At 45.7% G+C, this 71,028-nt stretch overlaps 2 protein-coding genes across 2 annotated transcripts in view; both read left to right on the top strand.

Annotated features, from left to right (window-relative positions):
• The window catches only part of ARL8B (ADP ribosylation factor like GTPase 8B), a 55,499-nt gene extending 52,894 nt beyond the window's left edge, over positions 1 to 2,605 (top strand). Inside the window, exon 7 of the mRNA XM_039240287.1 lies at positions 335 to 2,605. Coding sequence (XP_039096218.1) covers positions 335 to 384 — 50 coding nt within the window. The 3' untranslated portion in view covers positions 385 to 2,605. The remainder of the gene's footprint in view (positions 1 to 334) is intronic.
• Positions 2,606 to 10,439: 7,834 nt separating this feature from the next.
• Positions 10,440 to 38,492, top strand: EDEM1 (ER degradation enhancing alpha-mannosidase like protein 1). The gene is made up of 12 exons (XM_039240285.1): positions 10,440 to 11,061; positions 17,488 to 17,560; positions 20,496 to 20,599; positions 21,798 to 21,969; positions 22,925 to 23,108; positions 25,939 to 26,113; positions 27,687 to 27,807; positions 28,343 to 28,513; positions 30,630 to 30,703; positions 31,567 to 31,663; positions 34,121 to 34,324; positions 36,833 to 38,492. The coding sequence occupies exons 1-12, from the start codon at positions 10,544 to 10,546 to the stop codon at positions 36,920 to 36,922; spliced, it is 1,983 nt and encodes a 660-aa protein (XP_039096216.1). The 5' UTR covers positions 10,440 to 10,543; the 3' UTR covers positions 36,923 to 38,492.
• The last annotated feature ends 32,536 nt before the right edge of the window (positions 38,493 to 71,028 follow it).

The raw sequence follows: 71,028 nt of genomic DNA, 5'->3' as shown, positions 1-71,028 counted from the left end.
AGGGGTTCTCCCATATCTTTGCATTCCTGGCACTTCACATAATAGTACCTCATCTTAAGGCAGTCAGTAAATTTTTGAAGGAATAAAAAGATGACACAAACTGTCCTGAGGACAATTTAACTTTTAAATCAGAGACTCCTGAGTCTCTCATAATTCCTTAGACTGCCCTCTTGAAATTTAGGTAATGGAGAATAGTAGTATAGGTGCAGAAAAGCAGAAGAGGGCAGGGCCAGCATGTATTTTGAATTAGCTGCATTTTAAATATTATCTCATATTTAGTAGTTTCTTAACTTTGGTATCTTAATGCCTTCAATTTTTTTCCCTCCATCTTTAGATATCACACTTCAGTGGCTTATTCAACATTCAAAATCTAGAAGAAGCTGAAGCATCTCCTGAAGTCTTCCAGTCCTTCCTGGCTGTAATCCTAGAATTAATTGTCCGTTCCTCTGAAGTACTCCCCAGAATACGGTCCTTCCTAAACCCAAGAAATTGCCTTTTTCAGAGTTTATTTCTCATGTGCACTGCTGAAGATGTGTATCCCTAATCCTTCATAAAGAATCAGCTAGAGTTGTCATGATAAAGTCAGCACACACAAAAAAAGCTTCTTATACATACTTGTCTTAAACAGGGTGTAGGGCTTTTTTTTTTTTTTTTTTTTTTAATAAAGAAACAAACACATGTGACCATCTTAAATCAAGACAATTGCATATATATATATATGTTCTGGTCTTTCTGGGCCAGATTTTTATATTGGTTTTCAGTAAATGTCTATGATATTTCGTTATAGAGACCATTAGCTAATACTGATACTGACTTGATAACAGCATGAAGTTTCTAGTGCCACACACAGTATTTAGAAAACCTTTAGCCTGACTCAAGTGGGATATAAACATAATGTTTAAATATCTCACAAATGCATGTGAAATGTATAATTACACCTTAGGAATATAAAAAATGGTCTGCAAAGAGTGAGCAGAGGCACCGGATCAGTGTTGTTTATTGGTTCTTTACACTGGTGAGATCGTATATGAGTTTAAAACACATTCTGCTTTCTGAGAATTCTTCATCACCAGATAGCAGTTGGGGATATGGGAGGAACTAAGGCATGCTGTTGTGTATCTGTCAAGATCATTACTTCTCTATTTTTTCTTCTTCTTTTTTTTGGGGTTCAACACGCTTTTTTAAAGGGTTGGGAATTGAGGATTTTCTCAAAAGCTTTCATGAATTTAGAGCATTCCAGCCAGTATAATAAAATGTGTTAAGAAATGTCAGACTTTGTTCAAACATCTGTTTGTTCTTTCTATCTCCAGTCATTAAATCAGTGCTGCTGCATGACACTCTAACTCTCGACTTTTTATATCCAGTCATAGACTTTCAGCACAATAGATACTTACTTAGAAAGAAATAATTCTTATTTTTCTCTCTTATCGATGTAAGGTTTGGCACTTTTTGTCTGGTGCCATTAGACATCTTGATTATCGTGACAACTCTAGACCTGCCTGCTCTATCTAATGTAATCATGCACAACGTCTACAGGTTGTTTAATGATCACCCGGGGAACTGAGGAGCTGATGCTGTGTATTGTTTGCTTCTATGATACGGAGATGTATACAAATTTAAAACGACATGTTTTGTAGTTCAGTGATGTCCATATACATAAAGGGACATATTAATACTGGTTCACTTGTAAATTGTTACTCACATAAACCACTGTAGTAGATAAAACTCTATGGTATACCCGCTTATGTGTTGCCTCACACTGTGTGTGATTTTGTTTCTTTTGTTACGCAGCACTCATGTAGACAGTGCATTTCCAGACATGTTGAGCACTCAGAAGTGCAGTCAACAGTAAGTTCTTACCAGTTTTAATTTATAGACTGCCATGGCCTTAACAATATTCTGTACAAAATACTGCACTGTGTTGCACAGATACTACTTGTTTTCCTCCATTCACATTTTTATGAGTAGAATCTCAAGCTTTTAAAATTCTGTTCATGTTCTTTGAAGCATGTTGCATACTTCCCTGATGGGATGGATGGTTCTGTACATGAAAGGATATTTAAACTTGCTACTATAGCTCAACACCGTTAATGGTCACTGTGAACCATTACAGAGAAGGTGGCAATTTGCTTGTGCCTAAAAGGAGGAATTGGAACTAGAAAGTGTGACTGTGTGGGGATCGCATAGGTTTGTTATTTGACCTATAGCTAAACCTTAATGTGTTTGTGTGTCTGTTCATTGCTTTCAGTATTTCAAGACATCCAAACTCTACTACCAACATTTTCCTGTGCATTAACTTCTGCATGTGAAAACTTAACAGTTACTGAACTTTGTAAATACGTGAATTTTTTTAATTTAGGTGATGCATTTTTTTGTCTGTTTACTGCTCTTTTCAGCTTTATTCAATAAACTTGCATTTTGAGGGTTGTATTGACCATTTTAACTTAAAATGTGCATCCTGATGGAAGGTGCTGACTTTTTTGGAAGGGGATAGAAAGTTACCATGTGCAGGGGCCATAGACAATGTGTTAGAAAGAAATCAGCTCATTTCTCAAAGACCTGGGTCCGTGGGCTAGTTAAAATAGAAATAAACTTTTAAAATACCCACAGAATTGATACTGCGATTTTTTGGGGGGACAGGGTGGAGGAGATGCTATTACCTATAACCTGTCATGATACACCAAATTTAGGACTTCTCAAAGTGGCATGAGCTAGTTAAGCATTTTATAATCTATTCTTTTTAAAAATCATAACAAAACTTTATTAATAAATTGAAGGCATGCCTGCTTACTGACTTCAGTTCCAGAATGAAATGATTTTAAATATCAAACGTTATGGTTTTCCCACAAAGGCCCCCTTTTTAAGTAAAGCCATTTGGTCTCCTTTGCTGTGTGCTCCTCGAAGCCACTGCAAAGATGGGATTTTATGTAGTTTTACTCAAGAAAAGTTCAGCTTGGCTCCATGTCCTATATCCATACTGTTGTTCTGGATAGTCAGACCTTGTTGGCCAATTGGATGTGATTCAGCATTTCTAGGACAGAAATGTCTAGGAAATCCAGACTTAATTCTTGTATGGAATTGGTGGAGGCATGGAGTTAGGCAGTTCACCTGGTCCTCTTCTCACCACCCTCCTCCCAGAACGATTTTTGAAGGAGCATGTATGTCCCTGGGGCCGGTGGGTGGGTGGGGGTGCAGGGAGGATATAATAGTTTAGCTTCCAGTATCCTTGATTTTAAATTTATATCAGCTTTCAACCATCGAGGCTTCTAAAATTAGCCCCTTTGATTGTGTCATGTAAATTGGGTGTATTGGTCTGTAGTTACTTTAGCATTCATTGTTTGAGGAATTAATTGTCTTGTGTAGTTCTATCCATACAAGATCCAGTTACACAAAATCCTGTTTGGTCATTCCAACCTCTCAGGGTCTGGCAGATTGAAAACTGGAGTGGAAGTGTGAGTTTACCATAGCCAGCATTATAATGTCACATCCAATTGGCCATCGTGGGGAATACTTTAAAAATGCCATCGTGGGGAAACCAGCATGTTTAGTGTTTGAAATATATTTTTCTCTTAAAACCTTTGAATGTGCCCTTAATGATGTGCACGCCTGTGAACATACTTGAAAAGGAAGAGTATAGAGCAAACACTAGCCTTTCTGACTTCCCTGAAGCTTGCAGTTCTACAAATGTGGGGCCCGCTGCAGGTGTTTCCTGTTGATTAGTAAATAGCCTCCACACAATTTCTGTTTAAAACTCAGCTATTAATAAAAGTGGGTGCGTTTGTAATTGCTGCTTCTTGTTCTTAGGATAACAGAAGCAAGTCATTGACATGCTAGATAGATAGATGGCAATGGGAAGTTCTTTAATCTAAACAACAGCAGTAGTCATTCATTATTCCATTTCATTAACAAGCCCTGTCTTCAGTAAGGTAATTTCTATTTTAAAACTAAGGCATCTGATAACTTAGGTGATGCAGATTTCCTAGCAGGAGTCAGAGTGGGAAAGATACTGTAACTTAATTTTGTGGGGGCTTGCAGGTCAAGGGATGAGGCAGGGAAATAATTTGTCAGTTTAAAATGCTAATATAGTTTGACTCAAGAGTCCTGGATTGACATTTGAGAATATGGATTCCTTTCTTTGTTATTAATTGATTGTGTGATGAGTTGCTGACTCCCCTCCCACTCTGTAGTTTTCCCATTTATAAAATGAAACAGGATTTCTAATATAACTGCTCCTAACAGACTATGGTTCTAGCAGTCAAAAGAAGTGGATGGTGGTAAAACAGCAGAGAAGAAAGATGAAAAGGCCCATTTGTCCTCTTGAATATGTTAACTTTGCATGTTCTTTAGCTTGCAAACAGTCCAAAAGCACAAACATTTACATTTTATCACTTTAACACAGTTAAGGGCTAGAGACCACAGACATTTTATAGAATGACACATACAGTAACTTCGATTTTGTTTGAAGGAAATGCTATAAAACATATGGGCTTATAGTTTGAAAACCATTTAAAAATTTTAAAGCATTTCTCCAAGACTGGAGAAAAATGTTTATTCTGGCATACGGTGTGGAAAAATTCATACCTACTACCAATTTGGGGGCAAACTAGAGCTAATGTTTAACACTTTATAACTGCTGTGTTACTGGGTTCTGCTAGAGTTTGTTGGGAACTTGGAGAAAACTGGAACAGTTAAGAAAATACTTCTTTTCAAAGTAGCGAGAGGGAAAAAAACCCCAACAAAACCACTGTATTCTCTTTTGAATATAGGAAGTAGAACATTAATAGATTTCCAGTTAGGGTATTTCCTTCAACCAGCTTTTAGAAAATCTGCAGTTTTGGCTTACCCTCAGTTTTATACGATTTATATCACACCATGTGCTATCTTGTTTCTACTAAAAGTCCATCATTTCTATCTACTGTTACCCAATGTATGAATCAGGTAACTCTTTTTTTCTATTTGTATCATTTTTTAAGGAAAAAATAATATTTATCATACCACTAACTGTTTGAAAGCATAAGCTCTCCTTACCCTTCAAAGAGGGTTAAGAATTTTTATGATTTCTACTTTCTTGTTTACAGAGTTACCTAAAGGATGGAGCATGGCACATGGATGGTATCAGTTCTTGATAGATATCACTGCATTGGATTTAGTGGTTTAGTAGTTAGAACAGGTGCAGAAAGGAAGCTTACCACTTCCTAGGTTCCTTTTTTTTTTTTTTTTTGAATGATTTTTAATAGATAATTCAACAACTGAAAATACCTAAAGAACTCTTGGTTCCACCCATGATTGAGTAACCATCTTTCGACCACCACTCTGGATTACCACAGGTAATCCTTCAATCACTTTCTTTTTAAAAACAACTTTTTTAATGTTTGTTTATTTTGAGATAGAGACAGTGCAAGCAGGGAAGGGGAAGAGAGACGGAAACACAGAATCCTAAGCAGGCTCCAGGCTCTGAGCTGTCAGCACAGAGCCCGGAACCCATGAACCTCGAGATCATGACCTGAGTGGAAGTTGGATGCTTAACCTACTGAGCCATCCAGGTGCCCCTTTTATCACTTTCATATTTATTTTTCCAGTGTTTTCTTTATACAAAATACAAAAAACAAGTAGAGATATGTATCTTTTTTATTTTTTTAATCCCTTTCTTACACAGAAGGTGGCATACTGATTTGAACATGCCTTTTTTCCACTTCCTCTGTTCTGGCGAGCTGTATCAATATGTAGAGAGTTCCCAATTCTCCTTCATGGCACCATGGTTCCGATTACGTTTTGTATGTGATTTTCACTGTTAGAGATTCCGGTTTACCTAATGATCCGCTCTTGATAGACATTTGGGCTGTTGATAACATTTTGCTTTTGTAACCAGTAGTACAGTGAATCACAGACGCATGCAGCAGTTCACAGAACCATGTCTGGGTCAAAGGGTAAATGCATTTGTCCTTCTGCTAGTTGTCATTCTGCCCTTCACAGGGGATGTGCCATTTTTTAGTTCTGCCAGGTCCTGTCTCCCGTGTCTTGTCAGCAGAGTTGTGTTGACACACTTCCGGGTTTCTGCTCATCAAATAGGTGGGAGTGATAATTGTATACTATACAATTTTAAACATGAGAAATTTAGTTTTTCTTACACAGCTGAGGAAGCAGTACTACCTTAATTCTGGAGTTGGATCACCAGATTAATAGGATTTTAGGTAATTTCCTCCTCCTTCCCCGTTTATTTTGCTTCCATCTCCCCCTACCCCGCCTTTTACAAAGCAAGTATATATTGCTTCAGAAAGAGACAATGCTGAGTTTTAAAAGTTATCATTACATCACTTGTTTCTTTTTTACATTATCGTTTTGGGTAGTGAATCATTTATAATTTCTTAGTGTAGAAAAATCTTCCTTTTAACAGACTGTTTTAACCCTGATGTTTAACATTAAGAACCTCTGAGAGTATCCTTGTACCCATTGAGGTTATTACGGGGCCAGACCTATTTTCTAGCTTTGCAGTTTTAGGAACCTAGTGCACTGACTGACTCAGAGTCACAAGATTGATTCTGGAAACTGAAATGTCTGCCTATTTATTTACAATGGAGGATATCCTTTAAAGGCACCAAAATACACCTTCTAGGTCACCTCCTTCAACTATCAAAGTTAAGAGGAGATTGAATTTGGATCACCTTGTGGGATATAACTCCACATCACAGAGATTTAGGACCATGACGTATAGAAGCTGGAACAGGTTGAGTTAAACAGAACTGGAGTTAGATGTAAGGATTCAAAGGTCTTTCAGGTGTTCTTGTACTGTGGTGAGTTTTAGTCCTTGTCCTAGCTTACATTAGGTTCCCTTAGACATGTTTCTCCTCAATTAGTGCCTTGAAAATAGGAGGGGCTTATTCATGCAACAGACCTCAGGTTCATAGGTACTAGGTGCTATTACTAGATGCTGGTCAGTTTGCACAGATTCCTGAGTAGTAACAATAGGGCTCACTAAGAGCACTGTTGTAGGTACATTATATACATTCAGTTATTTAGTTCTCAACTGCCATATGCTCTTGAGTACTTTTTTTTTTTTTTTTTTTGTTAAGTAGGCTTCATGCATACTGTGGTATTCAACGTGGGGCTTGAAATCACCACCCTGAGATCAAGCCCTGAGCTGAGATAGAGTCGGACCCTTAACCCACTGAGCCGCCCATACACCCCTGAGTACTGGTCTTATTACCCTCATTTTATAGATGAGAAAACCAGGTCCAGAAAAGTACTTCCCAAAGTCACTCAGAGGCCAGAGCTACGATTTGAACACCTGGCAATTGGACTTGAGTCTGGGTTCTTAGTTGTCATCTCTTGTGTCCCCCAGAGTAAAGCCATTTTTACCATAATACATTTCATTCATTTTTAAAAAATTTTTTTAATGTTTATTTTTGAGAGAGACAGAGTGTGAGCCGGGGAGGAGCAGAAGAGAGAGAGAGGGAGACAAAGAATCCGAAGCAGGCTCCAGGCTCTGAGCTGTCAGCACAGAGCCTGATGTGGGTCTCAAACTCACAAGCCATGAGATCATCGCCTGAGTCGAAGTCAGATGCTCAACCTACTGAGCCACCCAGGAGCCCCTGTTTCATTCATTTTTTAATCAGTCCCCTGACACTTTTGTAAGATTTTGCAGAAAACCTACCAGGAAACAGTTTCTTAAAGATTTAAGATGGAGATTTTCTGATTGGTTGGAGTGTTGTCCCAATATTATCAGATACATTTACCTTGAGGGGAGTCCTAGGCTAATCTAAAAGGCTAGCACAAGATACTCTGTTTTCTTTTGGTTCAGTTTAATTCGAGATGAAACACTTTCCCAGCCTGGCCCCTAAATCTTGGACTGTGCCTTGCAGGAAGCTAATACTAACAATGTTGCCTGTGGGACATCTTGGAAAGAGTAGAAAAACCAGTCTTCATTTGCTTTGAGGGCAAATTAGTTTGGGTTAAATTTCACTAAAGGTGAGGAGAGAGACCTGGGCAGTAGCTTGTTATCTGCCTACAATAAGTAGCTCAGAGAACCTGAGCCTTCTGACCTGATTTCTTCCCTTTTGGCTTGTGGGATGGGCCTTCTTCCCTTTCACTTTCTGTGAAGATTAAAAGAGAATAACATAGGAAAAGATTTTCAAAACCATAAGACATATTTGATTGGCAGCTATTGTCCGTTTTACCATAAAAAGTGGCCCTTTAGGGGGCGCCTGGGTGGCTCAGTCGGTTAAGCGTCTGACTTTGGCTCAGGTCATGATCTCATGGTTCGTGGGTTCAAGGCCCGCACTGGGCTCTTTGCTGACAGCTAGCTCAGAGCCTGGAGCCTGTTTCAGATTCTTCTCTCTGCAACCCTCCCCTGCTCACGCGCTCTCTTTCTCAGAAATAAATAAAAAACATTTAAAAATTTTAACAAAAGCACGTCCGTTTAGAAGTTGGATGGTTTTCTCTGGTTATGAAGAGAAATTTGTTTTTGTTTTTAATTAGAGCTCATCTCCAAATGTGAGGATCGGAGCTGTCATTAATGTAGTCTACACTTTACCATGGTGCAAGATCAAATTTAAAACTTTTAAAATTTGCTTATAATGAAATAGCTTAAGAAGGAAATCTATAACGCATACTTTAATATTCACATTCAGTTTGCAAGTTCTCGGAAGGCAGACCTGAAAGTTCAGGGTCAAGCCCTGACATTGGACTTCTGACAGGGTTCCCAACTGCCTTTCACAGAAGAGTAAAAGTAGAATCTTTTTTTTTTTAATGTATTTTTGAGAGTCAGAGTGAGCAGGAGAGGGTCAGAGAGAGGGAGATACGAAGATAGGCTCCAGACTCTGAGCTAGCTGTCAGCACAGAGCCTGACACATGGCTCCAACCCACGAACTGTGAGATCATGACCTGAGCCGAAGTCGGACACTTAACCAACCGAGCCACCCAGGTTTCCTAAGGGCAGAATCTTCGCAGGCAAAAGACCATGGCTCAAGCTCTCTTTATACTCTTTAATGCTCTTTCTCAGCCAAGAAAAAGGGCCATATTAGGTGCCAGTTCCCTTGTGTGTTGTAATGAAATGTTTCTTTGGGCTCCTTCTCAGTCCCCATTACACCTCCTCTGTGTTGCAATAAGTCCCCTGACTCTGAGAATGTGATGACTGTGCCACTTGACAACTTACTTTATCATTTTCTTAGTCACTCCCTTGGTGGCTCAGCCAGTCTCTGATGTGGGCCATACATCAGACTTTCCTTCCTAAGCTTTTCAGAAACTGGTGTAACAAGCATATGGTCTAAATCTGAGGGAAAACCTTAACAGATACCTACAAATGTAGCAAACAAAAGAAAACAAAACCTCTCAACTGTTGAATCCTTACATGAAAGTCATAGCCCTTCAGAACTGACATTTGCAATCCTCTTAATTATAGGAAGTAGATGCAGAGTGGGTAAAGTGATTTGACCAGGAATCTTACACCCTAAAGGTTAGGTCACTACTGTGATGCACAGGAGAGATGGTGGGAGTAGGAGGGGCGGGAGGGGATATGGTTAAATAGATTTGGCACAAAGAAATTGGTGGCGGCGACAGCCTTGATTTTTCACCTCTTCTCTTTTTTTTAAAGACCCTATTTCCGAGACGAGGGCAATATATCTAAATCAGTATTTCCTGAAATTGCCAGATGCTAAGAACAGCCCACGACCACCTGTTACACACACATTCCCAAGACCCTCTACTGACGTTTGCTAGGTCTAGGACGGGATCTGGGAATATGTGTTTTACAATCACAGTGAGCAATTCTTACAAATTAGGGTGTTCTGATAAAACGAGTAGAATTCGGGACACCGGTTAGTGCAGTCGCTAGCTACAAGGTAGTTATCCCACCTCCGCTGTAAACAGACATTAAAAAAAAAAAACAAACAAACAAACAAAAACAACCCTGCTCTGGGAACGCAAAAGTAGCCCCTTTTATAAGGAAATGCCCGTTTCCTTCCTCAGGTCACCTGACTGGCACCATCCCTAACCTACAGCTGGAGTGGTTTTCTCCCGGCCCAGCTAGGCGTGAGACTCGTTCCACCCTAAGCCGGGCGGGTCGGGGGCCACGTCTCCGAACGGCGTCTGGCTGGTGCCCCCGTGCCGCGCTCCCATTGGCTGGAAGTTTCCTCGCCAGTAGCCGGAGCGGCCCCTACTCGCCACGCCAGCCCTTCTGGGCTCCTACGGCCCCGGGGGCGTGGCCGGAGGCAGGGGCCGGGCCCGGGGGGCGGGGCCGGGGGATGGGGCGGGGCCTCGCGGCGCTGCGGAAGTCCGGGCGGCCTATGGAGCGCGAGGGAGTCCCCGGCCGCACCTCACGAGGCCGGGCCGGGCCGGGCCAATCCCGGGCGACTGGGCGGGCGAACGCGGGGCCGGCCCGGCCGGCCCGGGGGCCTGGGGGTGGGGGACAATGGGCCGGTTCCTGGTGCGTCACGGGGGAGTTCCTTAAAGGGGAAGTGAGCAGGGCTACGGGGCGGGTGCGGGGTGCGGTGGTCCGCGGGGGAGGTCCCCCGCGCTTTAAAATAATGCCCGCGGCGCCCGCGCGACCATGCAATGGCGAGCGCTCGTCCTGGGGCTGGTACTCCTCCGGCTCGGCCTCCATGGGGTGCTGTGGCTCGTCTTCGGGCTGGGGCCCAGCATGGGCTTCTACCAGCGTTTTCCGCTCAGCTTCGGCTTCCAGCGCCTGAGGGCCCCCGACGGCCCCGAGTCTCCTGCCTTGGGGCCCGCGGGCCGGCCCGGGACGCCCGGGAGCCCGTCGGGGCCGTCGTGGCTGCAGCCGCCGGTCTCCGGGGCGGCAGCAGGGCGGCGGCGGGCCCCGCGGCCGCCCGGGCCGGGCATGTGCGGCCCGGACCACTGGGGCTACGTGCTGGGTGGCCGGGGCCGCGGCCCGGACGAGTACGAGAAGCGCTACAGCGGCGCCTTCCCGCCGCAGCTGCGCGCCCAGATGCGCGACCTGGCGCGGGGCATGTTCGTCTTCGGCTACGACAACTACATGGCGCACGCCTTTCCCCAGGACGAGCTCAACCCCATCCACTGCCGCGGCCGAGGGCCTGACCGCGGGGACCCGTGAGTAGCCGGCGCTGGCCGGACGCCCCGGGCCGCGCGCCCCGCGCGCTTCCTTGAGTCCTCCGGGTCAGGGTGCAGCCTTCCGTCCTCCGGGTTCCGCCACGGATGCCATGGCGTTTAGGGGCCAGCGGGCCACACCCGCCCACCTGGGGCCTTGGTCCGACCCCCCAGAGGTCCCCTTGGGCTTGGTGGGGGGCGTGGATGGCCGAGCGGCTGCGTCCTCTTACTCCATTCTCCCGGAATCTCAGAGTTCCAGGACAGCTGTCCAGCGCAGCCTCTTTTACAGATGGGGAAACTGAGGCTCAGAGCCCGGAAGGGACAGTGGCAGTACCAAGAGGTAGCTTCAGGGGCATTTAACTCTCGTCTCCATCCTCTTCTCCAGATGAACATATAATCGAAATGAAATCCCTTGTAAAAACGCAGTTTCAAAACAAGCTCTTATCTCCCTGCGCCTGGCTTTTCTGTATAAAAATTCCAGAGTTGATTGTGGGAAAGGACTTCTCTAAAGCCAGGCAGTGACTGCGAGGCAGAGCGGGGTTACAGCCTTTCTCCTTCATTTACTGGGGCTGCTTCGGAGGCTGAGGATACTTACAGGAAAGGAAGAGAGAGAGAGAGGCAGAGAGAGGCTATCTGGTTGAGATTTGGGGTCCTGATACTCAGGTTCTGATTCCCTGGCCGCTGAATTGACTGTCCCCTTTATCTGTCCCATAAATTCCTCCACTCTGGTGGCACGGTTGTCACGTAAGTCCATCCAGCCCTCCCCTTCCACCAGCCTTGGCTATGGAGGCCAAGCTTCCAGGTCACTGCTGTTGACATCAGAGTCCAAGAGGGCAGCACACCCGGCGAAGGACCTTCCAGCCGGAGGGGATGGGTGTGCTTTGCCACTGACCCTGTTAGACCACATTTGTGACTGCCTTCCTTTGGGTACTGGGGGTGGAAGAGGAGAGCTGCTCAGGGCCGTGGCCCCATATCCTGGGGGTGCCTTTGGACTTTGGGAGGCGGTACTGTCCTTCACCTGGGGAAAAAGAAGAGTCCCATCCATAAGTTCTGAAAAGGAAGCCCATATGCTAAAGGGGCTTGAAGATTTTTAAAAAATGGTTTGGTTATCTCCAAAGTCGTATCTGAAATCTCAGTTTGAGGACCATGAGTTTTCGTGAAGCAAGGGCACATTCCAGGCTAGTTTCAAGGGACTGCGCCTTTCTAAAATTGTAGGAAACCGATGAGTTATTTTTCTTGCTTCACTGTATCAGGCTTGGTGCATATAAATGTCTTCTATCTCAATTTTTTTTTTGAGAAAAATTTTTCTTAAGTTTTGAAAAAAATTGCTGGGCCTTTCCAGATCTTTGGAAATTAATGAGTTATTTGTTGGTATTTAACTGCCTCAGACTTTATACCTCTGTATTTTCTGTTAATCTCATTTTTTAAATTATTGTTGGAGGAAAAAAACATTAAAATTTGAAAAAATTGAAAAGCCAAAAACCCCACCAGACATTTATTTTTCCTGCCAGCTCCTGCTCATATGCCTACACATTTTTTACATAGTTGAAATCAAAGTGTGTCTACATATTTTTATCTTGATTGTATTTTCTCGCTAATGCTCATGGTATTACAAGGAGGGAGAGAGTACTTTCAGCAAGTGCCCTTATTCTCCCAGACTTTTTCCTCAGATTTCCTTTTATGGCTTCGACCTGAGGAAAGCAGTTTAATGAGCACTTGTGGTGACACTTTCATTTGGGAATATGGTGGTCTGGAGAGTGAGTTGATGACATTTGGTTGCTTTTTTTCATGAAGCTTAGTACCCTTTGGGGAATTGGAGCCCCTCTCCGGCAAGGTGACGTGGCGGTTGATTACCTTGCTGGTCCCTGTGGTAGTTTCGGGTGGTGCAGGCCTTTGTTTCAGGATGAAGTCTGCTGTTCAGAGTGTTGGTTTGATGGTACAGTGGCAGTGTGGGTAAACTGAGGTCAGGTTGCTTTGAGACACATGTATTGATGTTGGAAAGATGGAGTTTGAAATTGTTGAGGCGGTGGTATTTGGGAAGGGTCATGCCCAGAGGTTAATAAACCGTTTGGTTAACAAATCTTTCAAGACTTTGAGGAGACGGAAGAACTCTGTGGTTAGGGTGGTCTTGAGTAGATCCTCACATTGGCTACTTCCAAGGAGTGGAAAGGTTAATTTTTTACTCCCCTTTCTTTAACTTATCTCCTTTCAGACTGGTGTTATCTTTTCTTCTTTTTTTAATCATGCCTTTTTAAAAAAAGATTTTTTCTATGCTTTTTAATGCTTATTTATTTATTTCTGAGAGACAGAGCATGAGCAGGGGAGTGGCAGAGAGGGAGGAAAAGAGGGAGGGAGTCCCAAGCAGGTTCCTCGTTGTCAGGGCAGAGCCCCATATGGGGCTCGAACCCACGAACCCTGAGATCATTAACTGAGCTGAAATCAAGAGTTGGACTGAGCCACTGAGGCACTCCGAGATTTTTTTTTTAAGTAACCTCTATACCCATCATAGAGCACAAACTCACAACCCCGAGATCAAAAGTCACGTGCTCTACCTACTGAGCCAGCCAGGCACCCCCAGACTAGTATTTTCTAAGAAAGTTTAGAACCAGAGCTTTGACATTCTGGCTCTGAAACAATATGATAGGTTATATCCCCCAAGTAAATAACCTGCAATAAAATTTTTTCAGATTTTAAAAAATCAAACCTATTCTAATGATACATTTAAAGTATAGAATGACAAAGCATGTACATATTAGGATATTATGTAAAAAGTACAGGAACAAAATATGGGTGCTCAATGTGTGTATCTTTTCTTTCTAGTCGTTTACTTGACACATATCTTGCCATGGTTAACTATAGGTAGGGTGAGGGGTTAACATGAAGTAAATGAAACCCAAACACTTTAAAATAGCAAATCTTTCTGTTGAGCTACAGATTACACAAAGTCAGTCTCATATCCCCAGTATGGTTTGGAGGATCCAAATTAAAAAGTTTCTTCAAGTAAATTTGAATGTTAACATTTTTTATCTTGTGAATAATAACGATAATTCAGGCCTTGGGCACATGACCCTTCTTTGCTTCCTCCCCAGTCCTGTTGCTGTTAAAGTAAAAAAGCCATTCATCTGTGAACAACCCCAACCGATATTGGCCCCCAAACCAACCCATTCCTAGGCACCCTGAGCTTAAGATGGCTTCCTCTGCGTTCGTCTTTCTTTCTAAAAGTCTGTCCCACTGCAGACTCGGACCTAAGACTTTTTCTCTGATGCCACTGAATTTCTGAAGGCGATTTTCCTTGATTTACTTGGTTCTCCTTTCAGTTCCTTTCCTTTGAGCCGCTGTTCCACATTTTAACATCACTCGACAATTGAGCACGATTATATATTCACCTTCCTTTCCCTTTGTCTTATTTTCCCAGAGTATCAGTCCCGTGAGTCAGAGACTGTTTCTTGTATTACCTCTGTGTCTACCTAGCACCAGGTAGCTTTCTGAACAGCTGGTCCAGGTTAAGTGTATGTGGGAATTTTTTTTTAAACATATGTTTGATTTTGTCAGTTACATGTCAAAAGTTTTTTTTTGTCAAAGGTATAGTTTTCTGCATCTATGTTTTGGAGTGATAAGAACCTTAAAAATTCACAGTAGGGTGGGATTGTGTGGGTGGCTCAGTCGGTTAAGCATCCGACTTCGGCTCAGGTCAGGATGTTGCAGTTTGTGGGTTCGAGCCCCACGACGGCCTCTGTGATGACAACAGGCTCTGTGATGACGATGGCTCAGAGCCTGGAGCCTGTTTCAGATTCTGTCTTGGTCTCTCTGTCTCTCTTCTCCTCCCTCACTCACACTCTGTCTCTCTGTCTCTCAAAAATAAATAAACATGTAAAAAATTCACAGGGGGGCAAAGGCCATGAGCAGTCACACATGGTAAATTAAGTGGAGAGTTTAATTCTGGGTCATGATGGTTCAGCCAGCTGGTTATGTGGAAAGATGTGTACTGTGAGCCTAGTCTTCTACTAGATGAGATACTTAGCAGATACGAAGTCAGGCTGGCCATCGGTCAAGAACACCTACAAAGAACAAGACCATAGTCTTACTTACATACTGGGCTGGTGTACGTAGAATCACAATGATACGGTGCTTTTAGGCCAGGAGGGTTTTATGGAATCTACATTTTCCTTCCCACTCCTCTTCCTTTCCTTTTTTCTATTTTGGCACATTTTAAAGACATATAGCAATCACTTGGTAGAAAATAATTAAGAGTGTTTTAATGAACACCTTAGAGTTTTCAATCAAATCCTTTAGGGGGATTTGTGTGAGTGGAGAGAAGGAACCAACTCCGTTATTCCAAATATTTATTTTCTCTTACTGGGGCATTTCTTGTAACTGTTAATTGGTAGTGACTGCTTGGGCACCGTATTGAGAAGTAGGTTAAAAGTGAGTCCATTTTAGTTATTAGTCACAAAAGAAAAGTATTATAAAACATGTGAAGGAATGCAGTGATCAAAGGTAGTACCACCTTCTACTGGCCTGTGCAGGTAGAGAGGGTGGCATTGGCCCCAGATGAGGGGATAGCTCAGGAGAGGGTGGCTGTGTGTGTTTCATACGCCATCTAGTTGGGATGCCACGTGCTGAAGGAACTATTTTCTAATGCGGTGGGTGTTGGAACCCACTCTGTTTCTGAGCAGTAGAGCCATGCAGTTAAATACGTAAACCCAACAGGATGTACTTGAATTGACAGAGTTAAGCACCAGGATCTCCCTGTCTACTTTGACCTTCTCCTCCAACTTTCGACATTTCCTGTATGTTTTCTTGTTGCCACTGGCCTTGAAGTGCTTATTTTTACCCCATAGCTCTCGTCTTTAGAGGACCTTTTGGAAATATATGAATTTATTTAGAAAGAATCTACAAATAGAAGAAGCAGGTGCGGTTTTGCAGCCGTGCAGTGTGCTGGCCTCGTGGCTTGTGAGGGGCAAGATAACCCAGGTTCCTAGATAGCCCGTTCTGTGTGGCTTGTTTTCAAAAGTGTATCTAAAAGCCAGCTCTAACTTCTTTGTCCTAGATTTAGTGGGGGAACACAGCACATAACAAAGCGAGTGGAAGGCTCACACAAGATCAGATGTGAAGTGTCGAAGCCACGTGTACTTCACATAAGGCCGCTCACCCCGACCAGGGCTCATGGGAGGGTACATTTTTAGAGAGCGTAGCAAGCCATCCAGAGCAGGGGAAGTGAGACCAGGCCCCATGCGCATGACTCAGGGAGTAGCTACAGTGTGGCCTGGGAGCATGCAGAAGATGTCTGAGTTTCAGTGAATCTGTTGTTGAAGATAAAACTAAGGCTTTTCAATAAAAGTAACCCCTTTAAAAATTTTTTTAAAAAATTCTTTTTAATGTTCATTTTTTGAGAGAGAGCAGGAGTGAGTGTGTGGGAAGGGGAGAGAGAGCGAGACACAGAATCTGAAGCAGGCTCCAGGCTCTGAGCCATCAGGACAGAGCCCAACACGGGGCTCAAACTCCCGAACCATGAGATCATGAACTGAGCCAAAGTTGGACGCTTAGCTGACTGAGCCACCCAGGCGCCCCAATGAAAGTAGCTTTTAAACAGCTGTCCCATTTCTCTCCTCACTCCAGTCTTTTCAAGCTTCTGCAGTTGCTTTCTGGGCTGGTAGGAATGAGACAGAGGAATGACTGAAGTCCCCGGAGTTTGTCAAGCTGCACTCTTTCTCTCTCCTTGCCCTTCCCAGATGTTTTTCATTGTCTTCGCCATCCTTTTGGTGTTATGAGGAGCTGAGTGACAGGGAGCTTTCCTCTCCCTGCAGGCCTGAAGGCGGTGTCTTCGGATTGCTCCAGAAAGGGAAGTCGGTGTTGTCTGTGGGGCCACCATGGCTCATCTCCTTAGAATGGGTGGAGGTGATGGGGATTCTTTGATTGAATGAATGGTGATGAGAAAATGAGATCAAGAGGTTAATTTATTCCCCCAACCAAAGCACAGTGGTGATAATGAGAGTGTAATGGAAGGAATTTATTTCTCTTTGTGTGTAATCTGCTGGAGCATCTGATTTCTGTATTAAAGGGTCGTGGGCAGGTCACATGACAAGGTCTTCCCATTTTCGTTAACAATGATTTTGAAATCAGAGCTTTTTGAAGCTGGTCAGAGAGATGTTTTGTGGTGATAAAACTGTCTCGGAGAGGACACAGAACTCTGGTTCACGGTCTCCTGACTTCCTGTTATATGTTTCCTCAGTAGTGTGAGGGTGCGCCTGTTAGAAATGGTCACTTGTGACATAGAAAGACGTTGCTATACTGATCCACCTGTCATCGGCCCTGAATCAATGAGAGTCGCCAGCAGCTTTAGTTTCTGATGGGTGTTTAGTTTAACGGTCCTTTTTCTCTCTTAATATAAAGTACCTTTGTTTAATTTTAATTTTGTTTCTTTTTCAGTTCAAATCTGAACATCAATGATGTCCTAGGGAATTATTCATTGACTCTTGTTGATGCATTGGATACACTTGCAGTAAGTGTGAAGCCTTATTTTTTTTCTTAATTAACCAAGGTATTTTGGAATTGAATACCCCCAGTTTCCACCAGGGATGGGAATTCCAGGAAAATCTGATATTCAAAATGTATTCATAGCCTTGATAGCCATTGTTTATTTTAATGACCTTAATGCTGAGAGCAAGAAAAGCAATCAAGGTTAAAGGAATGGAAATGTGATTCCCCTAAAGAAAAATGGAGAAGAAAGTATCATTATTTTGAGGGAACATATTTTTCTCCCCGTTTCCCACTGTTTTATTCCATGAAGGAGCAATGGAGCCTTCCACTACAGTAGATAGTTACTGTAGTTGGGATTTCAGAAGTAAAGGATAAGCTCAGGGTGGGTAGGGCCCCTGAAATAGCATTCAGCTCCTTGCTCCCTAGGAGTGTGACCTGGGCCCTGGTCCCAGCCCCTGCGGAGACCCCTAGAAACCCTCCTCTCCTGTGTGCAGCTCCATAGTTTGTAGACACTCCCTGCTCCACTCCTGGGCTGCCAACTTGGGTGTGGCCTTCAGGCCCTCATCTGCCCTCATCCCAGTTTCCTTCCAGGAGCCCAGGGAACCGAGCCCTTTGAGCAGATCTGCAGAAGCACACTAAAATGCAGGATGGCCCTGTGGCACGCTTCTTAACCGTCGAGCTGTGACGTGTGCTTGGTCTGCTTCTTGGCTCTCTGCTTCCCAGAGACCGTATTCCAGAACAGTATGTTAAAACCTCCTTCATCAAGGTGATTTCACAACCTTTTTACTCCTCTTCACCGTCCGGCACACCTTTACCATTAGAGAATTTTTACTGCAGTCGAGCCCAGTTACTGCATTTAACAATGTACTCATGACTGTTTGGACGCCCCTGAGAAGAGTTCAAAGCTGGCAAGGGTAGAAGTGGGTCATGCCAGCTAAGTTTGTAGCCGCCCAATGTCTCACCGGCAGAAAGAATCACTGGAACTTGGAAAGAGTGTGAGCAATCACCCTGTGTCCTCCCGGGCCCAGGGTCTGTGGAGACTCTGGACTTTCATCCTGCCAGGCTGTGGTTGCGTAGCATTTTTGGTTTCCCAATCTCTCCTGGGGTTCTTGCTGCTGCGCTTCGGTCATCCGTCGTCAGTGATCACAATGTGCCCAGACAAGTATGTTCAGCCTAATTGGCGTTAACTCTCTGAATACACCAGAGGCTGACTCAGACCATAGGCGTTGCTTAAAACCGAGTCCCACAACTCAGATATGTCATGAAAGGCATAACATCTCTTCTCCCTGACCTCTCTTGTGTCTTTTTATCCCCTTGCCATGCTCATTAAATACAGAGACCTCATCTCTATTATTCACCGCACTCTCCACACCTAATGGGGTCTGGGACTTAGTAGGAGTGCAAATATGTGTTCAAAGAATGAATTCCTGCAAATCCAGTGTTTCCCAACATCATTTCCAAGGGTGTATTCCCTAACAGAAGCCTTGCGTTCCCAAATGAACTTGAGAAATTTTGTCTGCCTGTCCTACTGTTGGAGACCCACAACGTATACCAACCTTTTAAAGGCTCTGAGAAGTTCTGCAGTAAAGAAACTGATTTAACTCTTTGTTACCAACCCACGTTTTCTTAAGCCCGAGTGAATGATTTCATAACCTGCTTACTCTGTTCTGTAGCTGCCTAAAAGGGTAAATTAGAGTATGTAATTGAAAGTCACTGGCTTTCTTCGCCATGCTCCACTTGATCTGAGATCGTATCAGCCTCTGCAGCTGCTAACAGATATTGTTGCTGGTGAACATCTGTAAGGAAACAAAGCCACTTCAGTGGTTTTCATTGTAGAATATCCGGTGTTGAGTGTGCTAGCATTTCAGGCGTATTTTTCAGGTGTTACTTCAGTTGAGGGTTTCTTGATCTCTGGCTCACATTTTAAACAGGCTTTAGCAGATGTGCTGTGGAAACATTCAGAAGATAGCAGTCCCCTGACCACTCGCTGCAACTTGTGGCATTGTTGCATAATCTTTTGAAACGAAAGAACTAAAAGTCAGGAAAGAAACGTCTGTACTTGTTCTGCCTGTTTACAGCGAAAGAAAGAACAACGAAGAGGGGGCAAAAAGCTGCGCTAGGCCAATAAATACTGGGAAATAAGACACATGGAAGAAGTAGTATCTGGATGAAATTATTTGTTTTTCCTTTGTGTGTGTCATGATGTCCTTGTAGTACCAGGATTGTCCTACATTTTTGAACAGAATGAAAGCATTTTGGTTTAGTTAATCTGTAACATTTTGTGCCCAATTTGCACTTCCTATAAGAGAGAGCAGCTTGGCATGAGATCATATTCATGCACCCAAAATAGAAATTGTAATTTTAGATCGCTCTTTAAAAAGGACGCAGAGCTGATTATTTGTATGTTTTGTTTGTTTTGAATGCCATGGGTTTTATGCTGTGCATCCAAAAGATAATGCTGCAGTTTCTCAAAGTGTTCAGGCATCTGGGTGACAAGCCACAAGTCCTTTTCCCCAGATGTTTTGATCTCCTGGGAGCCAAGCACCCAAGCTGCCGATTTATTTGAGAAGCACCGGGAAAGTTATATTTTTGTTTCTTCAGTTTTGGGATTTATTTTTACTCACGTTAAAAGAGTTTTAGGAACTCTGGCGCCTTACATGCTAAATCAGATCAGCCCGAAGTTTGAGGGAGAGTGAAGTGGGAAGGTGAGGGGTACTGGTGACTGCTGAGGGACTACTTCCCAGTTTTTCCATTTGGAGATAGGATTCTTGACTTGCCGTCCATCATGGAGTATGTTCTAAGAGATAGCTTTGCTTTTTCTGCCTTTTGTGTTTCCGTTGCTCCCATGGGCGGCGAAGCCACATGCATACATTTAGGCCGAGTGGCCCAGCTCCTGCCATGTTGGAGCCTTGTTTCATTTCAAGCTGTGGTAATGGTTTGTCTTCCTCTTTTTAAAGATAATGGGAAATTCATCTGAGTTCCAGAAAGCAGTCAAGTTAGTGATCAACACAGTCTCATTTGACAAAGACTCCACCGTCCAAGTCTTCGAGGCCACAATAAGGTAAAACAGTACGTAAAATGGATTGAAGGCTGCTTCTGTGTGTGTAGAAGGAGAGAAATTCTGGGAGGGTCTCCCAGCTGTGAGATCCAAGTTGAGAGTCCGTGGAGACCCTACAGGCACTGTGTCCTTCTTTCCTCTTCCTTTTGGGCTTTATCAACATTGAGACAGTTGACATTTCAAAGTAATGACATTTTGGGTTGAAAAGAAAGACTCACCTAAGCTTTAATGAGGATGGGAGATAGGTGTTCTTTTAATGTACATTTTCACTCCTGCACTTCGTGTCTGTCTCGTTTCCTTCCTTCGCCCTGTCCTAGGAAAACCCCTGCATATTTCTGAAGGAAATGAAAGTTTCCCATGTTGCCTACTACCCACAGAGGTATTTCCCCCTTTTCCCTCTTAGTGTGACTCCTTCTTCTCTCCCCGCCTCACCAACTCCCTCCCTGTTCCACACTCTTTTGTTTCTTGCCTCTTCAGGTTGATATATTGTGACTATTTTACTATTTCATTTAAACTTTTTGAAAATTATATTACTGCACACCGTTCCAAATGTATCATTAATTTCAGGTTACGAAGACATTTGTGCCAAAACACGTCACGATGTACTTGAGATCATTGGAGTGATATACAAATTCCTGGCTCTTAGGGACACAGATCTGAGCTGGTGGCCTTCTGCCCCTGAGCAGGTCATTTTCTCCCCCTCACCCTCTCCTCCGCTTCCTCACCTCACCTCCTCACGATTTGGACGATTTCTGAGCTGTTTGGCAGCCCAGACCAAGTGACTTCGTATTTGTTGCCTTGCCCTTTCCTGTTTCTTGGATGGTTAAGTGTCTTCCCCATGTGAGAGAAATCCAGAGTATCAAGGCAATGTTTACTCTGAGGACGGTTAGCACACTCCCTTCTGGTGAGGTGATTGAGATGCCAGCCATTAGTTACTACTTTCCGTGAGATTCTTCTCGGCAGCCCCAGATGAATGGTTCTCTTTCTCCTGTGCAGTAACGTGGTTAACTAAGACTCAGTCGTTTATTATTAGGGCTGGAAAGAACTTCAAGAAGCCATTAAGTTCAGTCCCTCTGATTCCCGGCCGCCTGAGTTCACGAGGGATTTGAGGCTGCTTCTGTTCTTTGGAACTGGATCGTGTGCATTGACAAGCAACATGATTTTATTATTTTTGTGTTCTTTTTGTCATCTTGTCTTCTAGGGTCCTAGGAAGCCTCCTTTCTGCCCACAGAATAATAACTGACTCCAAGCAGCCCTTTGGTGACATGACAATAAAGGATTATGATAATGAATTGTTGCACATGGCTCATGACCTGGCTGTGCGGCTCCTCCCTGCTTTTGAAAACACCAAGACAGGAATCCCCTATCCTCGGGTAGGTAGACTAGTGTGACATCTCAGCATCTTCCAGAAGTAAGACTCTTTTGATTATTTTATTTGGGGAAAGGAGGGAGGTGATGTGAAAGAAGAAAGCTGTGGCCTAGAGAGAATTTGGCTCTCAATGTGATACAGATGTTTTTAAATTTGTTCAGCATTTACTGAGCACCTACGGCATACAGGCACGCAGTGACACACCCGACTCTCTCCCTTAAAGAACTTAATGTTCCTGTGCTCAGTATTTTTAAATGTGAGATTTCTAACCCCTGCTACACAATAGCCTGGGGAATTTGTCTTTGTTTCCCCCAACACCCTCATGTGTATACTGTAGGGTCCTGGTGAGTGTTCTTTGGGATGCTTCATGTGGATCTTTCACATAAAAGCCTGCACAGCCCAGCAAGTTAGCTGCTGATTTACATGCAAGATCTGGAATGTGATTATATCCTTGTGGCACCCGATTTGCTGAGCCCAGAACTCCCTTGGGTATATTGAGTCAGCCCTTTAGGTAACCGGCAGAGAATTTGCCAGACCGCAGAGCCTCAGGGACGAAACAGCCTGTCACATTCTCCCTGTCTCCTTTTCCCTCCCAGTCTGCCATTTGTTTATGTTTGCTGAGCAGGGGTGAGTTCCTAGTAGGTCATTTAAATTCTGTAAGGGGTTCTACAACAGACCTTTGTTTCTAATGCCAAAGCCTGATGCCCTGTAACGATGAAGAGAACCTGCTGGAAGGAGCTGGGTCAATGAATAGCATTGTAACCATTCCCCTGAGACTTATTAAAACAAGGTGGTGGTATTCTTATGGTCTTGTAGGTGTGGCATGCAAAGTGGTGAGCTGAGTCACACTGCAGTAAGTGTGGGTCATTAGTGGAGTCTGGGGGCTGTGACCTGGCCTTCTAGTCCTGAGGGTTCCTTAAGTTTTAAGCCACAAATCCTTTGTCTCTTCCTGTCCCCAGGTGAATCTAAAGACTGGTGTCCCTCCTGACAGCAATAATGAGACCTGTACGGCAGGAGCTGGCTCCCTCCTGGTGGAATTTGGGATTCTGAGCCGACTCCTGGGGGATTCTACATTCGAGTGGGTGGCCCGACGTGCTGTGAAAGCCCTTTGGAACCTGCGGAGCAATGATACGGGGTTATTAGGTGTGGTGGCAGCTTCTCAGGCCATAGGGACTGTGTACATACGGCCCCCCTTCCTTCCCTCTTCTCTGAGGCTCTCCTCTCCTCCACTCCTTCTGTCTTGTGCCTCGAATCTGACAATTGACGCCTCAGAAAGAACAGCCCTCAGTGTCTGCCATTTCAGTTTCTCTGTGGGACTTTCTGCTTAAAGTGAGGCTGTAACGTTTGATGGGGAATAATGCTTTTGCTTGTGTGAGGTTTCCTTTCTGATTTGAATCCTTTGACAGTTCCACTTGAAGATAATTGTTAATGGAAATGCTGTAAGAACTGCCTCTAAGGCAGATTATATTGTTTCAATATAAGGCTCTAAATACAGGAATTTAGAGTTACTGGTAGAGTGGCTTTAAAAGAGTCTAGGCACATGGTAGGAGGTTGAAAAGCCAGATTAAACCTATATTAGGTGGATTTTTTTTTTTCTTTGTGAATGTTTGGTCAAGATGTTATTTAAAAAACTATGGGGTGGGGCACCTGGGTGGCTCAGTCATTTAAACTTCTGACTTTGGCTCAGGTCATGATCTTGCAGTTCGTGGGTTTGAACCCCACATCAGGCTCTGTGCTGACAGCTGAGAGCCTGGAGCCTGCTTCAGATTCATTGACACTCTCTCTCTGTGTCCCTCCCTCACTCATACCGTCTGTCTGTCTGTCTGTCTGTCTCTCAAAAATAAATAAACATTTTAAAAAAGTTTCAAAAGTTATGGGGCCACCTGGCCAGCTCAGTTGGTTGAGCATCTGACTCTTGATTTTAGCTCAGCTCATGATCTCACAGGCTTGGGAGTTTGAGTTCCACTTGGGTTCCGTGCTGACAGCGTGGAGCCTGCCTGGGCTTCATTCTCTCCCTCTCTCTCTCTCCCCCTCCCTCTCTCCCCCCCTTTCCTCTCCCTCTCCTCCTCTCCCTCTCTTCCTCTCCCCCGCAATCCTCCCCTCTCATGCTCACATTCGTGCATTCACACACTCTCTCAAAATAAATAAATAAACTTAAAGATATTATTATGGGGGTGCCTGGCTGACTTAGATGGTAGAGTGTGCGATTCTTGATCTTGAGGTTGTAGGTTTGAGCCCCACATTGGGTGTAGAGATTATTAAAAATAAATCTTTAAAAAATTATTACAGAACATTTCAAACATGCAGAAGTAGGGAGAAAGGATAATGAATAATGAATCCCTATGGACTCATCATTCATCTTCGATAATTATTAGTTTTTGCTAACTCAAGATGTTATTTTAAACTTATATAGAGAAAAAAATTTTTTGTCATTGAGAAGTAACTTGATTGGTTCTCCTAGGGCCATACAATGTCATTGCAGGAGCACAGCTTTTTCTTTTTATTTATTTTTTAGTTCGTTCACATGCAGGGCATTATTGATTTTAGGAGTAGAATTCAGGGATTCATCACCTACATAGAATACCCAGTGCTCATCCCAAGTGCGCTCCTTGGTGGCCATCACCCAGCTAGCCCAGCCCTTAACCACTTCCTCCAGCAACCCTCAGTTTGTTCTCTGTATTTAAGAGTCTCTTGTGGTTTGTCTCCCTCTCTCCTCTCCCCGCTTCCCGTATGTTCATCTGTTTTGTTTCTTAAGTTCCACATGTGAGTGAAATCATATGGTATTTGTCTTTCTCTGGCTGACTTATTTCACTTAGCGTAATATACTCTGGCTCCATCCATGTCAGTGCAACCGGCAGTTTCCTTCTTTTTGATGGCCAAGTGATATTCCATTGTGTGTGTGTATATATAGCACATCTTCTTTATCCATTCATCAGTCAGTGGTCATTTGGGCTCTCTCCATAGTTTGGTTGATGTTGATAGTGCTGCTATAAACATTGGGGTGCATGTGCCCCTTGGAAGGAGCATTTTTATATCCTTCGGGTAAATACCTAATAAGAACACTGCTTTTTAAAAAATGATTTTTTTTAAGTAATCTCTGTGCCTTGCTTGGGGATTGAACTCATGACCCCGGGATCAGGAGTTGCACACTTCACTGACTGACCAACCAGATGCCCCAAAAGTGATTTTTGGTTATTCCTTAAGTTCTGAAATTTATTTACAAATTTGTTGTATTTAACAACCGTGGTAGAAATAAAAAAGTTGCCCAAGTTGTCACCCCATCACCAAATGGTTGACCAGTGTCACCACAAATTGTCACCTTTTAAATTTCCCATAGGTCTTTTCAGCCTGGCATTTGCAAGGTTTATATACCTTCAACTGAAAATATAAATGATCATTTTATTCTGCCTCACATTTGGCAGTTCAGGCATTTTTATATTGTTAACTTGTCTTTTTAGCTATTATCTTTAAAATCTACATCTACTTTATTAATCCTCCTGTGTTGGACACTTGGATTCTTTCTGTTTTTTCTTTTTCCTCCATTTTACAGATAATGTAAATCATACAATTCATCATTCTTGAAAACAACATAATACTTTGTCTTAAAAATATTTTTTTTCCATTAAGGATAAATTCCCAAGATTGACAGTACTGCATCAAAGGCTTTGAATACTCATTTGGTATTTGAAATGCACTGTTAATCTGGAAATGCAAAATGACAAACTTATTTTTCTTTTGCCTTAAATGTTTTCCCCATTTTTGTGCCAGTGTTTAAACACCATATATTCAGAAAGGTCTGCTGGCTGTGTGTGCCGCTGCCGGGCCCTGTGAGGGCCACGCATTCGTTCTTTCCCTTTTCTGCCGAGGGCAAGGGTGTGCAGGAGCATGTGGCTGGAGGAGAAGGGCACCCCCTCCTGGAGAGGGAGCCGCCCCATGATGACTGGGGCCCCATGGGCTTTGTATGTTTCTGCAGGCAACGTGGTGAACATTCAGACGGGCCACTGGGTTGGAAAGCAGAGCGGCTTAGGCGCCGGACTGGACTCCTTCTACGAATACCTCTTGAAGTCTTACATTCTCTTTGGAGAAAAAGAAGACCTAGAAATGTTTAATGCTGCATATCAGAGTATTCAGAACTACTTACGAAGAGGGTGTGTCTTCCTGCCATTTGTTGCTCTATGAAACAAATAGAATGTATTCAGAAACGCCCCTGCTTTTCTCAGCGTCACTTTACGGGGTTTTTTGGTCTCTACCTTCTTCTTACCACTTCCTAGTCATTGGTCATACATTCGAGGGCCAAGATTGGCTTCCTGCTATGGCATAACCAGTTACCCCAGAACTTAGTGCCTTAAAATAGCAAGCATTATCTCACACAGTTTCTGAGGGGCTGGAAGCCAAGAGCCACTGAGCAGCTCTGGGGTCTCACGACATTTGTCATCTGGCTATTGTCAGGGACTACAGCTGTGTCAAGGCTCGGGCAGGGCTGGAGAACCCACTTCAGGGCTCACGCTGGTGGTTGGCAGGTTTGCATTCCCTGCTGGCTCACTGGTTGGCTCTCAACTCCTTGCCACATGGACCTCTTTGTAGACAGGTCTGTGGCAGCTGGCTTCCCCCAGAGTGAGTGATCTGAGAGAGATTAGAAAGAGAGACCCAAAGTGTGCTTCCATGACGTAATTTTGGAATGATGAACCAACACCTCCACCCAGCTCTGTAGGTCCCACACTGATACAGTGTGGGAGGGGCCATAGAGTCACCTCCTTTGTGATTGCCAGGAGTCAGGGATCTTTGGGGGCCATCGTGGAGACTGGCTGCCACAGGGAGTGACATAGGCCTGTGTTTCACTGTAGCTCTAATTGCAGATAGAGCTGTAATACAGGACAGTTACTGAGTTGTTTCAGTTCTTTTCCTTTCCAAAGGAATGTCAGGATTGGTCTTTATCCCTAATGAGAGAAGGGAGAATTATGACACACACACCTTGCCCTGTTTATTGTTTGTTTAAAACACCATTATTTGCTACTATCCAATTGTACAGTCAGGAGGGCAGGAGAGAAGTGCTATTTGAAGCTACAGCAGCTTCTACCCTGATGTCACCTCATTTCCTTAGGTCTTTCTTTGTATACTTTGTTATATTAAATGTCCAATGCAAGTGATAGCTGCTGAGTTTGTGCACGCTAGGATTTTCTTGGACCCATTTCTACATAAGCTGTCGTAGGAACCCATTATGTGAGTGCTGTGTTTTAGTAAGACTCCATTTGGCCAGGGTTCAGTCCTTTTTGCTTTTTAAAGTCTCAAACTAAATTGAGAAATGATCCCTGAGAGTCTTGCTCTGATGTGTTCCTCCAGGCCCCTGGCATAAGACCTCATTAGAGAAGAGACTCTTCTTTTGGGTAGGCCTCCCCACTCAGGTCAGATCCAACAAAGACCTGTGCTGTACGCCTATTTACGTAGCAGTATTCTAAAGCCAGAATACAAAGTGCTTTCTGCAAAATAGAGTGAAATCCCTGAAAATACTGGCTGAGTTTGGAACTTCTTTCCTATGGTACATGTTATCTTCTGTTAGATCCTGGTATGAACAGGTAGAGGTAATTGATCTCCAAAGGTTAAGAGAATGAGTCAGGAGAACATGTTAATGTTGAGTCCATTTGAGTTAAAGGCTAGTGGAGTAGGGCTGGTGCTCTGTCAGCCACCTTTTCTCACCTCTGACCGCTCTGCTTGGGCCCTCAGTCGGGAAGCCTGTAACGAAGGAGAAGGAGACCCCCCGCTCTACGTCAACGTGAACATGTTCAGCGGGCAGCTCATGAACACTTGGATCGACTCGCTGCAGGCCTTCTTCCCTGGACTGCAGGCATGTTGTTTTCACGTTTGCTAAGAAAAAGCACTCCTTGTTGGGGGCTGCTTTTTCTTTCTGTCTTTTTTTTTTTTTTTTTTTTTCTTCTTTTCTTTTTATGATACCAGAGCATTCTGTGGCTCCTCTGGATTTGGGAGCTTAGTAGCACAATATGTCTTGGTTATTCTGTTTGAGAGATTTGTCCCCAGAATACTGAACAGAGCCATGGTAAGTAAGTGCAAAACCATGGTAGAAAAGTAACCGTGTGTGATTTCTGGATCATCTGTCTCTTAATTATTTTTTCTTTGCTCATTGTTACAATTAACCTGCTGTCCTGTGCAGGTCACATCAGTTTGCCATTGATGGTCCGGTAGGGAGGGCATCCTTTTTTCTGGACTGCTCCTTTTGGGTTGGTTTAGTCTCCAACTGTGTTTGTAGCTCACATAAGAACTAGGGGACGGGGGTAGGGAGAGGGAGAGCCCAGGGCCTTTGTGTTCTGCCTTGCTGCTCTGAGAAAAGAGTCTTACCTTGGTGACCTGTGTCTGCTCCTCAGGTTCTGATAGGAGACGTGGAAGATGCCATCTGCCTCCATGCCTTTTACTATGCCATATGGAAACGCTACGGGGCCCTCCCTGAGAGGTATAACTGGCAGCTACAGGCTCCTGACGTGCTCTTCTACCCGCTGAGACCTGAATTAGTGGAATCTACGTATCTCCTATACCAGGTACTAGGGCTTGTCGACCAGTACTTTGTTTCAATGCTAGCAGGACCCATAGTAGTTGGGTTTTAACACAAACTTGCTGATTGGTGTAGAATTGTGTGCTTCATAGTGTCTGATACAGTTACTGCCTAACCGTGGACTTGCCAGTGTTCAGCGTGATTCAGGGTCCTACAGGACAGAGAAGGCCTCTGCGGTCACATGCGTTCTTGAACCTAACCTTCTGCAAAGCCGATTGTGCCTGTACCATAGGACTTTTCTCTGATGCCCTTACACATTCGAGAGGGTTTAGTACTTGGTGTTTACTTGATTTGTTTGGCCAAAGAACTCTTTTTTGGGCTACAGTTCTGTACTCATGCGCTGTGGAACCCTGATCTGTGTAATTATTCAGACAAAAGGAATTCTTTTTCTTGGTAAAGGAAATCATCTGGGGTTCATCTGAATGCCTATTTTTGTTTAACACTTTAAAAAATATATATAGTGTTCATTTTTCCATGCAATTCAATGCCAGAAGGAGTGTCATTTTATCTGTGAAGTCTGCCCTGTGGTCTGAGGCAGATATCTGTCTGTCTGTGCACACGGAGAGTCTGCGTGCATTCACAGACCCGGTAGCTTTCTACACAGCTGGCCTTCAGTGCACTTCAGTTGACCCATAACAGACGCCCGCAGTGGGCAAGCCCTCACAAGAAGATACTTGTTTTCATGAGTTCTGAGAGTAGGATTAGGACTGTGGTTTAGATTTATTTAAAAAAAAAAAAAAAAATTAATGGTGCCCTTTGCTTCTAGATGAAAAAGGGAGAAATCCTATGAACCTGGTCATAGTCCTCAAGTGTAACGAGAGCCCTCATGAGTTTTAGGTGACCTCTCGGAGAGGGAAGACATAGCCTCTGAGCTGGCTTCTCTGAGCTGGGCGGGTGGTCAGGCTGCATGTGCTATGAGGACATCTTGCCTGGTGCTGCCTGAGTCCTCCACCTAAGCCGCCCAGGTCCTCCCCTAAGCTGCCTGGGTCCTCCCCCTAACCCACCCGGGTCCTCCCCCTAAGCCACCCGGATCCTTTCCCTCAGCCGCCTGAGTCCTCACGCTAAGCCACCTGAGTCCTCGCCCTAAGCCACCAGGTCCTCTCCCTAAAGCCACCTGAATCCTCCCCCTAAGCCGCCTGAGTCCCCCCCAAGCCGCCCAGGTTGTCCCCCTAAAGCCGCCCGAGTCCTCCCCCTAAGCTGCCTGAATCCTCCCCCTAAGCTGCCTGAATCCTCCCCCTAAGCTGCCCGAGTCCTCCTAAGCTCTGGTCTGTGCCTCTGGGTTTCCACCTCTTCGTTTCTGTCGTTGCATCTTTCCTATTTCCAGCCTTTTCCTCGCATTGCCTGTTCTCTCAGAATCCGCAGAAATGTCTGGCTTCGCGGCCCTGCCTTCTGAGGCCTCTCCATGTCCTCTCCTCACGCATAGCCCGCCACATTCCTAGCGGTTTGCGTTTGCTGCTGCAGCTTGGCACTAGGGACGACTTAAAGGTGATCCCCAACTTTTAAACTGTCTGTGGGGCACAGGTCTCATCTTCTCAGAGAATTACTTTCCTAAAGAAACCATCTGAGAGCATGTGACAGCAGAGTAAGCGGCCCCAAGGACTCGGTTCCTAGGGCAGTTGGAGAGGAAAGTGAGGGGCCTCCTGTTTGAAAGCCTTCTTGTTCCCGTTAGTTTCCCAAGAAGGCTCTAAGTGGCTCAGCGGCAAAATCCTGCTGCCCTGGGCCTGCATCTTGAGTTGCTAGAAAGCTCCAAGGTGAGATAGAAACCGGATTTGTTCTCACCTGTGGTACTGTCAGTGAGGCATTATTTCATTTCTGACCACAACTGGGATCAGGGGCACCCAGGCAGGGCATTGTTCTACCCTGGACCAGCTTGTCTGAGCCCCGGTTAAGGGGAAACAGATTCTAGATGCACTTTGATGTGAGCAACGGAGCACCTTAGTCCTTTCACATTTGTGACCCTTCCAGATAAAGTGAGCTGGGCGCTGCACCTGCCTTCCACCAGTGACTCGTCTCCTCGGGAAGTTGCTGCAGTCGCTGTGATGTTTGTTGATGGCATGTTTTCCAGGCCCTTGGTGGATCACATTCTCTCGTGTTCTCTCTAGGCAACCAAGAATCCCTTCTACCTCCATGTAGGAATGGATATTCTGCAGAGTCTGGAAAAGTACACAAAAGTCAAGTGAGTTTCCTTTTTCTGTCAGCCACTTTTGATTTATTTTCACTCGTTCTGGGGTAATATTCTACTTTGCACATTAACTCATAGAACAGGTCATTACTGTTAATTCTGTAGGGAAATTGCTTACTGTGTGTATGGCAGGACTGGCCCATTATAATGGGAATTGCGTTTTATTCTTTCACCTTTTTTTTTTTCCCTTTGGTCCCAGCAGACAGTGTATGTTCTTTTTAAGTAACTTATTTTCCCAATTATACACATACATGTGCTAAAAAGTTAAGGGAGTATAGAAAATATGGCGGTAGAATAGCATCACTGTATTCTCTGCGTGCAGATAACCCCAGTCAACGTTTAAGTGTATATACTTACCATCTTTTTTATATATTTATATATATAATATGTTCATATGGGTATATATTAAAAAAAACCTGTATTTCAGTTTTGTGACCTCCTTTTTCACCTTGCAATATATTATAAGTATTTTTTTTACAAAATAGTATTTTGGACTATCCAGTGATGAGTCCGTTCTACAGATACCGGGACAAAACATTTCATTCAGGCCTAAATTTGCTGCGAGTCATTTTCTTGGTGTCCCACTAAGCACTTGGCAGGTACCCTCCTCCACCCCCACCTTCTTTCCCCCGACAACTAACCTGATGACTTGGCAGCCAAGCTACTTGTTAATGAATTTGCACATCATCTTTAGGCTAAAGAAGGATACCTCCTCAACCTAACCTAATTTGCTTTTCATATGGCATTTGATCATTTGGCTGCTTATTCTGTTAATAGACTAATTTCCGTTTCTTAAATTAGTAAGCGAGTAGGAAGGGGCAGAGGCGGGACTAAGGGGAGAATTGTTTGTTCTGCAGGTGTGGGTATGCTACGTTGCATCACGTCATAGACAAATCCAAAGAGGACCGGATGGAGAGCTTCTTCCTCAGTGAGACCTGTAAATACTTGTATCTGGTATGTGTTTTATGAGGTTATAAGCAAGAAATGGTTGTGTTTCTTTTCAAATGTTTATTTATTTATTTATTTTGAGAGAGAGAGAAAGAGAGGGAGAGGGAGAGCCCCAAGCAGGCTCCATGCTGCCAGTGCAGAGCCCTGTGTGGGGCTTGAACTCACGAACCGTGAGATCCTGACCTGAGCTGAAATCAAGAGTCAGAGGCTTAACCGACTGAGTCACCGGGACGCCCCACCCCGGGAAATGTCGATCACTGCTGGGAGCAAGCGTTCATTCGGACTTCTGTCTAAGCACACCCTCCCTGGGCACTGCTCCGGGCTGCACATGTGCTGACCAGGGACACAGACTGCACAAACCAAAGCGTACTGTCTTCCACACCCTGGTCTCTAACCTCATCGGGCCACATCGTCCAGTAAACCAGTGAATGACGTGCCGGTCACGGTTAGTAGAGGGGCCACTCACGGGAGCCCTGGTGCTCGGGAAAGGCTGCCTCGAGGATGAGAGCAGTGTCTATAGCTCTTACGTCTCTCAGTGTGTGGGAGTTTGGCCGAGGCCCCCGCATTCTCGTGTGTGTGGAGAGCGGCAGAATCACGGGACCTGGAAGAAACCTTGAAGGGGTCATCTTGTCAGTGTTCGTTTGTCTCCTCACGGGAACTGCTGTCTACGTGGAGAGGGCAGGTGTGACTTGCCTGGATTTTCAGGGTGATTGCATGGTGGAGCAGAGACGTCATTCCCCATTCTGACTCCTTCTACAGTGCTCTTCCCACTTCCCTGCTGTCCCGCTCACGGCGTGGTGGCAGTGCACTTGGGCACCTAGCTCCTCTCCTGCCTTCCCGGCCACGGTACTCACTGTGGCTGCATACCGAAGGATGCTTCCTCAGGGCGCAGAGGGTCAGGCTCCCTGGTGGGGAACCGGTGAGGAGGCTGAGGGTCAAAGATAATTGAGCGGTGGTGATAGGCTGTGTTATCGAGGTCACTGGTCTCTAGGCCCCGGGGCCAGCTGGATCAGATTCACCCTGGGGCCCTTGTTAAAATTACAGCCCTATTGAATCAGAACCTTTAGATTTTAGATTTAGAAGTGAGCTCAAGAATCTGTAATTTTGAGAAGGGGCTTGTGATTCTGTACAAAGCCAGGGTTTGGAATTTCTAGTCTAATCAGGCGTGACTTCACAGAAGGCTGCAGAGGAGCCGTGTCCCCCAGCAGGCCACATAGCCCGTGGCATGGTGGCTGTCCTGCTGTCGGACCCCTGTGGGGGCCTAGGGCTCCCTCCCAGAGCACGCCTGGGAGCCAGGCCAGCCACTGCAGGCTGATGGGAGCCCTGCGTGCACCCCCGTCCGGCAGCCATTGGTGCCTGGGGTGTTCAAGGGGGTGAATGAGGGAGATCCCCTAGGCTGTTCCAGAGGAAAGAGCTCAGGCTCTGGGGCGGACACCCTGGGCCTACCCCATTCTCCCGGTAGCTGTGGAAACAGACCAGCTGTGCTGAGTCTTCTGTGTCTGTAGAATATTTCAGGCGACTGCCAGGTTTCTTACGTCACTGAGATTCCTGTTCTGAGTGTTTGCTCACTTAACATTTAGTGGACACCTGCCTTCTCCACCCACCGACCTGCCCCTGTTCGGTTAGGTGTTCTTTCTGGATGCTCCTGCCACATGCTTCCTGGAAGGAAGGCACTGCCCTGTGTGCCTCCGTCCTCAGAGCCCAGCCCGTGTTCTTTTTTTTAAATTTTTTTTTAATGTTTTTATTTATTTCTAGGAGAGAGAGAGAGAGAGAGACAGCGTGAGCAGGGGAGGGTCAGAGAGAGAGGGAGTCACAGACTGATACAGGCTCCAGGCTCTGAGCTGGCAGTCAGCACAGAGCCCGACGCGGGGCTCAAACCCACGAACCGCGAGATCATGACCTAAGCGAAAGTCGGATGCTTAACCGACTAAGCCACCCAGGCGCCCCAAGCCTGGCCCGTGTTCTGACAGGAGGCAACGGGAGGGTGACACAGGCGTCGGGCTCTGTGCCAGGCCCTGGGATAGAACGAAGGGTAAAGCGAGTGCCTCCCTCTTCCAGCGTTTTCCAGTTAGTGCCTAGGTGTGTGTGAGGTGGGTGTTAGTTCTAGAATTCCAGTGTCAGAACTCTCGGAGGAGCCTCTGGGGGGAGATCATCCTGAGAGCTTTTACAGACTGTGCAGGTTTGGGTCTCGGCCCTCAGATTTCTGAATCTTTCAGCCCGAGCAGGGTGGGATGGCGTGGGAGACCTTCAGGCATTTGAGTCTAAACAAAACCGGTTGCGGCCAGAATTGGGAACCACCTTTTCACCCATTTGTCACAGAAAAGCCTGAGGACCCAGCAAATTCTACTCCCTGAGTAGTCCTGGGACTCTGTCACAGGAGTTAGTTCCCAAAATGCTACTGTTACCAGTTGTATCTTTTGTCTTTTCTTTTCTTTTTTTTTTTTTTTTTCCCTTTCCCACTAGCTATTTGATGAGGAGAATCCAGTCCACAAATCTGGGACCAAATACATGTTTACAACTGAGGGACACATTGTATCTGTGGACAAACACCTTCGGGAGTCCCCCTGGAAGGAATTCTTTTCTGAAGAGGGAGGGGAGGACCAAGATGGGAAGTCTGTGCACAGGCCTAAATCTCCTGAGTTAAAGGTCATCAACTCCAGCTCCAATGTAAGTCACTTTCTTCAGGGGTGGTTCGCGGGTGGAAGAGGAGAAAGTAATGCAAATTTGTCATCCAGAGCCCCTGGCAGAAAATTGGTGACACACTTAGACTGGGCCGTCTGAGAAGAGTTTCACAAAGGACCGTTAATGTAGGGAGTAGAGATGGCGTCAGGGCGTAGGGAGCCACGGGCGCGGCACATCGTTGCCCCGGCTGCGGGGGCTCGTGGCCGCAGGAACCTGCGTGGGGACAGGCGTGCTGGCGGGGCCGTCTCCTGGCAGAAGCCATGTGCTGAGCTGGCCTCAGCGAGCTTGCAGGACGGGAGCCAGCAGAGGAAACCGCGACCATTCACCTTCCTTCTAATGTGCTGGAGCTTCTGCTTGACTGTGCCGGCCAGAAGCCAGAGGCCACTGCGACCTTGCGACCTTTCAGGATCATCTGCTAGGCTGGCCTCAGGCCAGAGCAGGATGGGGAAGGCGGGAGAGTGATCTGGAAGGGCAAATGGAAGCGATCCAGCCAGATCACCGAGCAGCAGGGGAGGGAAGAAAGCAGTCGTCAGTCATTGTGATTTTTAATGAAATGCTCTTTGAGGTGCAGAGGAACCCCGCTTCATTTAAAAAGCAGGGCATCACTAAGCATGCCTCCATCATCCTAAGAAGCGCTGGGAAAGAGGTGGAAAGGAGTTGCCGAGTTTCTGGTGGGAGTCCTAGGTTAGTTGTTTTGATTTGAAGCAAATAGGATGGTTTGGAAGTGAGGATGGGGAAAGAGACGCTGCGTCAGCTGAGATATCAAACCGCATCCCCGCGCAATGCAGTGGGTACCCCCTCTCTTCTCAGAAGAAGCCTCTGTTGTCAAGATTCCTACTACCTGTCTCCACACTACCTTCGTGGGGGGCACTCCTTCGTCCCAGGCGCCTTCATGGTCCCACTGAAGGTCTTTACGTCAGTCTGTGAACTGTGTGGACAGGCCAGAGCGTACTTAAGTCCCCCAAACGTCCATAAGGCTGTGGAGTGTAGATTAGGTAACACAGCTGAATCGAGAAGGAAGGGGAAGGAGGAGAGTTAGGAGGAGAGAGGTATTAATAACAGTCACCGTTTGTGTGCAATGCGTACAGTAGCCGCAGCCTCTTTTCCAGGTGGCCGTGTGGGTCAGCATCTCACAGCAGCCTCGTGAGCTTCGCTGCTTTGGTAGCCCCAGTGACAAGGGGAGAAGGCGGGGCGCAGAGAGATTCAGGTTGCCAGGTGGAGCCACAACACGGGCTGGAAGGAGACTCATCTCAGACCTGGTCCGGTCCTGTGCCGGTGTGTCGGGGGGTCCCAGCCGGCTCCTGGCCCAGGTGTTTGTCAGTGAGGCGCCGCGTGCGGGAAGTGCTCTTGGAACACAGATGAGCTAATCTGCCAGGGAAGATAAAAAAGGCTTCATCGTGGAGGTTGCTTTTCAGAAGTCCCTCGAAGGAGGAGAACGTTCCCAGGAAGGGGTGTTCAGGCAGCGGGAAGAGCACCTACCGATGCATGACTGGGGAGCTTTGGGACCCACTGAAGGACCTGCCAGCCTTGATCTCACAAGGATGGAGAGCAGGGTGTGGTAGGTTCAAGTACAGAGCAGCGGGAATGTGTTTCTTTGGGAACAGGTGTGGAATGACCATACGCTTGCAGATAATCGTGTTTGGTTCACGGTCTCACATCTCATTTGAAGGAGGAACAGGTCTTTTACTTAAAAAGAAAAAAAAGGTCTCATAAGCTTTTAGCTACGGATGGGAAGAACCGTAAACTCAGAAAAACCACAGTACAGTTGGCCCTTGAACAACACAGGTCTGAACCGCATGCAGGTGTATTTTGATAAATAAGGTGCAGTCCTGCAAATGTATTTTCTCTTCCTTATGGTTTTCTTAATAACATTTTCTATCCTCTAGCTTATTTTAATGTAAGAATAGAGTATGTAATAGATACAACATAACAAAATACGTGTTAATGGACTGTTGTTACCAGTAAGGCTTCCGGTCAGCAGTGGGCTGTCAGTCATTAGGGAGGCAGAAGTGGTATGTGGGCTTCGACCGCATTGGGGCTCAGGGCCCGAAGCCCTGCATTCAAGGGCCAGCTGTGTTTTCAACTAGCTGAAGTGTTACCTGACATTCCAGGCAGGGGTTGGGGGGCGGATTAAATGAAGGCCCCGAGGGGATGGACTTTTCTTCCTGGTTACTCTGCGCCAGGGTGCATGTGTTTTAGCTGCTCCGCATCATATCAGTGGTCCTCAACTGGCGTGGTTTGCTCCTCCCAGAACACTGAACAAAGTCTGGAGGCCATGTTGGTTGTCACAACTAGGGGAGCAGGGGCTGGGGGGTGTCTAGCAGGAGAGACCAGGGTCACTGCTAGCCGCTCTGCGGTGCATGCGACGCCCTGATGCCAAACTGAGTAGATCCACAACCCCCGGGTTGGGTCATCCACCCGCATTTGCTGAGCAATTAATACCTGGATTTTTAATCCGAAGTGTACATTTTCCCTCTTTTATTTTCTTTCTAGTGCAATCGTGTTCCTGACGAGAGGAGATACTCCCTGCCCTTAAAGAGTATCTACATGCGACAGATTGACCAGATGGTTGGCTTGATTTGATCTGCTGTCCTCCTTGCGGCCGAGTCGGAAACCGGATGTAAACAGCTGGAGCCTCACCGGGCCCAGATCCGTTCCGAAGTGGACGAGGATGGAAGTCTGGCCGTCCGTGGTGGTGTCGGCATTTCCTTCCGGCTCCGCACACACGTCTAGCAGAATCGTGCATACGTTAGTGTTCCTCTTCTGTTCAATAAAATGCCCTGTTTTTCGTAAGGATGTAATCTGAAGGAAGAAGGTACATAGAAGTTGGCTTCCTACGACATGCTGATGTTATAAGCACAGTGCGGATGGGCATCTCTGGATGGATCTTCCTAGCCTCACACTTTGGAAAACCCAACAAGTGTGTTCCCGTGTCTGGCACTTGTCGTGACTGCACAGTATTGCTACCTCTCTGTTAGAGGACTGTGAACGAAATTTCCATGCAAAGGGCCTGAGGATCATCCCTATTTATTGCATTTTGTTATCCTTTCTCTCTCTCACTAGATAATTGGCTCTCCATCCACCCATGATTTGGGATCACAAGGGGGAAAATCCTTCAGTTATTCATTTGCATACCAAGTAATGTTCAGTGTTAATGAGTTAATTGCTTATGAATAACTTTTATCTGAATTTCTAAAGGCAGTCTCTTAAGTTGTCCCAAGGCCAGATCTTTTGGAGGGTATATTACATTTACCTTGAACTTAACCTGAGGAACTCCCATAGTTCCAGAACCAGGTGCCTTTTAGGGAGAGAGAAATACCCAAGAATGTCTGCGCTTCCATCCGTCTCATATTTACTAACCAAGGATTCTCAGTTCTGACCGTGTTTGGGTTAGAATTGTGTGTTTTGTTTTTGTTTTCTGTGTCGAGTGCCAATTAGCTAAGTCAGGGAGAACGAAATGATCAGATGACTCTCTGGCACCCTTGAGCCGTTTCTCTGTGTAACACAGGCTTTAGATTAGTGCCTTATTCGATTTTGGTTGGGGCCACCGTTTGTCACGGCTGCTGGCATGCTTGGAGCAGGCTCATTTTGTATCGCCATGCGGTGGGACCACAGTGAACGGGGGATGGGATGAGTATTAGTAAGACTGGAACATTCTTGACCGGTCCTTGCCTTTCAGCCTGATATTTTTAAGCAAACCTCCATTAGGAGGAAGTTGTGCTCAGAGGCCTTCTTTGTTGTTATTTTCTTAGCCAGAGCAGAAGTTTCTGTCTTTGAAGTCAGACTGAATAGTCATACAAAGCAGAGGTGGATTTGAACTCTCAGCCTGGCTTCCGTGTAACATCTGAGGTTAAAATGAGTCCCAGTAGAAAGGCTGGGAAGTCTCTGAAACACCCCCAGCCTCACCTGTCATGTCGCTCACCTGTCTCTGCTTGTACCCTTCAAACCGTTTCGTCTTCATCATTTTAAAAACTAGAAGTAAGTGTGTCTAAGCCATTGCATATCAAAGGGAAAGATTTTATTTATTCCTTCTTGAAAATTTAAGTGTTACTGGGTTTTGTTTTGTTTTTTAAATAGATAAAGACTTCAGTTCCTGGAGATTTTCTAAAAAAGGATTTTCGGTAATAAACGTGTCACCCCCATCTTTTAAATATTTACTATGCAAGTTGTTATGAAGTAAACAAAATCAAATGCTCTGTTTTACCGTTTTCCTTCATTTCAGAGGCATTCTCTTTACTGACCTTGTGTTATCTACTGAATAGAGAATTGCCTTTGAGAGTATATTTTGTTTTCTTTGACTCGGTCGAATAAGCATGCCCCGTTTTACACGCATCTGTGCTCACAGGCCCAAGCGTCCCTGCATCTTTTCTCCAGGCACATGGAGATGGGACTACAAATGTCCCATTTGGGAGGATGGGCCTGTCGGGAAAGGAAGGGGACCCTCCGTGCATCTGCTCTCTCTCGTGGCCTCGCTGGGCTCCCTCTCCAGCGTCTGTGACAACATCGAGGTGTGGCATTCCTACATTACCCTCTCCTCCAGGCCCTTACCGTGTCACCCACTCTGGCGTTGCAGCCAACCTCGTGCTCAGGAATGGGGATCTGTGCCCGAGTGCCACTGACGCACCCCAGGGCCCGGAGGCCGGCCCAGATGTGTCTTGTAGGAAGTCTCAAACCCTCTTGACTTCTGGGCGCTGCCTTGGACCAATTGGTGAGCCTGAGGGTGAGCGAGTGACTGCAGACTCAGCCTGGTTGTTGAGCTTGCAGACTGCACAGTCCAGAGTGATGCTGCCTCGTCCGTGATCTGTGGGGCTGGATGCAGACTACTGTCTAGTGCCAGCCCAGAAAGGAAGGGTCTCTGAGCCAAGTTCCAAGCTGGCTTGTGTTCTGGTTGGAAATCAGAATGTCCACAGCTGTGTTCTATCTTGCAGGGCCTTGGTGTGTCTTTTATTCTGTGCTGCAGGAAGGGCCGCGGGGGGAGTGTCGAAGAAGTTCCTTTGCTCAGAGCTTTGCCCCAGGACCGTCCTGCTTCTGAACAAGTGCCATCCTTTGGAAGAGCTGTCAGCCTGTGCCACCCTCACGGTCCCCTGTGTAGCTAGTGTCTAGAGGCTGCTTTGGTCGACACGAGGAGGAGGATTTCACAGAACTGCTGTAGAAAGCTGCCTTATAGTTAGGCTGGGTGGAGTCTGAATCTCCTCCCACGAAGTTCTAGATCCATACACGTCAGGCTCCGGCTCCGTGTGATCAGGGAACTCCTTTTCCTGAGGAGTAGGTGACGAAGGAAGTCTGGCTTCCAGTTGTGCCGGCTTTCGGGAAGAACCATTTGCACATCTGTCCTGCGTCAGTTCCAGCTCTTTGACCGGAATTTGGTCTGTGCCACCGAGTCCCAGGTTCCCAGGCTGTCCCGGGGCGGGGCGGGGCCGCGCACAAGTCACGGACGTGTGTGTTTATGCACCACGGTGGTGTCTGTGCAGGTGAATTTTAGAGGAGGGTCTGTATACAGTCCGAGGGTCTGAACGTGCTTCCCCCCTCCCCTACCCTCCCCCGCCAAAGAAAAATAGCCTCTTAGCTATATTCTTAGCTCAGTTTACTGAATGATTGCAAACAGTAATCCTTTGCTTTGGACCCTGTGGACTTATCAGACATCCTTTTCTTCTTTCCGGAGGGCTCCAGGGGTCTTTCTCTTTTGACACTTTAAGATTTAGTGGTGAAAAGGTAGGGTGCATGATTGCTGTAACCAGAGTGCCTGAGCAGGGACTTCTGAAGAAAATCTTGGGCTTTTCTTTTCATTCCCAGACATCCAACTCCTTCTCTAGTGCCTCTTCCCTGCAGGGCAGGGACCCTCGTGACAGAGAGAAGGTGGGTGGCTGGGCTGCGTGTCCCCAGGTCGGGCAGGGCTCAGGGTTCTCTTCCTGCTGGAGTCTGGACCTGAATCCGGGAAAATGTACCTGTGGACCTTCATGATTCCTTACCCTCTTTCCCTCTTTCTGAGAGGCAGAGAAATACTATTTTTTAAAAAGTATTTTAGTTTTAAATAGCAAAACACAAGCTGCATTTTTATTTATTATGCACAAGAAAGGTTTTTACAAAAAAAAAATCTGGAGTTGGAAACTCTGGGGAAACCAATTGAAATATCCACATGCTTCTTTCTCTGTAATGTGCAATATGCTTTGCAACTATAGATGATATTTTATGTTTAATCTGTAAATAAGAAATGTATTTAAATTAAGAGGGAGCTTTTTGTAAAAGGACCAAATGTTCTTTTATAAATGTACTAAGAAATATCTTGTTCTTCGAAATTTATTAGGATTTTTATGAGTAATTTTTATTAAAAGATTCTTTTTTTTTTGAGTTGTCATTTTGTTTCTCCTTTATACACTCACAGGTACACACTGCATGCAGGACAAACCAGGGACAAACCACCTTAAGGGAAACCATAAAGCCAGATGAATAAAAACTTTGTATGTTTCTTTGTTTTCCACAGCTGAGCCCTAATAGCTCTGCTTTTGTGTCACACATTGCATGGACCTGTCCTTCCCATGTGGGTGACAGCTGCACGTAATGATTTTTGGCCTGTCCCTGACCTCCTCTCCGCATTAGCCTCCTTCCTGCCCGGCACTGACCTGTTCTCAGTTCTCGTTGACATTTATCTGAGTCTTTCTACGTTCTGCAGCCAAGTCTCTCTTATCTCAAGCAAGGCAATTCCTTCTCCTGGCCTCCTGTAGGCTAAGGTGGGGTAATGGCACCAGCAGTCAATGTGGGGGTGGCGGGGGGCAGTGGTCTGGGGGAGGCATGAGCTGGGGGGTTTCAGCCGACTGCTTACCTGAGTCGTGGCAGGGTCTGGAAGGAGATCGCTGCTTCTGCCCCTGTGATACCTTGATGTCCCATCTTTGTTTCTAGGTGATTCTGACAGTGCTTTTAAAAACCTATGCATTGTGACAAGGTCAGGAAGCGCCTTGCTGATATTAAAGCACACCGTGGCCTTTGTAAGGGTTGGTGGTGGCTGTGTCCCTGGAGTCTCTGGGTCTGTAACCCTCTTAGCAAGGCCAGCGGGACCCCTCTGCCAAAGGCACAGTGGCAAAGCCTTGATGGTGAAAGCACCCGTGCCCCTGGTCAGCGCTGACGCGCTGGAGCACCCTGTCTAGACGCTGCAGGGGGGCATCAGGGCCGAGAGGGGACTCTGGACCCACACTGCGTGAGGTGCAGACCTGACTCTGCTGACGAGCCTTGTGCAGGGGGTGCGGGGTCCACAGTCTCGCTGGGCCTCAGTTTTCCCATCTGTTATCTGGAACGAAAACAACAGTCCATGTGTGTAGGGTGGATTGAGTGGGTGCTTGAGATGGCGCCTGGCCCCCAGGAAGCCCTGCATGTGCATTTCCTACAGTTATGGTCAGGTTGGATTTGACACCCAGGATAAGCGGTAGGATCTTTACACAGACCCTGAGGAGGGGTAAGAGCTTGGACAGGCATGAAGAGTCGTGGGCCAGAGCCTGGGCTTGTCCCTCTGGATCAGCAGCTTGAATCAGAGTCTCACATTTTACTTGTTTGTAAAACCAGGGGCTCAGTCGGTTGAGCGTCAACTTCGGCTCAGGTCCTGATCTCATGTGATCTGCTGCCAACTCAGAGCCTGGAGCCTGGTTCAGATTCTGTCTGTCTCTCTCTCAAATATAAATAAACATTAAAAAAAGAAAAAAAAAACACATATAGGAGCACCTTAACTCCTGGCGTTCTTGTGAGAGCAGAATGAGCTACATTTTATCAGAGCCTGTTAGGTGCCAGCTGCTAACATCTTTACGTATGTGACTTCTCTCCAAATTAAAAATTTTTTTTAATTTAATTTAATTTTATTAAATTTTTAAAAATGTTTATTATTATTGAGACAGACAGAAAAACAGCATGAGTCGGGGAGGGGCAGAGAGAGAGGGAGACACAGAATCTGAAATGGGCTCCAGGCTCTGAGTTGTCAGCACAGAGCCTGACGTGGGGCTTGAACCCCACTAACCGTGAGATCATGACCTGAGCTGAAGTCAGATGCTCAACCGACTGAGCCACCCAGACGCCTCTAAATTTTATTTTAGAGAGTATGAGCGGGAGAGAGAGGCAGAGGGAGAGAGAGTCTTAAGTAGATTCCATGTTCAATGTGGAGCCAATGTGGGGCTCGATTCCATGATCCTGGGATAGTGACCTGAGCTGAAATCAAGAATCAGATGCTCAACCGACTGAGCCACCCAGGCACCCCAACTTCTCTCAAAGTTTAATCAGGGGACTAAGCTGCTGTACTGTCCATCTTTGGACCCCGGAACACTAGATGTAGAGTGGTAAGGGCTGATGCCTGTGCCCCACACTCCCTGAAGCATTGTGGGCAAGTGCCAGGCACAGTCTGGCACATCATATGGTCCTCCAGCGTGTGTATTTGTGCATGTGTATCCATGCACACGCGGCTTAAAACCTACCCTATTGAAGCTTCACCTGAATCCTGGGAGGTAAGGTCTATTCATTTCTATAGCTGAGGACACTAGGCGGTACCTACCCCTAGATCAGCGTTGAGCCACTCTGAACCCATGACTTCAGGCTGTCTTAAGTACCAGAATGAATAGTTTGGCCATAGCCCCGGGTTAGAGAGAGGGGGTTCCGTGCTGGAGGGAATATCCTGGGCCATTTCCAGAGGGATGTTTCTCAATCCTCCGTCTGAGAACCCAGTGGCTCCTTCCATAGGGTGGAAGATTGGAAGTCGGGGCAGGGCAGTAAACCTGCATCTAGATTCCAAGGCCCCCAGCCTGAGGCACCCTGGCCCTCCCAGCTTCTGATAATCAGGACCTCCGAGGCTGCTCTGCACTGCACAGATCAGAATGTTCTCTGGACTGGGCGGGGGGGGGGGGGGGGGGGGGGGGCAATGAGCCTGCCTGCTCTCCAACCAATAGAAAGCCCCTCTGCAAAAAAAGTTGTTAATTCAGTTATTACCGTCATTCTCTTAGATAAAATATACCCCAGAAAGGCCTTCCAAGATTTATCAAATGGCTATTCATTGTACCTGTTATTTTGAAATTTAGAGGCACCTTACAGAACCTGAAATACTCAGAAAGTGCTAGGAAATTTAAAAATATTAACTTCAACACATCTCTGATAATACATTAAAAGAAAGTGCCTTTATCTTGTCGCCTCCTTTAAATATATTTACGTCAAAACTCCGGAGCTGTAGACTTACCCCCTCAATTTGGGGGACGTATCCACCATGTAACCTAATTGGCTAAGCTGGTCATGGTTTTCAAACCCCTTTGCCCCACCAGGCTGATGGGAAAAGCCTGACTTTATTTTTCTGTCCTAATGAACATGTTCATTAGCGTGAGAGCCTCTCACGCATTCTGGCGCAGAGCAAGGGGGCATGAAGTTTTGCTGTGTTTGCTACAGGAAGAGAACGAGGCACCTGGGGCTCTGAGCAAGCTATTGCTGCCAACACGCCAGGAAGGGAAGAGGCGGTTGTTTCCCGACAGATACTTCCCATGGTCCCTTTGGTGCTCCAGAGGTTTCTACACGCCAGGGCCGTGCACGCGGAGGAGTGAGATTCCGGGCCTGTGAGAGGTGGGCCCTCCGATCAAGTCTGAGAGGAACCGTGGGGGCTGAGAACTTGCAGGTCACAGATCAAGCCATAGCCGAGCCATTTTCTGTGGTGTGTGGTGAGGATTTGGAAATGGATTCCCTGAAAGGCGGTGGTTGTTAGGCGTTAGGGTTCCTTGGTGCGTTTTATAGAAACACAGATCCCTGGGCTCCACCCCAGAGTTTCTGACTCAGCAGGTGAGGGGCGGGGCCTGAGAATCTGCATTTGCCAATCAGTTCCTGGGGGAGCCTGGTGGCTGCCAGTCTGGGGACCACAGTTTGAGAATCCTGCTTACCGTTTTTCCTGAAGACGTACATACCCCTTGGAGAGTCATCCAGTAACAAAAGACCCTCAACATTTCCATGTTTTGTCAGGGGCGATCCAGGCTTTGGAGGCATGTCTTTAAGAAAAATAAGATAAAATTATGAATGCAAAACTAGAAATGCAGAAGTAAATGTGTATGTAGGACGAAAAAATCACAACAAATCACAAATATTAAAAAGCTGACAAATACCACAGTAACACACATTCCATAAAAATGACAACGGTTTGATTAAAGTGACCTAATTTACTTCTTTTCCTAATTTTTCTGGTTGTACGCTCTTTGATTATTCTCTATACTTACATTAATGTGTATAGATTTTGTGCCTCACATTTGTATGCCCCTTCCCTGAATTATACCCTCAACTGTGGTTCTAGAACCTCATCTTCCTTCCATTCCTTCCAGCAAAGAGGGAATGTAGTGGGTTCTCGGCCTTTCCTTGCCTAGTCATGCCAAACCTAACGTCTTCAAGATAAGACCAGTGATTCTAAGTCAGAAGAGTTTATGTAGAGTTGTAGAAGGGCTATTCCACTATATTCCTGACTACATTCTTAACCAAACCAAGATAGCAATAGCTAGCTTTCATGTCTTTTTAAAAAACTTTTTTTTAAGATTTACTTATTTTTGAGAGACAGAGCATGAGTGGAAGAGGGGCAGAGAGAGAGGGAGACACAGAATCCGAAGCAGCTTCCAGGCTCTGAACTGTCAGCACAGAGCCCGATGCAGGACTCGAACTCACAAACTGTGAGATCATGACCTGAGCTGAAGTCGGATGCTCAACCGACTGAGCCACCCAGGTGCCCCTAGTTTTCTTCTTTATATCGTTCACGTGTTTTAGATGCTCTTCAGTGTGCCTGTCAAATTCCATAATAAATGAATTGTAACCTTGTATGTGAAACTGGTTTTTCAAATTGTGAAAAAGAAGTCATAATTCAGTTTGTTCTGGTATAGTGTGAATAATGGAAACATGTTCTTCAAAATAGGAAAAATTAAAATCATGTGCATCATCCAGTGGAGAAATCTACCAAGGACTTTGTGCCCCTCAGACCTTTTAGCCTCACCTGTGCTAACCTCAGTCTTTCTTTGCCTTTCACGGACACAGACCTAGACCAGGGCTTGTCAGTGAGCTAGCAGCCCAGTTTTGAACAGGAGTCCGGGGCGGGGGGGGGAATGGTCTTTCTTTGAAAGTGATATTTGAGGGCATCTGGGTGGCTCAGTTGGTTGGATGTCCGTCTCTTGGTTTTGGCTAAGGTCATATCACGGTTTGTGAGTTCAAGCCCTGCATTGGGCTCTGTGGTGACTGCACGGAGCTTACTTGAGATTATCTCCCTCTTTCTTTCTCCCTCTCTGGCCCTCCCTGCCTCTCCACCCCCCCCTTCTCTCTTAAAATAGATAAACTTAAAAAAAAAGAAAGAAAGTGCTATTTGAAGAAAACTCAGTGGTATGCACCACAGAATTCCAGTAAAACTACTGGAATGCTGGATTTCAGAGAGTATTTCTTGAGCACCTGCTGTAGACCCACCTGGGGTGATTGAGGAGCGCAGAGTAGGAAGCCTGGCAGTGGATGGAAGAGATACAAGATTTCATGGCCTTGAGGAAAGGCTGCCAAGCATGGCCTCAGGTTTTAGGCATACACTTTCAAAACCCATCCACACTGAAAACGGGCCATTTCTCTCCAGCGGGGTTCAAAATTGTTGTAGACACCTGCCTTCCACAAGAGGCCACTCTTGCTTCACTTTTTCTAATGGGGCCTTTAAAAATAGTTTTAGCAACCAGTGGTACAGAAAAAAACAGTGTGGCATGTTTTAAACTCAGCGTGCAAAAATGTAATTTCATGGTCTTTTGGAATCTTGTATCGAACTCTTGGTGCGTGCTTGCTAATTGAAACATGAGTAATAGTGACAATGGTAGTAATGGCATCAGGTGTCTCTATAGGGTCTTCCTCCAGAGAGCAAACTCTTTCATATGTATTATTCAGGGAAGACTCGCAATGCCATATGTCTTAGGGTTCTCGTTTTCCGGGAGTGAGACTAGGTAAATACCACAAGCTGCTTGGTTAGATGGTGATATTTCAGAACCAGGGGTAGGTAAGTACAAAAAGGGGAAATGCAGAGTTTTTCTTGGGGAAGTGCCCCAGGTCTGCCTCAGCCACCAGGTGGATGGTTTCATTTTCATCTTGTGAGGTTGCTTTCCGCTTGCTGTGAATTTGGGTAGATACATAGTTTCTAGATAAAACTTGGGAGGGTGGGTCTTGGCATCCACAACTGGGAGATTCCCAGATGACCGCTTCCTTAGGCTCTCCTTCTTCATGGTTTCTCACTTTAAACTTGTCCTCTGGATGTTAGGCACTTCTGGCTCCTCTTGAGCCTTCCCTTCTAGTTAGTGTCCTGCCTTAGATTTTGGTTGTCCAATCCGGCAGACAGAAAGCAGCATAGAAACTCAACATTGTAGGTCTGAATCTGGACTCTGCTCCTTATTAGCTGGGTTAGTTACTAAACCTCCCTGAATCTTAGTTTACTCATCTGTAAATAGGGGCTAATTATACCTATCTCACAGGATTTCATGGGGCTATCCTTCCCTTTATTCCTCCCTCACCCTCAGATCAACTGCCTCTGTGGTTGTAAGCCCTGGTTCCGAGAGGATTCACAGAATATTCATCACCGACTTTATTATGTCCTGTAGTCCTTAGGGGCAGTGGGTCTAATGTTTAAGTGAGAATATCCTGTTAATTCTAATATGGCTGGCCAGGCTGGGTCTCTATGGAGATCTCCCTCCTGGAAATATGGCCACCATGGGCCCTCACTGCCACCTCCACCTGTGGTAGATGGCTGAGCAAACAAGATCATCCTACCCATGCACACAGGCATCCAATCTGTTGAAGGCCTGGATGGACGGAGAAGGCAGGGTGGAAGTGGGGAGGGCAAATTTGCTCTCTGTTGAGCTGGGACACCCACTCTCCCCTGCTCTTGGACTTTAGGACGCTTGGCTCTCAGGCCTCTGACTGGGAGCTCCCTCAATGGCTCCCCTCGTTCTCAGGCCTTGGGGCTTGGACTGAAACTACACCACCAGCTTTCCCCGGCCTCCAGGTCGAGTCGGCAGATTGGGGGAAGGGAGCCTCCATACTCAGGTGAGGCCAGTCCTTCATAATAAATCTTTCTACAGATCTAAGAAAGCATCCCCAGTGTAATGGCGAAAAAATTCCTGACGGCCGAGTCCCAGTCTGCCTTGTAACGGACTCTCCCGAGGAGTCTGAGGCTTGTGGTCAGAGGATCCCAGTTTGAAAACCCCCTTGGCAGTTTGCTGAGGGGAACCTGCACTGCACCCTGTGTTTCCAGGCTTATCTTTGGGACCGATTTCATGAGATTTGCAAATGCAGCTCATTTTGGCCGCTTCCTGCCCTTCCCTTCTATGGACTCCTGCCACCCACTCGCTGCCCGCCAACTGGGGAATACAGTTAGAAGACGCTGTCTTTGTGGGGAAGCTCGGTCTCAGAATGTGGCTCCTAAAGCAGCAGCCACAGCACCTGGGAGCCTGTTTGAAATGCAAATTCCTGGGTCCTCTCCAAGACTTTACAGAATGGGAAAGTCTGGGGGTGGGAATTTGGCAATTTGCTTCCACAAAGATTCTGCAATTAAAAAAAATTTTTTTTAAGTTTATTTATTTATTTATTTAGAGAAAGACAGAGACAGCATGGACGTGGGTGGGTCGGAGAGTGACAGGGAGAAGAAGAGAGAGAATCCCAAGCAGGCCCCGCACTGTCATTGCAGAACCCAACATGGGGCTTGATCCCAGGAATCCTGAGACCATGACCTGAGCTGAAATCAAGAGCCAGATGCTTGGGGCGCCTGGGTGGCTCAGTCAGTTAAGCGTCCGACTTCGGCTCCGGCTCAGGTCACGATCTCACAGTTCGTGGGTTTGAGCCCCGCATCGGGCTCTGTGCTGACAGCTAGCTCAGAGCCTGGAGCCTGTTTCAGATTCTGTGTTTCCCTCTCTCTCTGACCCTCCCTTGCTCACGCTGTCTCTCTCTCTTTCTCAGAAATAAATAAAGCATTAAAAAAAAAGAATCAGATGCTTAACTGACCGAGTCACCCAGGTACCCCAGGGATTCTGCATTTGGATGGTGGGTGACCTTGCCCAAGCTCAGTTGGTCTTCCAGACGGTTGGAGCAGATGCGAGAATCTATCCCCTCCCTGCCATTCCGGGGCTGGTAGAGGTGGGAGGTGGGGGTTGTTCTCTACTGTCCCCAGCGTGCAGGTGCTGAGCGTTGAGGAAGCACCCGCTGAGAATGCTGATCGTTTGTCTTCCCCTCTGCTATGCCTTATCACCTTACACATGGTGTTTCTAGCTGAGAGGCAGGTTTGATGTTTCTGATTCATTCATTCTTTTTATTGAACAATACTCCACAGCTGTTATGTGCCAGGACTCTCCTGGGAACTAGGGTATGGTGACATGATTGTGCCAGCACAGAAATAAATCAATTTAAGCTAAAATGTCAGAGAATGGCAAGAGCTTGAGGGCAAAGTAGGGTGAGGGGCTGGCAGGCTGGGTGGAAGGGAGGACATGGGGCTCTTCTGTTTTTCTTGTATTTTGTCCTTTAATCCTTGTTCTGGGGAGAGCGTCTCTATCTTCACCTCATTCAGTTCAGAAGGTTTCATGTGCTTTCCCCACATTATTGGGGGGTCATGTGACCAAGGCGGAGCCAATCAGCATTCATCTCCCTGTCCCCAAAACAGAGCAGAGCTCTGAAGTAGAGCTGAAGGCAGAAGAGAGACCTGATTACATTGTTTGAACCACTAAATCCAGCCATGCCTGAAGCCTTCCCTCCTGGACTTTTTAGGTTGGTGAACCAATCCTGTACTTTTTCATCTGGAACCTCTTTCAGTCTGTTTTTGTTTCGTTTTGTTTTTATCTATTTTGAGAGAGAGAGAGACAGACAGACAGACTGTGTGTGCCAGTGAGGGAGGGGCTGAGAGAGGGGGAGAGAGAGAGAGAATCCCTAGCAGGCTCTGTGCTCGAACTCACGAACCACGGAATCATGAAATCAGATCTGAGCTGAGATCAAGAGTTGGCTGGCCAAACAGACCGAGCCACCCAGGTGTCCCACCTCTTTCAGTCTGTTGAAACTCAAAGGGTTAGAATATGAAACTCAGGGAACGTGGGTTCAACTCCTGACTCCGCCACTTTCAGGCGAGGAGGTGTTCAGTAAGGGGTGGCTGGACTGCAGGGAAACACCAGCCTCAGGCTGATTTCTTTTTACCTTAGCTTAGTGGTGTTCACGTTTTGTGTTTCAGAGACATGTGACTGAATCCCCAATGACGGGGTGACTGGCTGTTCTATTTTTCATCTCTTCTGACAGTCCAGATGGTACAGTTTTCTTGCTCCTTGTCTTTCCCTTCCTCCCCACTCAAAGACGCACACGTGTGCCAGTAGAGACATTTTTTTCCCTTTTCTCAATGAAATGCAATTACACTGAATTCATGGCATTGATGATATTCTTTGTCTCAGATCACAGTTTCCTGGTGCTTGGCTGAAAGCTGTGTAATAAGGTACTGATAAGGATTTTCTCTTTCTAACCTGAATTGTATGCACATAGATGATACCTTCTTACAACACTTTCGTGTGTGTGTGTGTCTCAAAATTACTGAAAAATCAGTCATTCTGAGGCTCATTTACATTGCATGTGTTTTTTACGCACCCATCAATTTCAAAATAGACTTCAAAGAAGAAAAAAGTGAAATTCTCTCAGCTCAGACTTCCAAATGACTTGGTTTTAATAACATGCAAAACAGGGATGGCGGTGAGGGAGGGCTGGCCACGCTGCCAGCTGAAGGAGGCTGAGAATAGCCCCACAAATCCCAGCGTTGACAGCCTGGGAAGGGGGTGGAGGTTCTGGAGAAACCATCTGGACTGACCAGTCCCTAGACTGGGAAACTACCCAAGTCACAGAAAGAGCCTGTTCTGTGTTTCAGCCTTTCCGAATGGTGGGTCTCTGTCACCACCATCACTGTGGGTGGCGTCCACCTAGGGCAGTGTTCGTCATCTTTTTTTTTTCTTTTTTTGCATTGTTGATCCCTCCTAAGGAGGCTTTTAGAGTTTTCCTAATCCTTCTCAACCCATCCCTCCCCCCCATTATGAAATTTTAATCCAATAGGTACACTATTTACCTGTTTATGTACTGGATATAAACCTATGCTTTATACATAAAAACAGTGAGTCTGTTTTTCTCCCCTTTGCTTCTAAGAACCGTTTTTGCCCTCTTGGTGATATCATCCCCACTAAGGACGAATGACCCAGTATGTGTATCTGTCAGGCTTTCTTCTGAGTGCCTACTTATATTAACTAATTCAGTTCTCACAGTGGCCCTAGCAGGTACCCCCATTTTGGAGTTGGGGCGCTGAGGCACAGAGAAGTGCCTAAAGTCACAGAACTCATAGGTGTTTGTTTCGTGTTAAGCAAACTACATAGGTTAAGGGAACAATTTCCACACAAGATTTCTCTCACCTCTGATACCAAGTAGAAGGAGTTCTGTGCACCTACGAAGTTAAAGGGAGCAATCCGCTTCCCAAACCATCCTCGGGTTTCATCATTTGCCTGAAGTCCTCACAGACCTCACTGCAAGCTAGTACACTCCTGGTTCAAATTTATGACAGTAAACGGAAACAGATGAATCAGCCAAAGGAAGACAGGCATAAGGAAAGTCTAGAAGAGTTTCAAATGAGAAGTATCTATCATCCACAGGTGCAGTACCCTCCTGGCATCAATGGGTGACAATATTCATGGAGTATGGCCAACCAGGGAATGCTTACCCAGGCTTTGGGGTTCAGTTTTTATTGTGCCTTCATTACATAGGCATGATTGATTGATTGATTGATTGCTCCTGTGGTTCAGCTCAGTCTCCAGGTCAAGTGATAGAGTTTGACCAAAGCCCCCACTCTAAATCACACGGTTGGTCTCTCTGGGCATGGCCATCCCTCACCCATGACTATCAAGTATGGGCAGTCCCACTCCAAGATCCAATATGGCCAGTCCCTGCCCTAAACAAAGACACTCTTGTTAGGTACAACATGGATTACCTCCCAGGAGCTGAGCATGAAGTCCAGAGCTGTCTCAGGGTAAGGCCAAATTCTTCACTGCCCAGGGGTGGGGCTGGGATGTAAAGACAATTTGGATCCTTGTGGAAGAGAAAGGGGCCTAGTGTTTGGGTGTTATCGTTACTGGAACACTACCGTGAGGAGACAGGCATATTCGCACTGCACAGGAACTGAGTATACTGAGTGTGGCTGGCTGAATAACAGCTTCCCCAAATCTAGGTCCTAATGTCTGGAACCTGTGAATGTTACCTTACATGGCAAAGTGGACTTTGCAGGTGTGATTAAGTTAGATGCTTGAAGGGGGAGAATATCCTGGATTGTCCACGTCCTTCCTGAATGACATCACAAGTGTCCGTATAACAGGGATGCAGAGGGGGAGTTGGCTCAGAAAAGGAGGAGATGATGTGAGCAAAGAGTGATGAGCTTTGAAGATGGAGGCAGGGGCCAGGGGGTTCCTCCACAGGAACCAGTCCTGTCTATACCTTGATGTTAGCTCTGTGTAACTGACTCTGGACCAGTGGCCTCCACAACAGTAAGAGAAAATGTGTATTGTGTTAAGCTGCCAAGTTGGTAGTAATTTGTGACAGCAGCCGTAAGAAAGGAACGCACTAAGACCAAAGAGTTGAATGTTTGCTGAAGGCTCTGGGGCCGATAAGCAGCTGATTGAGAGTTTTAACACGGGCCTCCCTGACTCCAAAGCCTGTTATTACTTCTGCATTCCAGAGGTGGCTTGTTCAAGGCATGCCATGTTGCTGCTTCACTCCTGGGCTGAGATTAGCTCGGGAGTGAAGCTAATCAATCATAATTGATTATGATTCTCTTTTATTGATCTGGGGGTGATGAGCAGAACCCTTATCAACACAATGATTTTGGTGGCCACGGTGTAAAGATGACCCAGGATCAATACCTTAACCTACCTTCTTGAGAGTCTTAAGGAGAATATCCATCACATTCTCTTCCTTTTTTTCTTTTTAAAAATATCTGAGTTTGTAATGCCACCTCCAACGCAGCAAACACTCCTTATAGGACCACTGTTTTTACATCCCCTACACCAACCCCTGCTGCTTGGATATTTGGTCTTTTCCAACTGCGTAGTGCGCCAGCCTTTGGCATGCGCCCTGGGGGACCATCCCTGACAACAGTGGCTGGCATCCTGTATCTTTGATCACTGTTTTAGGTCAGTTCCTTGAAGCAGAACCTGAGACAGGAATTTGGATTCCCTGAGCAGGGGGAGGGCGGGGGGGAGGGTATAAAAAATGCATGGAAGGGAGTGGGAGAAGCAGGATGGTTAAGAGGAAAGAGCGTGAGGTTGGAGATACAGGGAGTCTGGCCCTTGCACCACAGTGCTGGCTCCTTGCCAGGCAGTCGGCCACCTGTCGGGGGGACATGCCTGTGGCTTTCTGGAAGATAGGACGTCTGCAGAAAGGGGACTGTGCCATGAGTGGCCAACATTCCCACTGGGTGCTGTAGGGGGCAGGGGGGTTGAGTGCCTCTCCTAGGAATGGAGATCTGCGCAGGGTGCCAGGGACATGAAGGTCAAGTTCCAGACCTAGTTGACAAGAAGAGCCTGAGTAAAGTTTGGTCAAGGAGGGAGTCCTTGTCACACAGGAGTCCTAAGTCCACTCTGGGCTAAGGAGGGGCAGTGACACTGCCTGCAAGCATGTTTGCAGGGTGGACTCTTGCCGGAAGAGATCTCTGCAGATGGTCACCAGTGCTGTCAGCCCTCTTTTCTGCCTCACGCTTGTTCACAAAGTACCCATGTATCGAGAAGCGGTCCCCTGAAGGTTTGTGAGATGGCCCACTGCTTAGGCGAGGTGGAGGAAAGAGGCTGCTTGAATTCCCTTTATAGCGAAATGCCTTCAGTTCCACAAGAAACAAAGCTGCTGATGAAGATGGTTCCGGGAGAAAGGCTGCATGACTTTAACTGCAGCAACGGATGACATGTGATTGATCTAAGGCTTTGGTAGAGGAATGGTGAGGTGGGAAGGCAGTGTCGAGGGGGCCTAGATACTTTGGCAGAAACAGCAGGAAATAGAAATAGGCAGCTGTACAGGTCATGATCTCATGGTTTGTGAGATGGAGTCCCATGTTGGGCTCTGGGCTGACAGCATGGAGCCTGCTTGTGATTCTCTCTCTCTCCCTCTCTCTGCCCCTCCCCCACTCGTTCTTTCTCCCTCTCTCTTCCTCCCTCCCCCCCAAATAAATAAACTCCAGAGAAAAAACTTAAAGAAACAGAAAAAAAAAAAAGGAATAGGCAGCTATAGATACTGAAGATAGAAGGCAGAACTTTGAGTCTTGGGAGCACATCTTCAGGGAAACCCATGTTGATCAAGCAGCGTGGACTCCCTTCGGTGCCATTTTCCCTCCCTCTAAATAACAGTCTCTTGCTCCACCTGGAACTCTTCTCAACTCCCTCACCCTGTACAGAATCTCGCTGGTCCACTTCTTCCTTAAGTTTGTGTGTTCATTTGTTAAACAAATATTTATTGCCAGACATCATACAAGGTCAAGGGTTAGGGTTCAGTGGTGATTCAAGAAGCAGATACAGTTCTTGCTCTCATGGGGTTGACAGCCAAGAGAGAGAGCAAGAGAGACATTAATCAAATAATCACTGGGATGCATACTTAACAAATTCCCACACAAGCTGAGATGCAGACCCTTGCAAGTACTGTGTGTAACAGGGACACACTGCCAGAAGCCGAAATCACAACTAGCTGTGTTGTTTGTTTGGGAAAATCTATCCAACTTGGGTCTTCCCGACTAGCTGTCATTAGGGTAAGTGTCCCTTTCTCAGGGCAGTAGGTGGCTTAACACGGCTCATCACATGACTCTTCAGGACTGCTTGAAATTCCTGGCCTTGCTATGTTCACCACTGCTAAATGATGATGTTGCGAATGCCCAGTCAGACCTTGCATTGCAAGAGCTGCCTTAAACCAGTCCCCCCAAATCTCCTAGAGGGCCCACTTGTTCCCTCTCCCTCTGAGATGTGACTATATTTCTGATAAGGCTGCATTCTCCCTTAAAATGAGAGCAATGAACTTGAAGTTGTCAGGGAATGGTGTTCTGAAGGGATGGGCTGTGATCCTTTACCACAAAGAATTGGGGCCCAAACTAGAGGCTTCCCCAGAAGTGTGATGCTGGAGCAGAGTTCTAAAGGATGTGTAAGAGTAACGAAGGCAGAGGGAGAGAGGCAGATGAGGGAGGACAAGGAATGGGAAAGGAAGCATGTTCAAAGGCCCTGGAGCAGGAAAGAGCTTGGAGCTTGAAGAGACACGGAAAGGTCAGAGTGACTGGAGCCCAGGGTCAAGGATATCACAGTGAGGGCTCATGCTGAGAAAGCAGGAGGGATCAGGCCACACGGGGTATTATAAATTGGCCACATTAGTGGTGTGTGTGTGTGTGTTTTGATAAAGAGAGGGAGAGAGAGAAATTGCAAGTAAGGTGAGTAAAGGGCAGAGAGAGAGAGAGAGAGAGAGAGAGAGAGAAGTGGAGCTCACCTAAAGCAGCACTCAAAATCACAAACTGTGAGATCATGACCTGAGCTGAAGTCAGATGCTTAAGTGGCTGAGCCACCACACAGGCAACCCCAGTGATTGTGTTTTTTACCTGAGGAGCACTGGGAAACTATTACAGATTTTTGTTATTCCAATTTTTATAAGTGCTCACCACCCACAATTAGCAAGGGTAGTAAGTAGGTGGCCGTGGTGGCTATCCTGGGGAGAGAGAGACAGAATAGTTTGCATTAGGGATTAGAATGCTAGCAGACAGAAGGAAAGAAGTGGTGGACTTGACAGTCTGTAGGAAGTAAAACTGAGGGCTGCATTATTAAATCGCTTGACCCAAGTCACCAGAGGCTGCTTAAATAATTTATATTAATTAAAATGACCTAGAACTAAATAGTCCACCTTTCTCAGGCACATCAGCAGGAGTATAGGTGCTCAATAGACACATATGGCTGCCTTATAGGCAGGCAGATTACAGAACATGGCCGCTATCGTAGAATGTGCTGATGGACAGCACGCATGCGGAATCCCGGACTACTGGTCTGCTGCAGCTCCTTGCCTAAGGCACAGCCTGATTCCCCCCACCCCCCAACTCATTTTGGAGTCTCTAAATGTTTGGGGGCTGAGGTTGGCAACTCTAGGCTGTGCTTGACCTGAAGGTGTTCCCCAGCCCTTAAAGAGGAGGGGAGTCCCAAGCCGTTCAATTATTTCTGCCCTCTTCACGACCAACTAGCGCCTGAGAAGCAGGAAGCAGCTGAAACTAACTTGCTCTTGTGAGTTTCATCACTGGGCCGTGGAGGCATGGGGTTGCCAAGCCCAAATCCTCCTTCATGTGCAATCAGCACACCAGCTTTGGCCCAGCCTCTGGAAATATTGGCATGCAGCACACACATTTTACGGCTGGAATTGCCCATTTCTGAATTAGATAAAAGATGTCAGAAGAATAATAAAGTTACTTTCGGTGAGTACATATTATCTGTAACGAAATAAAATGGGGATTGCAGCGACTACAACTCAATCTTCCATCTCAGAGGTTTATTAACGCTAATCCCCCTAGAATCTGGAGCAGGATCTGAGAGTGTAATAAAATGGACTCATTTTTCACAGTACCCCCCCCCCCCGTCAAGTACTAGTGGTGTAAAAAGAGCAATATTAACAAAAAAAAAACAACCCACCACACACAAGCATTTGTTGACATTTCTCCTGCTAAGTTATGACTGATTTTTGGAACAGCCCTAATGTTTTGGGGATTGTGGCTTTCCCCTCACTTAGGTCAGAGCCAGGATAGCAAGTCCATAGCCTGTGTTTGCTCCCTGATCCCTTGCAGACATCATTAATCAGTCATGAAACTCTTACCCTGTAACTCCAGACATGGCCTTAGAATCCTTCTCTCCCTACAGTCCTAACAGAGGAGAAAATAGGTCAGAAACCTAGTTGCTATCCATGGAATGGGAACAGGCATTTTATCTGCGCTGGAGCAAGATAAATACTCATTTCTCAGAACAGCAATGGGAAATTGCTCAGAGGTCACTACTTCTGGGAAAGGGGAATACTTTTGCTATTTTGGGGGTTTATTAAGGAGAAATGGCTTACCCCAGTCAACCTGGCAGCGGCTACATGGTAGTAGTAGTATAATAGTAGTAGTATAATTCATAAAGAATTATAGGGACCCTCAGCATGATGATGAAAATATTTCTCAGCACTTCCATTGGGTTTTTTCTGTTCCTAGAGAACTCATTTATTAATATTTTTATAACGGAAGTCTTACTGATGAGACCTGGGCTGTCTTTCTGCCAGTGCTTGGGCCACTGCATTGTGTCACTTATTGGTGAGTTGGAAGTACCTTGCATGTCACCCTTTTGGAAGGGATCCTAGATTAATGACATCTCTACTAAAGACTATTAGTATATAATATACACAGAGCTAGCTGAAGCAAAGTCTCAGGAACATGCTAACAGTTCTGTCCCCTGCTCTGGTCTGTTACTAGAAAAGGCTCCAAGTGGGAGGTCTTTGTTTTCCTTGCTGAAAAATGAGTACCATTATTTTCATTTTTAAATAGTTGTGCACAACTTCTTCAACCTATCTAAGACTTTTTCACAAATCCTGGCTATTCAACTTCTTGGACACAGTGAGCATCCTAAATTGTGAATACGATGAAGGTACAGAAAGAATTTGGGGTGTCCTCTTGGGCCTTATTAAATAATCCGAGATGCTTACTTAAATGATATGCCAATGTCACAGGAGCCCCTCATAAAAGTCCCTTACCCTTGAGACCCCTAACCACATTGTGTGGTGACTTTTGTATTTAATGAGTGATCAGTGGAATTAATGAACTGGAGCTAGTTTCTAAAAATCTTTTTGTGGGGTTTCCCAAGTTTTCTGTGTCTTTTCCTGGATATGGGCTGCACAGCTGCCCGCACAAATAAGAAGATTCTTAATGTTTTCTTTTTTTTTTTAATTTTTTTTTTATGTTTTATTTATTTCTAGGAGAGAGAGAGAGAGAGACAGCCTGAGCAGGGGAGGGTCAGAGAGAGAGGGAGTCACAGACTGAAACAGGCTCCAGGCTCCGAGCTGGCAGTCAGCACAGAGCCCGACGCGGGGCTCGAACCCACAAACCGCGAGATCACGACCTAAGCGAAAGTCGGACGCTTAACCGACTAAGCCACCCAGGCGCCCCAAGACGATTCCTGATGTTTTCAAACCGTCTGCTGAACTCCCCTTCATTTAAAAACCATGTTTGCCTGTTATGTCTATTCTCAGGCATGTTCTTCATATACACATTACAGAGAAGCTTTTACTTTATATGCTAAAAAAGGCCCAAGAGACTTTTGCGATGGACTAGAACAACAGCTTCAAAATTTCTTTCCAGGGAGGAGCACTAAAAGACATCACACTCTCCCTCTCCTTGGGGTATAATTGCCCTAAAACGGTACCTGCAAAGTTTTATGTCTTGCCGCATTGCTGAGGGGGTTTTGCAAGCCCTGGAGTCTGGGGCTGCTGAGAGTATTGAAGGAACCAAACTTTCCCACAGGTTAGGAGCAGTGTGGGAAAGTCTTAGTGTAGCTTAGCATGGCTTCTGGAAGGCAATAACGAGAGAGGAAAGCCACTTTTGCTTGTTGCTGGTCCTTTACGTCCTGACTTTCTGTCTTGGTGTGATCGTATGGCCTGAAATGCTCTTTAGGCCAAGGAGGGATTCAGCCCATCTGGTTGATTTCAGGACAATGCAGTTGGCCTTGATTATACCACTTTGCCTCTGGGCTTTGATAGAATTTGTTGGCCCTCACCAGGTGCGTAAGTGAGGTGGGACTCTGTTCTGTTGCTCCAGGTGTAAAGCTGTGTAACAAGTTATCGCAGCACACAGAGTGACTCATACCTGTGGATCCTGTGGGTCAGGAGGTCAGACGAGGCACAGGGGAGGTGGCGTGTCAGTATTCTCGGATGTTGGGGTTTCAATTGGGAAGGCTCAAAGGTTGTGGTGATGCCAGTGAAGGCGGCAGGCGTCTCCTGAAGGTATTCTCGCACATCTAGTGCCCAGCATAGGATGGCTCAGAGTCTGCCCGGTGGCCTCCTCACAGCATGGCAGCCTCAGGGTAGTTCGGGACGGCGTGCAGCTGTCTCACCTGCGGACCTAGCGTCCAAAGCCATCTGCGTCAGCTCCGAGCTACCATATTGGTTGAAGCCCCTGCAGCCCCACCAGATTTCCAGGTTGGAGAGTCACCTTGTAGAAGGGCATACTGCAGCCAGCTTTGACAAACACAGCGCCCCCCGCCACCCTCAGGAGCTCAGTGTGAAGGAGGCTGGGCTAGAGAGGGGTGACAGCTTCCATTGTACGCACCAGACAAGTGCCCATGTTTCCTGCTAGTGCTCCGAATTTCCTGGAGTCGTGTTCCTTCTGTCACAGGCAGATCTCCGCGGTGACCCTTAAGCCAGTTAACACACTAGCTAGCGTGTAACAATTTCTCCTAACTGCTAACTTGCCGACGTGGTTGTTAACCTCTGTGGGGCCTTTATATAAATTAGAAAAAGATGGCATTTGGATGTGGGGCCAAGGCCAGCAGAGCACAGCCCCTTTGGCCTTGGGTCAGCCACGATCACACTGCACATACCGCACAGCCAAATTCAGCCGTCTTGGTTTGTAGTAGGTTTTATCATTTAAAAACACAACCAACACATTTAGCAGTCTCCGTGCCAAGGGCCCTCCGGGTTGCCTTTGCCGGTGTCCATTCCTAGCTGCCCTCTTTACTGGACCTATGCTCTTCTGTTTCTAAAGCTGCCTGGTTTCCCAGAAACGCGACATTCTCTGTAGCGGTTCATGAACTTGGTGAGCAGGGGCACGTTCCTAGGAATGTTGATGGCTTAATGGGACTACACAGGCATTTAACAATTTCTGAACAGTGTTTCTATTTCTCATTTCAAATGCAAGAGATGTGTTATAAAAATTCAAGCAAAGAATATAGAGAGGTAAAAAAGATAGTGACTCCACACTCTCCTCTGGGGATTTTCAGCAGTATAGGAGACCTAAGTGAAAGTAAAGTAGAGGGGTGTGTGTGTGTGTGAAAGAAAGAAAGAGCAGGAGAGAGAGACAGAGAGAGAAACAAGAGGGAGTTTTTGCCAAGTAAAAGACAAGACCCTTGGTTTAAATCAGAATTTTGGATAAATAATGAATTTTTTTAGTAGAAATATATCTCAAATATGTTTATCTGACCGTCTAATTTAATTGACATCCTGTATTTCGTCTGCTAAATCTGGCAGCCCTATGTGTGTGATGTGTGAGTGGGACTATACAGGGTGTGTGTGTGTATGTAAACATGGTATGTATGTGTGTGTGTGTGTGGTTATGATGTATGTGGGACTTATATTTGGGTGGTGAAATGGGAGGTCAGAAGAAAGAAAGAGGAGATACAGGAAACCTGAAGGTAGTTTTTAAAAGGTTTCCCCAAATTGGCTTTGTAACATAGAGATTTTTAGTTTTATACTTTTAATACTTGTAATTTATTGGTTCATAGGTCCAGATTCCCATGAAACTTAGGGGTCAAGGCTTGTTTATATTATAGTCCCTGAATGTGGCATAGAGAAGACATAGAGTAGACACATGTTGATTTGGGTGCTGTCAGACTTCAGAAAAGTAGTATCTTAGTGTGTTGGGGCTGCTGTAACAAATACCACAGACTGGGTGGTGTAGACACAACAGAAACATGCTTCTCCAAGTTCTAGCGAGGAGCGTTGTCAGGTTCTTGTGACAGCTGGCTTCCTGGTCCAAGATGGTGACTTCTCACTATGTCCTCACATGCTAGCAGAGGTGAGGGATCTCTGGAGAAGGGAAGAGGTGGAGTGAGAGGGGGAGGGACAGACAGAGAGAGAGAGAGACTGAGAATCCCAAGTAGTCTCCGCAGCTATCAGTGCTCAGAGCCTGATGTGGGGCGTAAACTCACAAACTATGAGATCATGACCTGAGTTGAAATCAAGACTCGATGTTTAACCGCTTAACCAGCTGAGCCACCTAGGTGCCCCGAGGTGGGGCCTCTTTCATAAAGGCTCTAATCTCATTCATGAGAGCTCCACACTCATGTCCTAATTGACATCCAAAGGCTTTACCTTGTAATACTATCACCTTGGAAGTCAGAATTTCGACATAGGAATTTTGGGAAGACACAAACATTCAGGATTCTAGCAGCTGTGGATTTAATTCTGGTGCATCAGTCTCCCTTAATATCAGCCATGAAGCCATTGGCTGCTTGCGTTGAGTATCTAGTCTTCAGTATGTGACAGAATAGTCTTGGTTCCCAATGCTAGGCCATCAGAGTCACTTGGAAAATTTGTTTAAAATACAGGTTCCCAGGCTCCACTGCTCCAAGAATTTCAGGAAGCCTGGGGTGAGAAGGAATAAGTGTACAGGAATCGAATGGACAATGAGTGTTCACATGTAATTATCTCCTCTTATAAAAGGAAAAAAAGCAACAGATTCAGACCCATGAGTCATTCTGTGACCAACTGTGTGTGTGTGTGTGTGTGTGTGTGTGCATGCAAATCACACACACACAGGCAGCACAAAGTGTAAAAAGTAAAACTTGGTTCATTGATATTTTATAAAGATTTTTTCCTCTATGAATTTATATTGGTGCTACTAATAATAAATCACTGGCCTTGAGCAAATAATGAAGTCACATAGATCAGTCTGCAATGAGCTGTGCGCTAAAACGTCTGTGAGGAAAACCAAAGGAAACAGGTTTTCTTTTCCAGCAGCAAAATCCCAACTACACTTCCCAGAGCAAACGTTCATCTTTCAGCTAATGAAACTACTTCTGTGCTAATGCTTGGCTTGGAGGACATCATGGTGGAATGGGCCCAATAAGCGTGTCCAAACATAAAATTAAACATGTGCAAGGAAAGAAACCACAGGGTGGAAGAAAAGTAGCAGTTCCTTCTTTGAGTTCAAAGTTCTTGAGGTTAGGTGTTCTTTTAGATTTTCTCTATGGCTTTCCCTCCATAAAGACCTTTTTAAAACAACAGAATTGTGGTTACTCAAAAGGAAGTCAACTCTGTGAATATGGTAAAAACCACTGAATTGTGTACTTCAAATGGGTGAATTGTATGGGTATGTGAATTTTATGTCAATAAAGATGTTACAAATACATTCTAAACACCGGGAGGACCAAACTCCTTAAGCGCTAAGATCAGGTCATTTCACAGTCTGGTGATGAATCGAAGGGCTATTTATCTTCCAAGTATGACCTTGTTGCAGACTCTTCTAGGAAGATCTTGTAATTGAAGTACATAATACAAATTTTAAAAATGCAGCAAGATGAGTGGTAGTGTTGCAAATACTAAAAAAGGTAGATTTTTAGAAATCGTTAATGGTCAAGGACGTCACATTGTTTCTTCTGTTATCTATAGTTAGTTTATTACCTGGTGCCCATTTGGGCTTGGGAGGGAGGGGTGGCTGGGGAGGAAAAATATTGGTCCATTGGCAGCTGTTAATGTTTCTCTTAAGCCTCATTTACTGAAATCTGTAATTTGAACATGGCTGTTCTTTGAAATGCTCCGGTCTCTCAAAGTTCAATCAATTTCTTAATCATGTAACAACAGCAGGAGTCGCTGAAAAAGAAACAAGCGCTAAAGGAAACTATACATGTTCCCCTTTGCAGCGTAGAGGATATCGAATCCAATACCTCCTTCACAAAAGCTCTTGTAATAACACCGTACATCTGAGTGGCCGGGGGAGGGAAATGGAAAGTATTTTTAAATGAGAAAAATGAAGGCAGAAACTATCATTGTTAGATAAACAACAACAGCAAAAAATCAAGAGCTCCTGGTGAAAGGCAAATTACACTCTTCACATTGATCGCTTTTTCTCCCCATTTTCAAATGATTTATTACCCTTTGATATTACAATCAGTTAGCTAGCTTGCTGAAGCATAAATATTTGATCTTGGCTTAATGCTTTTTTCAACTGCTTTTTGCTACAGTCAGACATCCTTGCTTTTTCCTCCATCTTTCCTTGATTAAACCGAGGAGGCAAATATTAAGTGTGCAAAGAGACTAGAAATCACTGACCTGTTAATTATCCAAGGGACGGAAAGCCCCAGGGATTAAATAAAATACCGGCAGGGAGAAACTCCCAAACCGTATTTTCTGAGTGCTACATTACCTGTCTCTGCTTGCTGGGGAGAATCAGGATACTGTGGAGTTCGTTTTGTTTCCAAATCACAGTGTTTTTGCGCTGTAGTTAATATTAAAGCAAGCTGTACGAAGTGAGGGGCTGGATTTTCAGACAGTCATTATATGTGTCAAAATTCAGTTGGAAAGGAGTAGCTGGGACAGAGCACACATTCAGTTGCTGTGCGGTACCTCCCCTGTGCTAATTCTCCAGAAAAGGGTGCCACTGTGAGAACATGTTAGGAGCATTCCCAGAAACTTGGCTTTGAGAGGACCGGCCTGGGAAGGGGGATCTGAGTGAGTGCTGGCAGCCTCCACTGCACCCACTGATCTGAGTTCTGTTTTCTGAGGTCAGCAAATCTAGCCCAGGCTCCCTAAGCAATAACCTTCCAAATACTTGCTGTGTCCTATGCCTGGCTCTGTTGTACTCTGTCCTCCAAGTTAACTGTTTTCTGGTCAGTGCTCATCTGACATGGTTTAAATCTCCCTCATCTCTTGCTTCTGCAGCCGGTATCTCAGATTGAAATCGGGGTTCCACTGTGTCTGTGCGGGGGAGAGGGTGTTCCATCCCCTTATTCATCCAAAAAGCAAGGGTGCAGCGCCGATTGCCTTAAGGGGAGATGGGAAGAGGACAGACAGGAGAGTTTCTTCTGGAAGGCTTAGCAGTGCCTGGCGCTCTCATCACAGAGAGCACAGTGATGATTATTATAATTCTCTTTTAAAGAGCCCTTTGAAATCAGTCCTAGTGGCTGCTGACCTTTCCCCCCTGGCCCGGAAAAGGCTTGTCTTTTTTGTTCTTCCTGGCTCTGGTCCATCGCCTCGCTCTGACCTTGGCTTTCAAAAACAAAGCTGTGCACTGCAGCTAGACGCTGATGTGACTCGGTATTAGTCAGTATTGTCACGTGCCTTGGGCGATTTATTTGAGCTCTTTAAGCCTCAGTTATTGCCTGGAAAAATTGTACTTTCCTCTCAGAGTTGTGGGGTCAGATGAGATGACTTGGAAAGGGGCTGTTGTGTTGTAGCCCAATACCCCATACATGATTACCGTCATTTTCCCTGTCACAGGCCTCCCTTCTGCTCTACTCTTTTTCTTTCCTTCCTTTGTTTATTGTCATTTGCCTCAAACCTCAGTTCAAATGTCATCTTCTCAAGGAGGGCTGCTTCTTCTTTTTTTACTTTTTGAATGTTTACTTATTTAGTGTTTTGCTTTAATTTTTTAATGTTCTACTTATTTTTGAGAGAGAAAGAGAGAGAGAGAGAGAGACAGAGTCAGAGTACATGTGGGGGAGGGGCAGAGAGAGAGGGAGACATGGAATCTGAAGCAGGCTCCAGGCTCTGAGCTGTCAGCACAGAGTCGGATGTGGGGATCAAACTCATGAACAGCGAGATCATGACCTGAGCCAAAGTCAGACACTTACCCGACTGAGGCACCCAGGCACCCCTATTTATTTATTTTGAAAGAAAGTGTGAGGAGGGGTAGGGCAGAGAGAAAGGGAAAGAGAGGATCTCAAGCAGGCTTTGTGCTGACAGACTTGGGGCTCGATCCCACAAACTGTGAGATCATGACCTGAGCCGAAATCGAAAGTCAGATGCTTGACTGACTGGGCTACCCAGGTCCCCAGTGATACATAATTATTGAAGGAAGACATGATGGTCATCACCACCGTGATGGAGAAGGCTAAAGAAGGACTAAAGTGGTTTTCCATCACTAGAATTTTCAAATGCCGTGTGCTCAAACACAGTTTGCTTATAATGCCTTTAAGCAAACTCAAAGGCTACATCTCTGTTTCTCTGAACATAGAGCTGAATTGATCCTCATGAAATGGGGGTCCACTGCCTGTAAACAGGATTCTGAAATTCTATTCCCACACCTAAGTCTCCTCTCCTATGAGCACACTCTTTCTGGATTTCATCCTTGCCTTTTCCCACTCAACAACCAGTTTTCCTGCTAAAAATGGCTAATGTTTGTTCAACATTTATCATGTGCGAACCACATTGTACAGGGCATTGTAGGTGTCATTGTCCAAATCATAACAAACACACTTTGTGATTGAATCACAAGTATTCCTTGGTGAACAGAATTCCCAGTTAGTTTATTCCTAGCAGCACTAGGCTCTGACCATTGATCTTGAAAAGAGAGAACAGGAAGCCAGGTGAAAGCAAATATGGGCAAGAATGGAAATAGAAAATAGTTCTCATAAAGTGATGGTGGAGATAAAACTGTTCAGAAACCAGTCAAGAGAGTGTAAGTCACCAATCCCAAATCCAAGAAATTCAACCTGATGTAGGTTGAATTCCCAGGGACCAGGACCAATGACTAGCAGAATGTTGCCGTCTAGGCAGTGGACACTCAAAGGCATCCTTCCCCGACAGCATGTGACATGGAGATCCTGGCCCTTTCTTGCTGGGGCCCCACAGTGTGTCCAACCCCAGATTTGCCAGTGAAAATGGGGATGGAGGAAGGCAGAGAGGAGAGGTGAACTGATTCTGCTGGGGAAGGGGGGGGATTCATTGGTAAAGTCACTGCAGATAGAAAATATTATTTTCTTAAATTTTTTTTATTTATTTATTTAGAGAGAGAGAGAGAGAGAAAGCATGTGCATGGTGGGGAGGGGCAGAGAGAGAGAGGGAGGGAGAGAATCCCAATCAGGCCCCATGTTCCAGGCTCGAACTCATGAACTGTGAGATGATGACTGAGCCAAAACCAAGATTTGGACTTTTAACCTACTGAACCACCCAGGCCTCCCTATAAAATATTTTTAAAGGCTTCTTCACCAGGGCTGTTCTTTGAAAATGGGACAGAAACCTTCTAAAGATTTGGAGAGAGGCTTTTTTTTTTTTTTTTTTTTTTTGCCAAGGCAACAGAATGCTGAGAACTGCAAGTAAAGATTCTTATTACAAAAAGGTGCTAAATTCTGGAGTAGGGTTTAATTATACCTGAGGTATTTCTGACTTGGTGTGTGTGTGGGAGGCTCTGCCACTCTCTCTCTCTATTGCTGTTATTATCTCATGGGTCTACAGTTTAATTTTTCTCTCCATAGGGCTCCTTAGTCATCTTTCCATTCCCCAGCCCCCTCTGGGAGGCAATATCTGGCAAAGCACTCAACTGCTGATAGAAGTTGCCCCCTGAGTCTCTGACTATTAGCGATCAAATTCCTGGCCATGGCTAATCATCAGGTTTAATCACACGTTAATCATCTGCCAGATGGCATGGGGGCAAGCTTCAGATATTCCCCGAGGCTGGATGTGTACAGCACAGATATGTTTGTTAGAGAAACATGTCTGCTGAGAGCATGTGTCCTATTCTGTGCAAGAGCTGAAAACAGTGAGCGACACGGTTGCATCTCAGGCTGCCGTGTGTGATCTCCCTGGATAGATTTGCTCTCCTCCACGGCTGGCCTATCTTTAATGCTGTATTTGATATGGTCCATCTCTTAACCTCTCTGGCTGTTCTCCATTTGTTTTGCTGGCTTCTTCTGAAGATTTCAGGAACAAGTCAAGGCCATGTGTCCTTTACTCAAACCATCCGGGGCCATCCCATCTCATTTGGTGAAGGTCCAGGGGTCTGACCAAGGCACATAAAGGCCTGTCGTATCTGGCCTCTGGCTCTTTTTCCAATCTCATCTTCTCAACCCTCTTTGCTTTTTATGCTCCTGCTGTATTGGCCTCCTCGCTGTTTCTATTAGCTTTCTGTTGCTGCGCAGTAAATTGTTGCAAGAGAAGCAGCTCAAAACATACCCCTATTTATTATGATCTTGCAGTTCTCACGGACAGAAGTATGGACAGGCTCAGCCACAGTTTCTGCTTAGGCCAAAGTCAGCTTGCCTGTTGGAATGGGCTCTTATCTCAGGGCTCTGGGGAAAAGTTTACTCCCAGATTCATTCAGATTTTTGGCAGAATTCAGTTCCTTGCAATTGTAGGACCAAGGTCCCCGTTTCCTTGCTGGCTGGCTGCTGAGGGCCACTCCCAGCTTCTGGAGGACACCCACATTCTTTGCCATGTGGTGCCCCCACATCTAAGCCAGCAAGCGTGCACGGGATCCTATGAACCAGTGAGTGTATTGGATCCTTCTCATGCTTTGAATCTCTCTGGATTTCCCTTCTGCAGATGGCCAAAGAAAGCTCTCTGTTTTTAAAGTCCTCATATGGGGACGCCTGGGCCTCCGGCTCTTGATTTCGGCTCAGGTCATGATCTTAGGGTACATGAGTTCGAGCCCCACAGGGGGTTCAGGGCTGACAGTGTGAATCCTGCTTGGGATTCTCTCTCTCCTCCTCTCTCTGTTCTTCCTCCTCCCCCACCCCTCTTTCAAAATAAATAAATAACTAAACAAACTTTAAAAAATTTAAAGCACTCACATGATTAGGTTGGGCTCACCTGCATAATCTTCCTAACTAAATTAGGAAATCTTAATTGCAGCAGCAAAATTCACTTAACGTATATAATCACAGGAGTGACACGGGGGAGGGGACGTTCACAGAACCCTCTTAGTTCTGCCTCCCAAGCTGTTCCTCCAACATGCTGTGATCAAACTCACCTCAGGACCTTTGCACCAGCACTTTCCTCTTTCTGGAACTCCTCCCCAGATAGTCACATGGCTTGTACAACTGACATACTATGTATTTACATGTTTATTTGGTTATTATCTTTCTTCTCTCACTGACACAGAGGCTGTCGGAAGATGGGGATTTGCCCGCTTTATTCAGGACTATATCCTCAACTCCTGGCACTCAGCAGGTGCTTCACACATGTAAATAAATGCATAAATGAATCTGTAGCTCTTCCTTCTCTCTCCCTCTCAGATGTGTCTGAATTTTAGAATTCCCATAAGATGATCACTATAAGTGGTTTTTCCCTCTCTGAACTCAAGCTTTATCTCCATTTATCAGCCTTTCTTACATTTCACACATTTGTCTCTTCTTTGCCTGGCACGTGCCTCATGCGTTTCCATCTTTATGTCCAGTTCAGGCTTGGAAATGCTGTGAGGATGTTCGATTGTAGTTTCTCATTCAGTGAGAGACGTGTACCTACTGGAATAGTCTCCCTTTCCTTGCCAACAGCATTCCCTACTTTTAAAGGTCCAGGTCAGGTCTCCCAGGCTCTGTGGCATTCTTTGATTGGTACAGGTCATAGGGAGATCGTTCTCTTTTGAACTAATTTCATATTGGAACCGGGGGCCCTGGAGGCACTATGGCTGGATCAAGTGCATTGGTCTATTTTTAGGCACAAACAGCCATTCTTTTAAACAGTTGAGGCTTCATTTAAAGGAGATTGCAGTAAAAAATCTGAAATTCTCATTCACAATATGTATAAGTCAAACCATTATGTTGTGTGCCTTCAACTTAGGTGGTGACATACATCAAGGATTTCTCAATAAAACTGGGGGGAAATAAACACCCTGGGATTCTCATTTATCTTAAGAGTAAAACTCGGGCAAGACTGTGCTATCATTCCTGTAGTCTTCCTTTCCGCTGGGACATGTGTGTGCAGTTTGCACAGTCTACCTGTCCCTGTTGTTTCACAAGTGAGGTCTGAGTGTCAGTTCCTATTTATCTCATTTTTGTGGCTGATATTTTAAATTTATTTATTTTTAAATGTTTGTTTGCTTATTTTTGAGAGAGAAGGAGAGAACACAAGCTGGGGTGGGACACAGAGAGGGAGACAGAGAACCCAAAGCAGGCTCCAGGCTCTGAGCTATCAGCGCAGAGCATGATGCGGATCTCAAACCCACAAGCTGTGAGATCATGACCTGAGCTGAAGTCAGATGCTCAACCCCCTGAGCCACCCTGGTGCCCCATGGATGATATTTTTTAAAGCAAAGAAACAATTCTCTTTATCCTTGTTTTATCAAAAGTGGGAAAGTGGATGATAGTTATACTCACCCTAACTTATGGCTTTCTATCACCTGCCTGGCCCCTGCAGGCTTTTGAGTTTTGTGCTTTCTGCCCAGTTCTGTGAGGCTAGAAATCTGCCTACTGTGTTTGCTGCTGAATTCTGAGAGCCTGGAGCATAAAAGGTGAGCAATCAACGCTGATGGAATGAACAAGCACCTGGTATCTAAAGTCTGTGCGCCTGACCTAGCCCCTCATAACACCTGACTTCACTGTTGTCTTTTTACATGTCAATATCCTTCTACAAACTGCACATGTCGCTGTCTCCCCAATAATTCCTCCAAAGCCAGTGACCATCTCTGTATTTGTTTCCTATCGCTACGGTAACAAATGACCACAAACGTGAAGTCTTAAACAAGAGTAGTTTATTCGCACAGTTTTGTAGGATAGAAATCTGAAATCAAGGTCTTGGCAAGGCCATAGTCTCTTGAGAAATCCTAGGGGAGAATCTTGCCTTTTTCAGGTTCGATGGCTCCTGACATTTGGCTGTGGCAGGATCTCTCTGATCTCTGTCTCTGACTTTCTGGGGCTTTCCCCTTTTTTGTGTTTCTGTCTTCTCTTCTGTCTCTTATAAGAATACATGGGGCACCTGGGTGACTCACTTGTTGAAGCATCCGACTCTTGATTTTGGCTCAGGTCATGATCTCATGGTTCATGAATTCGAGCCCCAAGTCAGACTCTGTGCTGACAGCATGGAGCCTGCTTGGGATACTCTCTCTGCCTCTCTTTACTCCTCCCCAGCTCACACATGTGCGCATGCTCTCTCTCTCTCTCTCTCAGAATAAATAAGTGTTAAAAAAAATATATATGTCATTGGATTAGGACTCACCTGTTAATTCAGGGTGATTTCACCTCAAGAGTCTTAACCACACCTGTGAGGACCTTTTCCCAAATAAGCACATTCATGGGAAGTAGGTGGACATATTTTTGGGGGCAGTGGGTGGGACTACTCAGTCTAGTACAATATCACATGGTAGTTCCTATTCTTTATCTAAAAAAAATATTAAGGACATGATGTTTATGGGGCTCCGTGCTGGGCACTGTATGCAGAGAGATACTGATCAAGCACATAAAATCTTTACCTCTGGGAGGGAGAATAAGAAATACACACAGGGAACTGTTATATGATGATGTTTATAAAGAGTACTCTCAAAACATTCAAGGCTCTGTGGGCTCTCAAAGGAGAAAGGGGATTGGGGGCAGAAGGGAAGGGATTTAACTGTGCCTTAAAGGAGGAGTAGACTCTTAAAAGACTGAAGATGTTTCTGGCAGAGTGAAATGTATGAAAAGCCCAGAGGTGAAAAAATACCATACAGAGTGATTACTTACTTTGGTGAAACATCCAATGATGCATCCTAAGGGTGCCCTTTGTGTCTAGGTGCTCAACAAACATCTCATTGGCTAGAAGCACTTTTTAAACCCCCATGCCACTGGCGCCATGCTCAGGACGATATCAAATTTATATACACTTGATAAATTTACAGTTTTCTGAAAAATTGCAGCTCATGATAGAGAGGTAGGAAATACAAACAACTAGCAAATTAATGGCATTGACATTATGCATTTGGAGGTAATATTTGCTGTCAAAGCCCTCAGGGTGATCTGCAGATTGGCACTATAATCACATGCATCCACGGCTTACCCCAAGGTTTGCCAGTTTTCACATTCTAAAATCTGATACTGTGGGCTGGTAATCATATGCTGATCCACTCGGAGCCCACTGTTTCTTTGTTGTTTCCAAATTTGATTAATGTTCCTGCCTTCGTTCACCCTCCTGGTGGTGAGGCATAATGCCACAAATTACACCCACCAGTGGGTTTCAGGCAGCAGAAGAAATTTCTTTTCTAACAATGAGGAGCTCAAAGGGAATTTCTTGAGAAAGCCACCTGATCACATCACAAAGGCAATGCCACCCTGGAGTTGAGCAGGAATGAGGAGATTACTGCTCCTCAGGCTGGAGGGAGATAATGAGGTGCAGTGGGCAAGTCATTTTCAGCAGACACCAAAGAGTCGTGTACACGAGAAAAATATTTGCAGTAAGTGCTGGCTGCCTGTGTTGAAAGTAATGATTCTGACCTTTAGAATATTTGTTAACACAAATCTAACTTCATTTAAGTCTTCGATTGATGTGGCTTTATTATAGATTAGCAGACTCTCACAATATAGATATTTTAATAAGATGTTGGATTCATTAACTTTATCGAGTGCCAACGACAGGCTTGTTTAGTGGAATTGGGTGATGCGAGCCCTGCCCCCAGATGTTTGCACATAGGTTCTTTGAGTTCTTGGGCGGCTTGGTACCCAGAAGGTCATCTCATCCAACTAATTTACTTGAATCCATCTCTCTCCCTATCTACACCATCTGGCCTGGTATTTGACCAGGTGCTATTTGAATACCTGAGTGATGGGGCATTTTTTTACCAGAATAGGAAACGATTCTATAGAATGACATTGTTTTTTCTCTGACTTGATCACCAACAAAATGCAATTAAAACACTTACCTGAGTTTTTAGACAAAGAATTAATATACGCACATTAACCTGTCAGTATAAAAGGACACATCCTGGAGCTTTGCCTTTCTTTTGCCGCCTATCCTCCTGGCGCTCTTCCCTGTGCATTTCATGTTTATTTCCAGAA

Source organism: Hyaena hyaena, unplaced genomic scaffold (genome assembly GCF_003009895.1).
Source record: "Hyaena hyaena isolate Hyena2069 unplaced genomic scaffold, ASM300989v1 scaffold_172, whole genome shotgun sequence".
NCBI lineage: Eukaryota > Metazoa > Chordata > Mammalia > Carnivora > Hyaenidae > Hyaena > Hyaena hyaena.
This window is presented reverse-complemented; position numbering and strand designations above follow the sequence as displayed.

Excerpts from the sequence above, each read along its gene's own strand:
- EDEM1 (XM_039240285.1), top strand. The coding sequence starts at position 10,544 with ATGCAATGGCGAGCGCTCGTCCTGGGGCTGGTACTCCTCCGGCTCGGC. Across the intron at positions 11,062-17,487 it reads GGGCCTGACCGCGGGGACCC|TTCAAATCTGAACATCAATG; the intron begins GTGAGTAGCCGG and ends TTTCTTTTTCAG. Across the intron at positions 34,325-36,832 it reads TCATCAACTCCAGCTCCAAT|TGCAATCGTGTTCCTGACGA; the intron begins GTAAGTCACTTT and ends TTTTCTTTCTAG.